We start from the raw sequence: 72,089 nt of genomic DNA, 5'->3' as shown, positions 1-72,089 counted from the left end.
TGGTGCCAGACGCATATTCGCGTTTGGTGTGAACGCAGCATAAGGGAATCCTATACTGGGCCCGTATTCACAAAATATTTTATCTTAGCACTAAGAGTTCTCCTAAATAGCAGTAAAAGTTTTTAGCTAAGAGTTTTCTCTATTAACAAAGCTGCTGAGACAAACTTTTACTAAGCAGTAGAGAGAAATCTTAAGCTAAGAGTAAGGGCGGGGTTGACCTCGTTACAATGGATGATGTCAGCCTGCTCACTAACCATGCATACAGTGATTGGCTGATAGGGGAGGGGTCTGTGTCAGACATTTATTCATAGAAATATTGTTGTAAATGTTGCCATATTCAAATAAAGAATTTAAAATACAGGGCAAGTGTCACTTACTAAACAAGTGTTCAAATGATTGACAGCCTTTTATAACAAACAATTAGCTGATATGCATGTAAATGTAACCCCTCACACCCAAGTCCTACCACACCCGCTCCAAGCAGGTCTCGAACCCGGGTCTCCAGCACGTGAGGCGGATGCACTAACAAGGAGGCTAAAGGCTACAACCTCTAGGCTCTGTCGCTAGTGCGTCTCTTGAGATCGGGAGTGAGGTTTATAATGGCTGTTGCTGGCTGTCTGCCTCAGAACATTTTAGAAGCATTGGATGATAATGAGCTTTTCAGAAGATGTGGTCTTAATCGCGAAGGTATTATGACTATTGCAGAATTGCAACAAATAGAAACAACCCAATAACGCCACAGATCAAGGTTTTAACAATCCTCGAATGGCAGCTCCTTATGAATGCAATAAATATTTTAATGAGGCAAAGGATTTCAATCTGCAATAGCATGACATGGTTACATGAAAACATTATCGGCAACTTGAAAGTAATGTCCGTTTACCTGTAGCTGTTGTTTGTCACTTAAATCTCTGCCTTAATTTGCCTGACTTTGCAAAGAATACCTGGGGCCGTATGTATAAAACTTCTAAGAAATGGTCTTAAGAGTAGTCTTAAACTTTGACTTAACTGTCAAAAAATTCTTTGTAAGAAGTAGGACTTTTTTAAGAGTAGGAGACTTTTATAAAGCATCTAAAAGCAACTTTCAGTAAAATTTGAGACTGATTCTTAAGTTCTGACTTAAGTGTTGTAAATTAAGGACTACAATGATTGAAACACAATATAGCCTCTGAATCAGCCAATAGTGAGCCTGCTCATGTGAGTCACAGCAGCACAACACCAATTATTTGATGGAACTACAATACAAACATTTAATTAAGACACTATTTCATATTTCAGTGTATTTAAACAAATTCTTTGCATTGTGGAAAATTATCACAAATTATTATTAATTCTTTGAAATCCATGTCTCCTCATTTACAGTTGGAGCAATGATGTGAACAGCTCCAAGAACTCAAAGAAAGCCCACAAACTTAAACGTTTCTTGTTTAGCAGCATGGTTTGACGGTCAGTTGGAAAGTCAATAAACTGCCTTTAAGTTGTGGCCAAGAGAGAGAAAAAAGTGTTACTGATTTTGTAAGCATATTGCATATTTGCTTGGAGTCAATTGTTTTACTTTTATTTTTTTGATAATAATGCAGTAAAATGTGTCAGTTTTTTGGCATTGCTGTCCTACTAAGAAATTATAAACACATGCAAAAAACAAGAGAGGACCAACACAAAATTAATAACGGATTATGTTGTATTCAATGTCAGTGTTGACAGTTTAGTGATTTTGTCACTAGATTTGTTGACCTCCTTCCCCCTTTTGAGACTTTGAGACTAAACCTTATTCAGATTACAACACTCTCCCACTGATATATTTATATTATATAGATCAGTGAACTCACCATTATGTCCTCATCCTCATCAGCTACATTGTGTGACTGTTTTAACTACTTTCAATTGAAAGCAGCAACATTGATCAGTGTTTCTTTCATATTTTGATGGTTTAAGTGAAATGTGAGGTCATTAAAACCCTCCACACATCACTTTTGGTCACTGATGTGTTTGGTGAGGTTAGTGTCACAATATTTAAGACCCTGCTTACTGTGTCATCACCAGTGCTTTGCCGCATTTTTACGATCTTTCAAATTTTCCAGTGAAAATAAATAAACAAACAAACATATTATTGCAGCTAGAGCATTGATTTGTAGAGTGGATTAAGTTATTATGCTTATTACTTGGTCAATTACAAAAATAAATACATTAAAGAATGCTTGATGGTCACGATTGTATCATTTTATCAACTCCATATCATCATATAACTCCAATATGTCATATGTGTATTGTAAAGTGTGTGTTTCCTCCTTTTTGCTGCCATTGGTTAGGAGACCTCTCCAACTCTCTTAAATGATTTAGCAGCTGAGACCTAGTCCTAACACTTAAGAACTTTTATTAATCACTCTTTATCTTAAGTCCAGAAATAAGAGTAAAATTACATCAGTCTTAGACTTTTGAAACACTTAAGACTAAAATTTGACTCTGAGAAGCTTTATACACACAGTCCCTCTTCTTGAATAATAAACTCATAGGCACTGTAACTTGAAACAAGGGCTAAGAGGTAGTTTTGTCCATAATGTTGCACTGGCTGTTGTAGTGCTTTTTTCAGTGCCAACCAGGGCCCGTATCCCTAAAGAATTTTTGTGCAAAAAGTGGCTCCTAGCGGCCAAATTCTAAGAAAATTCTCAGAGCCATTACGTTTTCTTAGAATTTCCCCTAAAAGTGACACAAAAATCCCAGTTAACATAAAAGCTATTCCTCAAGATTCCTAGCGCTTAAAAGAGCTCCTAAGGCGAGATCTGCTAAGAGCAGGGAAGAGGACTTTTAGTGGCTTAGGAGTTCCCCTAAGCAGCTGCGCACAATGGCCATTTTCTGTGTTTGTAGGATATTTGTTAACAAGCCTTCATAAATAGACCAGCCAGCAATCACAGACATCGATAAAAGCTGATCCGTGTTACCCTCGTTAAGACCACACTGAGTTGTAACGTTGCAATTTCTACTTCATTAAAGACAGCCCATCTTGTTTTCAATGGGGTCCATATGGGAGTGAAAATACAAAATATGCCAGCTAGGATATTAATATGAGCAAATAAGACATGAATCATTAATTGAACAGGGTGTGATGAGCTTAGGTTTTCACATATTTTAGATTCTAATGTTAGGCTATAACCCCTACAGCTTACTATTCATTTTCCAGATATTTTCTTGAATGTGAAATATTATTTACAATTACAGTCTGCATAAGATTAGAGTGTATAATTATGTTTATTGATTTGAGGGAACATCCTTTGCTCATTATCACCAAAAGTTCATTTTCATCAAACTTGTAGGATCAACCAATCACAGCTTTTGAAATGATGACTCATACCTAGCAACGGGGTCAACCACACCTCCTCACTAAGATAGGATTTTCCATCCATTCCTTGCTCAGAGTTCACTGAAAATGTTCTGGAATCACTTCTAAGCTATAACTCCTGGCAAGGAATTTTTAGGTTAATTTAGGAGCTCTCTGAGAGGATTCTCAGAATCTTTAGGGATACGGGCCCAGGTGATATCTTCAATAAACTTTACTTCAGCTTTACTTTTGCTTTCAGATGTTAATCTTCATTTGAAAAACTGCAATGTTGTTTACTGCTTTTTCTTTCTTTCTGAAGTTTCAAGAAAGTATAGTTTACTAATGAAGACTATATAAGACTATATTTTGGTAAATCATTTCATTTAAAGACAGTGTTTTTTATTTAACTTTTTACTGGTAATATTATTTTTATAAGACGAAGGAGTAAGTGAATGAGGTTTAATGATAAAAAACCATGCAAAACACAACGGAAAACAAAATACACTGAACCGAGCAAAACAAAGGAAAACTTAGGAAATATAGGGACAACATCAAAACACAACAACACCAGACAAGGAAACAATGCAAACAAACCAACTTAAAAGGTGTCGACTAATCACGTGGACAGGTGTGGCAAATTATCTAATTAGAGGGAGGAAGTACCAAATATGGTCAGGGAGGAACCAAATCAGCCAAAACAACAGGGGAAACAAAGGGAGAAACCAAAACATATTAACAAGGGGGGAAAGACACTAAGAAGACACAAAAACCTCCATAAATCCTGACACATTGTAAAACATTGTAAAAATGTTATTTAATAAACACAATGAAACTGAAACTTTTTTCTTATCTCTTTTTAAACATAACATCAATTTTAGAGTAATTGAACTTAATTAACTAAATAGATTAACATAAAATCATGAATGTTACGTTGATTGACTGAAACAAAATTGTGACTAAATTACCTTTATATAATTACCTTAAATTCACTGAAATAAAAATTCTTTCTTAAAGGCAACTTTACTCAGTTACATGAAACCTGTTGACATAAAAAAGTTAAGTAATGCCAACATATCATTTTTTTGAGTGTGTAACCGGGTGGAAAGGGGAAAAAAACACGCACGGCAACAGATTAATTTGTAAAGGGGTTTTATCTGACTGCTGTTTTGTATTTGAAAATGGTTACAGCGGTCGGTGGGAACACCCCTGGGCACAAAGAATGATAATAATAAATGAGACAATAGCCGGAGAAAAAAACAAAGTTACCAATGTCAAATAAAGTTATTCTATAAGAAGTAAAATTTACAGAATAATCACAAATAACAATGCCTCGCTACTCCTATTCAGATGTGACAAAATGTAATTTCAGACAGTGATTTCTATTGAATAAACAGTAAGAAAAACAGTATGAGACCCACACTTCCTAATAAACTTCTCTGGAGTGAGCACTCTAAAGAAAAGTTATCTGCACTCTTAATCGGGTCGTATAGAAAAAGTATCAAAACAAAACGCTCGGTTGTGGTTTCACCAGAATACTACATTCCTATACAAAAACGGTCCAAAACAAGATGATTACACAGTAAAGAATACGGTAGTGCTATGGTATTGAGAAGAGATTAATGAAACACATTAATAAAGTCATCTCAATTCTGCTGTCACACAATTTCACATAAACACAAGTTTAACAGAAATGATAGCATTTGTACACTTCCGGAAGTAATACATAAAAAGAAATATCAAACTTACACTGGGAATTTCCACTATCACCCGACACGAGGTTTATGCAGATTAGCCCCAATCCAACCTCATCTAAAAATTACAAGTCAACATTACACACAAATGTGTCACGAATTCTCATGGACATCAAAGAAAAGTTTAGCAGTAATATTTACCCAGATAGATAGCCTTATTTCAGAATTAATCTCCCCGATGCTGACACGATTACCTGGCACTCGGCATGCGTCATAGAATTATCACCAAAAGTGGCTGTTCTAGTCACCTGCACGCCTATAGGAATTTTCCGCAAGCAGCATAGATTATTGAAACCTATTAGACCAGTAGCATCGCGTTCAAAAATGACCAACGAGTTTCTATATTTGTCCTATTTAAAACTTGACTCTTCTGTAGTTATATCGTGTACTAAGAACGGCAGAAAATGTAAAGATGCGATTTTCTAGGCTGATAAGATTAGGAACTACACTCCCATTCTGGTCTAATAGTCAAGGAAGTTTGCTGCCGTAATATGGACGCAGCAGGCGCAGTAATATCACGGAGCACCTGAAATTAGTCCCCAGTTAGGTAAGCATTTGCACATGTGCTGCGTGGTATTACTGCTCCTGCTTCAGCCTTATTACAGCAGCAAACTTCCTTGACTATTACGCCGGAATGGAAGTGTAGTTCCTAATCTTATCGGCCTAGAAAATTGCAGCTTTACAAAATGTAAAGCTGCAATTTTCTAGGCCGATAAGATTAGTACACGATAAGATTAGTACACGCTGGTATTACTACACGATATAACTACAGAAGAGTCAAGTTTTAAATAGGACAAATACTGAAACTCGTTGGTCATTTTTTAACGCGATGCTATTGGTCTAATAGGATTCAATGATTTATGCTAATCTATGCTAAAAGTGATATCGCCAGAACAGGAGAACGGTTGAATGGATTTCAAAACGGTAAAACTCAAATTATTTACTCAGGGGGAGTTGCAGAATGAGCCCATTTCCAAAAAAAAAAAAAAGTGGAGTGTTCCTTCAAGATGCATCAAAAGTAACAGTAAAAGGCATTTATAATGTTAAATTAATAATGTGGACTCCACAAAAATATACAACACAACTGTTTTCAACATAACTATAACAACTATCACAAGAATAAATAACATTTTCATTTAATTTCATTCAAATTACATTTCATAATATTAGCGATTTTACTGCATTTTCAATCAAATAAATGCATCCTTGGGAAACAAACAACTTCTTTTAAAAATCTTACAAACTCCAATTTGGCCACATAGGGATTTTCATGAAATGTTTTGAATAGGGCCGGGACTTTAACGCGTTAATTTAGATTAATTAATTACACAAAAATAACGCGTTAATTTTTTTAACGCATTTTAATCGCACTTAGTTTTGCAGAGCGGAACGTTTCTCACTGGTTGAGATTGAGCGGACCGATTATACTGGAGCACCAATTAGCGTTCAGACAAGCTGCCTCCGTCCTAAATAGTATTGTATGTCCCAAATCGTAGCATGTTTAAAAAGTATTCCAAAGATTCCCGGATGGTCTACTACTTAGCGATCAATGCACACTCTTAACGGCTAATATTGCCCGCAATACTGCGCCGTGAACAAGGATTCGATTAGAACTACAAACACGCATAAAAAGTGTTAAAAAACTACAAACATGGAGGATATGCGCGACCAACGGACAGGTAGAGAAAGGGGGTTTAAGTGATAAATAATCAGTGTGTAACCTGATAAAAAATATTTTTTAAATGTTATCCGCGTTATATTCCATGTGCAGCAACATTTATAATGATAGGTTTGGTCATTAACGTTTAAATGCATAATTAAGCAAACACAAGAGCAGAGTTCTCGGCACGAAAGACTCGTTAGAAAAACGTGCCTCTTAATTTCTCTCTAATACGGTAGGAAATTAAATTAAACTAAATGTAGATAATGTTAACTGTGATGATTGACAGGGCAGTTTAAACAGTGACAGGATTCAGGTAACTAAGCAACAGAGCGTCCGTTAAAGAAGCAGTTATGACGAAGTAGTATGTCCCAAAGTTCGCCTACTATTCTGCTACATTCTCAAAAGTATGTACTTTTCTTCACAAAAAGAGTACATACTTATAGGGCATAGTATAAGTAGGCGAATTGGGACGCAGCAAAACAAACCACAATGACCATGGACAAAAAAGCTGATGAGACCGCTTTGGTTGGCCCTGTGGATGCGAAATTTTGTTATTAAAAATGAATGGATGGAAGCGTCGATAAGAGCATGGTTGTGTGCAAGCTATGCAACAAGGAATTCGCATATCACTGTAGCACATCGAGCCTATTGCTACACTTAATGGCAATATTGCACTGGTCTGTTGGACTTGGTTGAACAAAAATAAACAATATTTTGTTGCTTAAGCTTATGTATTCAGTCATTATTCAATGGTATACTAAAAATCCATGTAAAAATCTTACTTCTCACTGTTCTCAGGTCAAATATTTATATGCGATTAAAATGCGATTAATTTCGATTAATTAATTACAAAGCCTCTAATTAATTAGATTAAATTTTTTAATCGAGTCCCGGCCCTAGTTTTGAATAATAATACAAAAGAACCACTGAATAAATTGATTAATTTAATTAGGCCACTTGATGTTCAAATTAAAATGGCATAAACATCTCTGTGGCACTGAGTTCTACAGCAGGAAAATCATCTTGAAGTGATAGTTTGACCGAAATAAAAATTCTGTCATTAATTACTCACCCTCCTGTTGTTCCAAAGCCATAAGACCTTCATTCATCTTCAGAACACAAATGAAAATACTTTTTGTGCACAAAGAAAAAAAAACACTTTACTCAACAATTTCACCATTATCTCGATAACAGGGGAAAAGAATTGTTGAATAACGTCATTATTTTTGTTTTCCTTGCGCACAAAAAGAATTCTCAAAGCTTTGTGAAATTACATTTGAACCACTGAAGTCACATGGACTATTTCAAAAATATCCTTACTACCTTTCTAGGCCTTGACCGAGTCAGTTGCTGTGCAGTTGTTGCCTATGCAGAGTCAGAAAGCTTTCGGATTTCATCACAAATATTTAAATTTAAACAAAGGTTTATGGCTTTAAAACAACATAAAGTGAATAATTACTGGCAGAATTGTCATTTTTGGGTGAACTATCCCTAAATATGTTGTGAATATCTAACATTGTCCTACTTCTTTGCTCACCTGTCCAGGTTGCAGTGGCGATTCTAGACTTTTTTAACAGGGGTGGCCTTAGTGGAGCACTGATTAATTCAAGGGTGGCATCATAAAATCATGCATCATTACATTGTTATTAGAAATTTAAATGAAACGAACAAGAAATGGCACAATGAACAACAAAGAACGTATTATTTACAATTAATTACACAAAATTAAAGCTTAATCAAAGGCCACATCTGTCCTGTCAGCTAAACTATTAGTATTTATAAAGTTTAAACTATATAGACTACTCTTTCATGTCATTACTGCATTGGTGATGTGCAAGTCGAATTCAGTGCCTGTCACTTTAAGGCCCTGACGGCCGTGAGGTTTGCTTGATTCTCACGGTTTAAGCTTAACTGTTGTGCATTGTGCATAAGGATATGTGGATGAAATGAATTATGTTTGTTTCCATGTCATTTGTTAAACTAAATACTCTAAAGCCTAACAACTCGAAGAAAATCTGTCTTAGATTACAGGAGCTACTGTAAGTGTCTTGTAATGATAATTTCTATGATTTTGGTGACCACAAAGAACTATCTCCAGATGTAAATTGGTTTCCTATAGCTCAAATTCAATTAAACCCACCAGTAGGCTAGACCTTAATTTCACAGCCTATGTATGTTAGCAACACAGGGCTTGAAAACATTGACATTGTATATATAACGTTAGAACAAACAAAAACGAAACCGTGCGTGGAATTTATCTGGGAATATAGCCTAACCCTAACTTACTGAAGGTAGGGGCCGGCGAGCTAACGTTACCTTGCTGGCGTGTTTTATTTGGTTCCTTGGTTAAAATATAATGTAGGCTACGTTTTTTTGCATAAAATTGCGTCAGCTAATCTGCTAATGATAAATCGTTAAATCCTTTTTACAAAAGTAGCCTACAGTTAACAGTTAATGACCTAGCAAATGTCGACTGAGTAGGCAGAAAAGCAGAAAAAAGGCAGGTACAGTAGATAAATTAGCCTAGCATACATGACGTGATTCAACAGACTTAATACTGGGCTGTGTGTGCGATTAGATATCAAGGCAGATGTGACAGGTAAATAGATATCTTTGCGTGCTAGCACAAGTAGTAGTGCTGTAAACTCACATGCTAAAAAACAGTAAGCCATGTATTGTTGGTTAGCTTACATCAAACATTTGCTACTTACATTTCTGAGTTCTGGTGTCTGACTGTCCAAGCCCCCGCGCCAGTGTTGCCAGATTGGAAATGTCCAAGTATCGTACTTGAAGCTCAAAATTATCGTATTTGGGAGAAAATTATCGTATTTGAGTCAAACATTCAAAATAAAGATATTTATCTAGGTTTTACAGCTATTTCTCCTTTTCAGCACTCATTTTCTATACCTTGTTGCAATGCTAAACTAATTATCTTACCCGAGTCAAACGTTCAAAATACAGCTATTAATCTAGATGTTACAGTTATTTATCCTTTTCAGCACTCATTTTCTATACTTTATGTTAAACTAACAACCTCAGTTTTGAGACAACTGACCTAGTTGCGACAGGAACGTTAACTTGTGCTCGTGAGAGAGAGCCATTCTCTATGATGATTGGTTGAGAAGACGTAAGATTGGATGAAAGACATGCGTAACGCCACGTTCACGTCTCCTCACAATCATGAAGGTAGAAGTAGGATCCACACAGCTAGATGAGAATAGAAGCTCTATAATTATAACGACCATGGTGTCACACAATTCTGAAATTATCGTACATTGTGGTATTATTGATCGTACATCGTACAGAGGTCAAAATTATGGTACAAATACGATAATTATCGTACGTCTGGCAACACTGCCCCGCGCTGATTTAAAGGCAGCAAGTGCGTCAACAACGGTTCCGTCTTTGAGCACGTTAATGGCCAATCGTAGAGTAGGATTTTGGGGTGGCACCTGGGGTGGCCAATCAATTCTCAGGGGTGGCATGGGCCACCCCAAGCCACCCCTCTGGCTCCGCCCCTGGAAAAAGTCCTTCTGTGTTTTTTTGGGTTGGTTGAGGTGCTATATTGCACTAAAATGGTTCTCCTATGATTGCAAGCCAGTGAACCACTTGCACATTTAAATGTTTAGGCAGTTGCTGAAGTGTTTTATCCAATAACATTTGCTACTCAATTTATCAACAGTACTAATAGACAAATACATTTGATAGCTTATTGATCAGTCCCTCCAGGATTTCACGATTTTTTTTTTGTGAATTTTGCGATGAAAATTATAAATTTTGTGGTGGCATGTCCTAGAAATTTGCGAAAAATTTTGCGATTTATTTAATTATTTAATTTATTTATTAATAATTAGGACATCACATTTACCATATTAGGTATTATGTTAGAGGCTCAATTATCATACATAACACAAATCAAACATAACATTTGTTTATTCTGATACATTTGAACTTTTAAAATAACCTATGGGCAATATTCTTATGTGACCTTAGTAAACATTAACAGCAGGTGTAGAAATTTATACTGTACATAGCCTACTTCATTTCAGTCGCATCTCAGGTACTCTTTACATTTTGGTAGCCCAAAAATTAATTGAACTAGCCCAAATAAAAAAGCTTTTTAATTTTTTTTTTTTTTAAATATAGAAATTCAAACAGGAGTCTAAATGTCAATCAAATATGTTTTCAATACACAAATATAAACAAATATCAAGGAAGAAATTTTATTTCACTCTTTAGTGTATCTGCAGAATTTTTAAATATCAATTTAAAGCAATGTATGATCCTTTTTAAGAGCTGCACAAGTAAAATGAACAGAATTAGTGGGGTTGGACAATGTAAGGTAGAATTTTAGGTCATAAAATGACATGATTTATAATTCAGATACAGATTCACACAAAAACAATATCTTATACAATGGCATTTCAGCCTTTATACCATTAAAAGGGATAAATAAAGTATATAATTTATCATATTTATTTAAAACATAAATATTACTGTCTTAATTGTTTAGATTTTTTAGAAGGCACATTAAAAACCCTATGTGTTTGCTGCATAAAAACAAACAGCTGAAAAATGTATTGGAAAAAATTCTAAAAAATTAAAATTAAAATTCTGTCACAAGGGGGCGCTTTAGGAGCGCTGAAATATTATCGTTTCCCTAGTAACGGCTGTATACAAATCAGCTTTAACGCTGTTTTATCAGCATGAAATGAAAATGCCAACGACACGTTTCTGAGGACAGTCGGTTCTACTCAGATACATTCATTTAAAGACATCAGTGCTGCGTTTTGACTTTAAAATGTGCAGGGCTCATATTTATTCAATGACATCATTGCCTTTAGATTCGTCTTTCCGTCCCTAGCTGACTTTTAAAATTATAATTAAGACTTTTCTTATACTATTTAACAAATTCAAAACTTTTATGGCGTTCCATTTGCAACAACAGAAGCCCTCTACTTTACGATAGCGGGTCGGCAGGCCAGTGAAACATTTTGGTAGCTCGACTGAAAAACACAATAGCCCACGGGACATTGATCTTGCGAGCCCTGCAGACAGACAGCTCACAGACATCACGTGAGCAGCGTCTTTATCAACATGATATATATATATATATATATTAAAATCTTTTTATTATTGAAATATTTGAATAACCATTTTTTGCGATTATTTTGCGGTTAAATGACAAATTATGCAGGATCGCAAAAAAATGCGACATTTTGTTGATTTTGCATTAAATTCAGCGATCGCAGAATCGCGAAAAACTGGAGGGACTGATTGATAACTTTGAATTTATTTGCATTACAGAAATATTTATATTGGCAGTGCTGACAACAGTGAATTCTACTACATAGGTAACGTTAATAACACACACATATCACAGAGGTCTGTTTTATGTTGTGATGTCCTCTTAAGCAAATTTGTCAAAGTTGTTTCTGTCAGATATTAGATAAACCTTTAGTAAATGTTTTTAACTGTGTATATGATTTAGAACATATAAAGTGCTAAAGTCACAAGCCATTTGAATTAACGTACATACATTTTCTAGTTACAACTGCACATTAATAAGCTTGCAATCATGATTTTAGAAATGGGAATAATTAAATTTACGATGGCAGCAATCCACTTTGTAGACGCATAAATGATGTGCTTACTGGAGCTCCCCAGCGACTATCACGTTTTAACAACATGATGCACGTTTTTACAAAAATGCAATTTTAACACAGGAAACCCTGTTTTACTCACATTTGAAAACATCCTCCTGACTCTTCTCTGCCATGTTCGATTATGACGTATTCTTTTCTTCTTTTTCTTTTTATTATGGCCATTCGCAGCAAACTAGACGCAATCCTCTCTTCTTCTTGGTTCACGTATCCTCTCCCATGGCATTATGGGATAGAAAAGTATCCCTCGATCGGCACTTCGGAGTCTGGGCGAGACGCAGTAGGTCATCCGGGAACTCTCGCCTACTCTTTTATGAATACTGTGGGTTTCAGACATACTACTCTTCTCACGTACCTATTTTGCCTACTATATAGTAGGTAATTAGGCATATTCGAACGATACTTAAATATACGTATGCCTAAATCTATCGAGAAATAGTGCTCCATTCAGGTAAATCTCGTCTACTCTTTTGTGGCTTTTGAGATTTCATGCATACTTTTCCTTCGCCTACTGCTTTTTGCCTACTAAATAGTATAGAAGTATGCGATTTTGAATGCAGCCTTAGTCATGTGCCCTGCAGTGTTAAGCTCCAACCTCAATTAGACACACCTAAACTAGTTAATTCACTTTATATATACAGTATGCTACTCCTAAATATAAATTAGAAACCTTCATTTTCAGTTTGCAACAATTTGTTTAATGAAAAACACTATAAATATGACCTAGAACATTATCAGATTTTCCTTAAAGTAGACAAAGAGAACCCAATCAAACATGAATTTGTCATTTATTTATTGAGAAAGTCATTGTTCTCCAAAAAGAAAATTGCTTGCTAAAGATCATGTGGACAAGCCAGAGGACAATTGGAGAAAGGTTTAAACGATGGGTGAAACCAAAATAGAACTTATTGGAGATGGTATTATGTACGGAGAAAAGAACACACTGCATTCCAGCTTAAGAATCTTATCCCATCTGTGAAACATGGTGGTGGTGGTAGTATCGGTCTGTGGCCTAAGTCATGCATGTATATAAACATGTATTTATAAACAGATGTACTATCTTAATTCAATTAATGTCTAACATTACTTATGGAATTATGTGATGTAATGCTAGCAAAACATCTGATAGCTTTAAACAGCTTAAGCATAACATTACATTACAAACTCTGTATCAGTTTTTACCATTTCCATCCATTGTCTGCGTTTCTGCATTCGCTGTATCCGGCTTCCACGTCGCTGTATTGTTCTTTTTTGCATTGCAGCTAACATAAGCTTTCGGTGTAAATGCTGCTGAGCCTCCGTCTTCGCATCTTGGTTTTGCTGCTTCATCTTCCACCAAGAAAACACCAAAAGGAGCAAACAAACAGCCGCTTTGGTTCTCTCCATTTTGTTCGTTCGATGATCGCACAATGGTGGCCTACCCGACTTACTTTCAATCTTCCTGCTGAAAGGGGAGGGGTTTTGTGACATTTGATCCAAGGAGGTGTGTAAAGAGAAGGCTTTAGGTTTGCACAGCGTTCGATAGTGGAAACGCAGCTTACTTTTGGTCTTGGTGCTTGTGACTCGAGGCCATTGGCCCCGCTGGCATGCTCTTAGCACTGGCTCGCACTGGCCCGACAGTGGAAAAGCGGCTATTGAGGACGTAACCAGTCAGACCATCGCACAGCATGAAGACCTTGATCCCGAACCTCTTCCTCTTTGATAGAATGTACTGCCGAAATCTAAGCCGGCCTTTCCACAGCAGTAGTGACTTGTCAATGCACAAGTCCCTGTGAGGAACGAACATCTTCCCAAAAGTAGTCATCAGAGAGGTGAAAACACTTCTAATTTTATTCACTGCGGTTTGCTGTGGCATTGTTAGCAAAGTGGCGGGTCCTTAGTAGCAGTTGGAAGCGATCCAGAGAGAAGAGAGTGGAGAAAAATGGCGTCTGTATTACTGGATCAGTGGTCCACTAATCTTTCAAGGACATTTTTCTTACCAGGCCCATAAGCATGACTGCTGCCAGAAATGTGTAAATTTCAGTTGTTTCTGACCACTTAGCCGTCTCTTTTAACATACCTGTTAGTCTCCAATACCAATTGCTCCACAAGTTGCTCATTCATAAACAGTCTGAAACATTCTGCCTCAGAAGGATTTGTCACACTACCTTGAACACCTGTGGCAGTGTTGTCAAAGTCCAGGTCTGGTGGAGAGAATGGATCTAATGTCCAGGTTGGAAAAAAGTCCCCCACAACAGCGCCCTCACTGGCAGGGCCGGCATTATCAGGGATTGCCATTGCCTCAGAACGATCACAGTCTGTAAGGTTTTCCAGGAGGTGAGCTTCTTCATCACTGTCTAAGAGCTGTCTGTCACTGTCGCTGCCGGATTCAGCGTCCGAGTGGAAAAGAATTTCCAAAATCTAATCACGAGTTAGTTTTCTTTCCATTTTTACTCTGAAGTAATGTGGTCAGCACTGAGGGTAGACCTGTCACAAGCCCGCCAATCATTCCTGCGAAAAAACATCCCCGCGAACTCTGTCATAATGCATAGTGATGCCATCAGCTGTCAAGGAAGCCATTTTTGTTATAGTATAGTAATATGTAAACAATAGCCTAAACTATAGCAATGTGACACATCGTGTGACAGTGTTTCATTGATATATTGTGCTTATATGCCCAAAAATGTTTTGTTGTGGGACTTCTGTGACAATCTGAGTGTTTGTGACATAATATAAGCACATCGTGAACAGCCGCTCATTAGCCTATGAAAACAAACATGCTGCGTGCATAGGATGCCCGTGTTTCTTTCATAAATTGGCATTATTGTGCTTATATGCCATATAAACTTTTTTTATGGTGCTTCTTAGACAGCCTGAGTGTTATAATGAGTGTTATAGATATAAATTAAGCACAACATGACACTGAGTGAACGTAAATGACAGCCGCTCATCAAAACAAACACGGCTACCCGCATAGGATGCCTGTGTTTCATACTTTGGCATTATTGTGCTTATATACCCAAATAATTATTGTTGTGGTGCTTCTTAGATGTGTTTGTGACATAAAATAAGCACATCATGAGCCTGCAAACACAGTTTCAGTGAACGTAAAGGACAGGCGCTCATCAGCCTATGAACGGCTGCACGTGTTTCATTCATATATTTACATTATTGTGGTTATTTGCTCTGAAATCTTATGTCTGGTTCTTCTGTGACAATGTGTTTATGACATAAAATAAGCATATCAAGTGCCTATAAACACTGTTTGAGTAGCTAGTTGTGCGAATACGAATGACAGCCTTTATCACTCTCGCCTCTCTCTGTGTTTGCGCAGAGGCCGATTTGAAATTTAGAATTTGGCAGTTGCGTGACGTCACAGAACGTTCTAAATCCCATATGTGGGACTGTACTGCTCAAAGTGTTAATACCGGACAACAGGAAACAGGAAAAATTGACTATTTAAACATACTCAAAGGGGAGTAGTCACTAAACAAGACAGGTGTTCACAATCCAGGATAACAAGTGGAAAGTCCAAATGCGGGCAAGGCTAAACCAAATAAACAATGAACCAAAGGGGAAGACAAAGGAACAAACCAAATCAATGGTAAAACAGGGGGAAATACATTAGGAAAACACTCCAAAACAGACCACAATCCTGACATATTTGTATCTTAAAGGAAAACTCCTATAAATGCATATTCAATAAGGTCAGAGGCAAAACGAACTGCCCACGGGTTGAAATGGGTTGGACTGTCTTCCCTGTATTAGAGGGTTTTAAGTAGATGGCCCACCTATATAGCAGTCTTGTCAGAGGTATGCAGTGTTGGGAGTAACGCATTACAAAAGTAATATGTTACAGTAGTTTATTACCTTTTGCTGTAACGCGGTAATATAACGCATTACTAATACAATTTGGGTAATAATATTACTCGTTACAATCTCAGTAACGCAAGTTACATCAACATATTTTAACTCAACATTAATTTGTGAATTAAAAAAAGTCCACAAGTAAAATATTTTGTCTTCCTGTTGCTGGAATTCGATGGCTGAGATGACTGCAGAGACGGATTCTACATTTATGAGATGGACGCACTCCCGTTATGGAGAAACAGCACGAGTAACTCCTAGAAACATCTAGACTGGTGCCAGTAACACTAAACTAATGATGAGAGCTGCGGAGTCGGAGAAGAGAAAAAATGACGGACGAGCGCATAAGCAACAAAAATTAAGCTAAAAATGACTAAATCTGTTTTTATTAAATCATAGTCTGCATATAAAATTATATACGCGAAATATATCTGATTTTCAAAACGAAAAGACTGAGTGACATATGCTGCTGAGTTTGGTTCACTTTTGTGTGGAGTGGCGCTCTACGAAAGTTCACGGAAAGGAAACCAAGATATAATAGTAAACACACTGCAGTTATAAATGATCTGTATGACCAAAAATGATGGAGTTATTCCGCTATTCGATTGCCCCGGCGCCTCACGCACACACAGCGTTGCAAAAGTTGCAGTCTGTTAATTATAAGAATAAAATATAGTCACTGGTAAAATGAAATAGTGCGTACTGTATAGTATCCGTTCCGTCAGCCTGAGCTCGGGCCAAACACATATTTGCTCATGTGAGGAGGATGTTTTATAAGCGCGTTAAGTACAAATCCTGGTTTACATAATAGTTTAGCATTCAAATACATCACGAATGGACACATTTAATTGGATTGATGCAGAATGAGAGAGGTAGGCTGCACGAGAACAACACCGTTTGTTTTTAGTTTCGCTTTTACCCTCATTCGTTTTGGCTTGTTTAGCAACTTGTATTCTTCATTCTTGTTTTGTTCTGAAAACCATTTAAAATAGCCTATAGGCTATTAATTGTGTTTAATGATTGTACATTATAACACTTCACTTTATTTACCGGTGTTATTTCTGAAAGTATTAATGGGTTTTGTGCTTATCTGTGTTTAACCTAAACTACAACGTAACATTAATAGACATACCGGTAGGCCTACCTAAATATGTTTTTTTAATTTTATGCTAGCTATCCTAAACTTAATGTATAATGAGCAGCTATAAACTTTTTTTTGGCATTTTATAATCTGTGGATATTTTGATGAAAGTAACTCAACAGTAACTTAAAAGTAGTGTAACGCATTACAATTTAGAGACAGTAATATTGTAATATAACTAATTACTATTAAAAGACAGTAACTAGTAATATATAATGTATTACGTTTTGGAAGTAACTTGCACAACACTGGAGGTATGTAGCTATCTGAGGATAGTTCACATGAATGGGTTGTTCTTGATTGGGCTGTTTCCTTCATCTAGGAGGTTTTCAGACAGTCCAGCCCTGCACATTTTGTATGTCCACCTTTCCAGACACACCCAATTTAGTTCTTGCAGTCTCTACTAAAAATCTGATGAATCAGGTGTGCTAGATGAGGTTGACATACAAAATGTAAAAAACAATAAGCACACAGTATGAAAAAACAGTGCGAAAAAACAACCCAATAAGCATTTTTTACATTCTTTATTCTGACAGATTATACAGTATTAAGCAACCAAACATGACTTATAATAAGGTAACTTAACCACAGAAAGAAAATCAGGAAATAGTATCTATTAGTGTTTTGAATAGTCGTTTAAACACATGTGACTTTAAAAATTCGTAAAGTTTGTAATCTGATCAAGTGATGTCTTTGCTTATTTAGTCCTTTTTTTGTAATGACATGTAAATAGTGAGAGTCAGGAAATCATTGGGAAGTCCAAGTCCATGTGTCCCATGAAAGCAACACAAAACAGCAGGATCAAACCATAATCAACTGTATTGTGGAGGATTGTCTGCAGGATGCTGATGCATGGAAGGGTTGCTGATCACAGGTATCTATAAGAAAAAAAGCTATATGATCAGCTTGTTTACTTATTGATTGCTTATTTACTTAATAATATCCGAAAAGTACATATTGCTTTACACATATCCATTTTTTGTATACCATTTTACTTTATAAACTTCTTTTACCTCTGAATGGTCAAGATCATGGTAATGGCAGCGCCTAAAGTCACAGGGCAGTGGAGGTGAAACTTGTGGAACATACGGCACCTTTGGGGAAATGCACATATAGCATTTTATTTCTAATTATTGTAAAATCCCATAAAAGTGCAACAACATTGGCATACAGTTCCAGTAGGCTATTACAGCTTTTGCTATTAGTAGAGACACTGCTGCTGCTAAATGCTTTTGAGAAATGCACTGACTCAGGTAATTCACATCACTTCAATCTCTGCACATTAATTACTCAAGCCTCCATCATTAGGTCAAACATGACATTTTGGAAAACTTTAATATATAATCTGTTTAATCTAAAAAAAATTGTTCAGAATAACTTGACTAAATTGAGCAGTAGAGAGAAAAGCTAAAGACTAATATATTCTTAGCTCTTGAAGATGCCTGTTTTCCAAGGAAATTATGTCCAGCAAGTCTTGTGATTTTAGGGTATTATGACTTCAAAGGTTTTAAAGGACGAGTAGCACCAATGTAACAGGGTGGAGTGGAGTTTGAGTGACAAACTAATTAATTGTTTTATGCATGAGTAAATTTATCATTATAAATTGAATTTTATATAATTTAAAGTAAGCCTTTTTTTTTCTTCAGGCGTAAAGAAATTACGAGGATTAAAATTTTGAGGAAAACATTTAAGGAATTATGGACTTCAGTGGTGCCTGTGAGTTTGTACATCCAAAATGCAGTTTAAATGCAGCTTCAAAGAGATCTAAACAATCCCAGCCGAGGAGTAAGGGTCTTATCTAGCGAAACGATCCATCCTTTAAAAAAATAAAATAAATGTATATACTTTTTAACGTTGAATGCTCATACTGCATATGCGTACTCTGTGTAATGTGGGTCAATACAGGTAGGGAATGTCGAAAAACTGCCATTTCATTTTCCCCTCTAACTTCAAAATCGTCCTACATTGCAGTAGAAGTACCGACCCTGTGTTTGCAAATTGAACATGCAAAGGTCAAGCACCCTTTACAAAAAAGGTAAAACAGTGATGTAGGAGAAATTTGAAGTTGAAGAAGAAAATGAGATGGGAGTTTTTCTCCCAAAAAACAGTGTTGACCCACAGTACACAAGAGTACAAATCCAGGCATCGCAGAGCTAGACAAGAAAATGACGATGATCATTTAGCTAGATAAGACCCTTATTTCTCTGCTGGGATCGTTTAGAGCCTTTTGAAACTGCATTGAAACTGCAGTTTGGACGTTCAAACTTGCGGGCACCATTGGAGTTCACTATAGAGATAATTCCTGAAATGTTTTTCTCAAAAAACATAATTTCTTTACGACTGAAGAAAGAAAGGCATGAACATCTTGGATGGCAATGGGGTAAGTACATTATTAATATTTTTAATTCTGGAAGTGAACTACTCCTTTAAGAGAAAAAGGAGATGCATATACTAATACTAAATTTAGTAATTTAAGCTAATTTAGAAATATATGTGACCTTTATTTCAAAGTGAGGATCCGATGTGGAAAAAGGATTGAGGAACATGAGAATTTATCAAGTGCTTCAGAAAGCTTTTTAGTTTTTAGGTTCTAACAATTATGAATCCTGAATCATATGCATGTGAAAGCTATTGGCATGAAAATTGATTATATGCAGTAAATACAGTAAAATATGTAGTATTGTTTATGGGTTTGTGATGAGATCTCATTTCACAAGAAGTGAAACTATTTCTAGTCAAGATGAAAAGCTGTCTTGTGATATGTGCGTGCTTGCAATTGTAACATTTTATACAATAGTTCAGTAAGCTATAAATTAATATTGTTTTACATTTTAAATTCAATATTAGCTGTTTTGATCAATTCTGCAAACAAAATAGTTCCAAATAAAGCCACGGTGGAACTGTTGCAAGTGATGTTTCTTTACTGAATGAATCTTCCATTTTGAACTAATTGAGTGAATCAATGATTCAGTGAGTTATTAGACTTGTTCAAGATGCACCATCACTGTGCAGACCAATCGGCATATAGCATTAAAGTACCGCAAGAGTAATTTAATGCTTTTCTCATTTAACACAATAATGATTTTATATGATATTTTGGGTGTAATTTCTCAGCCGTATTTGATGTGTTAGTAATTAGAAGTTTTTAAATGGTTTGACAGCCCCATTTTTTATGTTAAATTTGTGGAAAGGAGAAAGCCACACACAGCTTTAAAGCCTTTAAAGGCAAATGCAAAAGAATGGGTCACTCTAAAAAGGCCTGATTTACGACAAGGTAAAATGGGTGTTTTTTACACTGTAAAATTTTACCCAAAATATAGCACAGACTTCTCATTAAGACCCTAAAGAATCATATCAACTTGATGAACCCTTTAATATCTGGAAACAAAATGTGTTTAAAGTTCACTTCATCAACATTTACATAATTTTCAACGTTTTTGTGTACAGATGTTTATAGCACAAGATTTTTATGTTAAAAACGTTTGACCATTTGAAAGTGAAGAATTTAATAAATAAATATTTGTAACGTAACTTAGTGTTTGTTGCTTATTATATAGACCCAACTATTGAAAACCCAAGTGTGAACCCAAAACATCCTTAAGTAACTATTTCCATTACATATCAGAGGGTTTCAGTTGACTAAAAAGTTTGTGAACCTCCATCTTGATGCATTACTAACCTGGGTGCAACAGCTGCAGCTGACTTTACAGGCATATGCTGACAGACAAATGGAGATGATAAACTCAAGCAAGGCGAATATCAGCAACACAGTTCCGATTCCCCAGAAGAGAATCTGAGATGAAAATCAACATTAGCACAAATAATATTAAAATAATTGACAATTAGTTCTCACACTGGTACACTGGCTGCTTAATGTACAAAATCAATGCCTTCTTACATTATAAGTGATCAGTAATAGTAAGAGATGTGATGTTGAGGAGAAAAAGACTGGACAGATGAGAGCAGATTAAGAATTTACTTTCGACAAGTGACTGACCAAACAGTGATCTTATTGTGATTACTACACAAATGCAAATGTAAACATTGATGACATACCGTATACTTTTCCTTAAACTCGAAACAGTCAGCATCGTAGCAGTAATTGTAAAATGGTCCAAGAGCCAAATCAAATGGAATTAAAATAATGGTAATGCCTGCAGTTATAGCACTGAAAATGTTCATTCCAAGCGAACCTTTCACCTATCGGCAGAAAAAAAATAACATCGACATAAAACTGATTAGTAAATTAGGAATAACTTTAAAAAAATTTTTTAACACATTTTAATGTAGATGGCAAAAATACACAACATGAATGCAAAATCAAGTCAATCTTCACTGATTACTGTTTTACGCTAAATATTCAGGTCTCAAAAGGGACAATGGTTTATTATCACTTTTACTGTTAGTACATATATTTTAGTACAATCTTTTGTTTCTTAAGAAGTGATATATTTTAGTACAATCTTTTGTTTCTTAAGAAGTGATTATAAGATACTGTGTGTGTTGTATCTATATGTGCAATTTTGATGCAATTTAGTATAAAATATCAAAACGTCCAAAGTTACATTAAGTTTGGGTGTTGCGTTCAGGAGATAAAATTAGTTTCTATAATTAGTTAATATCTCAGTGCTTCAGATACTCTAAATTAATTTAATAAATTTTTGCCAGAAACATCCCTATCCATAAGAATTGTTTATATCAATTGCACAAAAATGTGAATCATACTATTATAATGCCACCTGCCCGCGTTGGGCAGCTTGGACCCCTTAAAACATACAAATGTTGAGTACATACCAAACACAAACCGGAGAGTGAATTAACTTTGTTTTCAGCAGCAATGCAGAGTGAGCCTGCGGTAATGTACTGAGAGGAGAGAGAAAGGCTAAAATTGAAAATTCAGTTGGAATATGTAGCCTATATAAAAAAAGCCAGAAAAAAAAATTGTTTCTTACAATGATTGATCCCCAGTAAGGAATACCACTAATGACAGTGATGGAATCTGCATTCAGTGTCAACACAATCCCACACAGTAAAGTCAACAGACCGATCATTATCTGGACAGTCTGTGAGGGACAAAAAATATATACAGGATAGGACAAGAGAGTCTCTTATAAAGTAAAACGGTGCCAAATTTTGGGAACCAAAATTAAATTACAATTAATGTATGGCAACTACAGTTATGGGCTTATGATTGTACTAGAAAAATATCCCAAAACATTCAAGCACAGAACACTTATTTTTGCAGATGTGCAACTTTGTCCATTAGTTAACATTTTTTTGATTGTTCACAACTCCTAAAAGATTCTTCTCTGTGACTCTTTGTGACTGGTACACTGTAAAATGTACTCTGTAAATGATAAACCTTATTTTATATTGGTCTTCCTCAATTTTGTATTTCATTGTCACTAAGACAATAAGTCACATTATGCCATAAAAACGGTGTATACTGTGTTAACTTGTCTACCACTCCTTTTTCATTCATGTAATTTTCTTACTTCACACTACCGTCACACATAAAAGTCAAATATTCTTACCCCAAGGGCTTTTGGTTGGCCTTTCAGAAACGCCTGAAGTCCATGAAGAGGAGAAACTCCTGCGACCTGTTGGACATAAACGGGCACAGGAGCATTTGGCACTGCCCCAACTGCTGTTGCTTGTGTTGGTGGTTGAAACTTAATGACAAGTGTTGAAGAGTTCACAGGTAAAACTGTTTGGGACATTCTTGTTGCCGAATCTGAAATTGACCTATACAAAAATCATAGTATATCAACAAATGTTATTTATTTATTTATTTATTTTTAATTATGTTTATTGTTATAAATGTAGCTATCACATTGTAGAATTATTGTCCTCAAATAGAGTAGTTCGATTAGCCCTTGGGAATGAAGAATAGACTATATTCTATATATAACTGCTCATGTTAAAATTGATCTACATCCATTTGCATTAAAGGCATTATAGAGTAAATAAAGGAAATTCATTAAATGTATTAAAACGTTTAGTTAAAACAACAGCAAGATGCAGATACATAATGAAAAGACAGTAATTTGTATAAAGGTAGTCAGATGCAATGTAGGTATATATTTTGTTTTACCAGAGAAAAATCCTCTCTTCAGTTTGCTCTGTAGGGTTGCTTTGCTTTGCAGTCGTACTTTGCCCTTACAAGAGCTCAGGTGATTGAAAGGGGTGGCAAAACTCTTGACACTGCTACAAGGTAATATAAAAATATCTCCCCTTTCATAGGGTAAAAAAGACAGTAAAAAAAGTATTCATAAATGTGTTTATGTTGTACATTTATAACAAGTAACCTACATGCTGGTTTGGAAATGAAAACGTGGAAATGTACGTATTGTAAAACGAAATCTGATACACTGCAAAAAAATGTGTCTTGTTTCCAGCTAAAATATCTAAATATTCTTAAATCAAGAAAGATTTTCTAGCTGACCAGCTAAAACCAGCCAATGCTGGTTTTAACATATGCTGATTAGGTAGGTTGGGATGCTGTTTTTAGCTGGTTTATACTTTATGTATTAAAACCATAGTAACCACAGAATTAACCATGGTTTTACTATAGGATTTGGAGTAAAACCATTGTCCCCTGAGATCCTAGATGTCCTCTAGGGGCTGCTAGGGTAACACCGTCAGCGTGACTCTGAACACAGTATAAAAGGTGTGACGAGTCTCCCCCCTAATTATCATCAACACCCAGTCCCTTATTCGCCGCCCTTCTCCAGGCTCCCGACGGGAGTGGGTGTGTTTGGGAGAGGAGGGGCACGAAAACACCCTGGTCTGGTGGCGTGTGATGAGGATCACCTGAAGTGAATGAAGCCTCATCACCGCCGCTGCTTAAATGCCGAGCACGCCTCTCCTTGGGAGACCGGTCTCTTTTCCGGTCTTTCCGCTGGTGTCCTCGTGGGTCCAGGAAGGGTGCGAAGAGGGAACCAGCGCCGCCAAGACGACGAGCTGCTGGACACGTGGTCCGGACGATGGCCGCACTCGTTACAGCAGAGGAGGACGTTAGGCAGAGAAGGGGGTGCTTCCGAGTTGTTTAGCCAAAACCAACCCTAAGTGGACTTATGCTTCTGTCTCAACAGAAACACGGAGCTCTGTCCTGACAAATTCTCACAGAATCTGCAAAATCAGAAAGCCTAAGAGAGGTTACTCATCAGAGTCAACGGTCAAGAGGGTTTTGCAAAAACCCTCAAAGTAAAACCCACTCCAAAAAGGGGTGAATACTAGCCCACTTAGAGAGTGACCGGGAGCTAGGAAGGAAGCCCCTTAGGGTGGGATTCTCAGTAAGGAGACCTGTAAGGTCTGAGAGTCCAGCGAAACAGCCTAGGGGCATTCCTGTGAATAAAAGACTTCCTGGAAGCTTACCTGGAAGAAGGACGTAGGTCCTAAGTTTACCAAGCTGTAATGGGGGACCTGGAGGCCAGGAGGTCCCATAGGCCTAAGCAGGCAGAGGCAGACCCAAGGAAGACAAACACCACCACAACCATATTCACTAGACCAGAGGGGGAGCTGGGTACTGGCTGAGGACCTACCCTGAAGGCAAGGCAATGCAAGTTTATTTATATAGCACATTTCATACACAATGGTAATTCAAAGTGCTGTACATAAAAAGGAGTTAAAATCACAACAGCAAACAAATCATAAAAATTTAAAATAATAATCACACTAACAACAATAAAAACAGAATTTAAGAACATTTAAGATGATTTAAAAAATTGATTTTAAAATTAATTAGCACAGTAAAATGATTATACATAAAATAATGCAGTCTGTTCGGACGTAGCACAGTGCTCATTCAATAAATGCACAACTAAACAGGTGAGTTTTAAGTCTGCGTTTAAATGTGGCTAATGTATTAGCACATCTGATCTCTTCTGGAAGCTGGTTCCAACTGCGGGCGGCATAATAGCTAAAAGCGGATTCCCCTTGTTTTGTGTGAACTCCTGATATTACTAACTGACTCGATCCTAGTGATCGGAGCTGTCTGTTAGGTTTGTATACTGTGAGCATATTTGCAATGTATGTAGGTCCTAGGCCATTGAGTGCTTTATAAACTAGTAAAAGTACTTTAAAATCTATCCTAAACATAACTGGTAGCCAGTGTAAGGACCTGAGGACTGGTGTAATATGCTCTGATTTTTTGGTTCTAGTCAGAATCCTGGCAGCAGCGTTCTGTATGAGCTGCAGCTGTCTAATGGTCTTCTTGGGATGGCCAGTGAGGAGACCATTACAATAGTCCACCCTGCTGGTGATAAAGGCATGAACAAGTTTCTCCAAGTCTTGACGGGAAACAAAACATCTAATTCTTGCAATGTTTTTGAGATGGTAGTATGCAGATTTAGTAACTGCTTTGACATGGCTACTGAAACTGAGGTCTGACTCCAGAATCACACCAAGATTCTTGACTTGATTTTTTGTTTTTTGACCCCTAGCATCAAGGTACGCATTTACCTTATGAACTTCATATTTGTTTCCAAATGCAATGACTTCAGTTTTCTCCTTGTTTAACTGAAGAAAGTTTTGGCACATCCAACTGTTAATTTCATCAATGCATTGGCAGAGAGAGTCAATGGGGCTGTAGTCATTTGGCGATAAGGCTAGGTAAATCTGGGTATCATCTGCATAGCTGTGATATGCTATTTGGTTCTTTCTCATTATTTGACTTAGTGGGAGCATATACAGGCTGAACAACAGCGGCGCTAGAATTGAGCCTTGTGGGACTCCGCATGTCATGGACGTCCACTTAGACTTATGTTCTCCTATACTTACGTAATAACCTCTCCCTTCTAAGTATGACCTGAACCAATTTAGAACCATCCCAGAAAGCCCGACCCAGTTTTCCAGTCTATCAAGAAGAATGTTATGATCGACAGTGTCAAACGCAGCACTGAGATCTAGTAGTACCAGCACTGATATTTTGCCAGAATCTGAACTTAGGCGAATATCATTTATTATCTTTATGAGCGCTGTCTCTGTGCTATGATGTGGTCTGAAACCAGATTGGAAGTGGTCCAGGTATCCATTTGAGTTTATGTAGTGGTTCAGCTGATTAAAAACAACCTTTTCAATAATCTTACCTATGAAAGGAAGATTTGATATTGGTCTATAGTTGCTCAATTTGGTGTTATCAAGATTTCTCTTTTTCAAAAGGGGCTTAACAACTGCAGTTTTCAGTGAGTTTGGAAAAGTCCCAGAAAGAAGTGAGGTGTTCACCACTTCTAAGAGATCTGCTTCCAAACAGTTAAGCACACTTTTGAAAAAAGATGTGGGAAGTGTGTCAAGGTAGCAGGTTGACGATTTGAGGTGCTGTACTGTTTCTTCCAAAATGTTGCTATCGATTGCTTCAAAAGTAGACATAGTGACTTCTTTTTGAGATTGCGGTCGAATCTGTCTGATCTCTGCATAACTTGAGGGTGTGCTGATTGTCTTTCTGATATTATTGATCTTCTCAGAAAAGCCACATCCGCTCAGCTTTTCTGCATTGTCTTTTCGTACTCTGTACTGCTGTTGATTTTCTCCACGATGATTTCTGTCTGCCTGACATCTTTCTGATTTTCACAGGTGCGATGTCATCAATGACATTCTTAACTTTTGAGTCAAAGGACTCCAGGAGAAGATCAACAGAGTCTGCAGAAATGCTTGGCATTGAAGATATAGCCTTCATAAATAGCACACTCGTGTTATCGTTAATGCATCTCTTTCTGACAGAGACAGATCTAAATTCATTAGGAGCAGAGATCAATATATCAAAGAAAATACAGAAGTGATCAGATATTGCTACATCCTTGATAACAGTGGATGAAATGTTTAGACCCTTACTGATGAGTAAATTAAGAGTGTGTCCACGATTGTGTGTGGGCCCATGCACATGCTGAATCAGGTCAAACGTGTTCAAAACCGTTATAAGTTCTTTTGTGGTTTTGATTTCTGCATTTTCTATATGAACATTAAAATCCCCTGCAATAACAAAACAGTCAAACTCTGAACAAATCATTGATAGCAGTTCTGTGAACTCTTCAACAAAGGATGGAGAGTATTTTGGGGGCCTGTAAATAATGATGAATAGAATGCGTGGAGCACCTTTCAGCACAATCCCTAGATATTCAAATGACAGGTACTGACCAAATGACACTTGCTTGCATTGATAGACATCTTTAAATAGAGCAGCTACGCCACCACCTCTCCTAACAGCTCTGCAGACACTCATGAAAGTAAAGTTAGGAGGGGCTACTTCATTGAGGACTGTTGCGCTGCAGCTGTCTTCTAGCCATGTTTCATTTAGAAACATAAAATCCAGGTTGTTTGTGGTTATAAAATCATTGATCAGATGTGATTTAATTTTTAGTGAGCGAATGTTTAAAAATGCTAGCTTGATGGCATTACTTTTTGTCTCTAGAGCGATCTTAGTTTGATACCTAATAGGCCTCAGATTAGATTGGTCAACCGTATGACTTGAGATGGCCTTTGACTTTCTATCACATATTAAAACAGAAATAGGGAAAGCTACAGGCACACTGGGTTCCCGCTTGTTATGTAAACATTCCAGAGTGTTGCTGCAATTATAGCGGGGACCCAACACATATCACTGAGAGCTGTTATCAGTTGTTTTTGGTTCACTCACAGCAGACACAGGAGGGTTTGGGCCCTGGCGTTGTGGCAGCGGCCGGAGAGCTCTCACAGGAGGAGGAGGAGGGCGAGCTGGACCCACAGGTTTTGGTGGTTGTGGTGCCCGCCGTTTTTTAGTTGATAACTGGGGGCTTGCAGCAAAAGAGTGGGAGAGTCTGGTTCCAGCATATACCAGTTCCTCCATTTTCTGTGAGAAGCTTAAAAGTGGAGATGCTGGAGAGATGGATAATGTGTCTGGTGAATGGAGCTCTGGCTCTGGTGTTTCCGGTGGCTGAAATATGTTGTCCTGGCTTCCCTGACTGTTTACCAGAAAGTAGTCCTTCGGTGCTGAGTCTTGGAGCTGTTGTAGTACGTCACAGTCTGTCTGTGATAAGCTCTGTGGGCAGGGCTCAGCCAGGAAAGTGTCCATAAGCAGTGCTTGTTGTGGCTGTGTGGCGATGTCAGTGTACTTGTGGGTTGTGTTGACAACATGATGAATCTGAGGCTGATAAGATGTCCTGTCATCACGCATACATTGTCCAAGTGTGTGTGTGCCATTTATGTTGGGTGGACTGACACATTCTACTGATGGATTCCCGGAGTGAAAAATAGATATTGTCCTTCAGCACTCTCGCACCAAGTTTGTTTGGGTGGAGGCCGTCCAGTTTGAACAATTGTCCATGGCCCCAGAAAAGGTTGAAGTTGTCAATGAAGTTGACTCCTTTTAGACTGCAGGTTTTTGTAGCCAGGTATTCAGTCCAAGCAACCGTGAAAACATGTTAGTTCCCCTTGCTGGGAGTGGTCCACTGATGAACGACTGAACTTCAAGTCTTCGAAGTGTTTCAATGAGTTCACCAAAATCCTTCTTTAGGAGTTCTGACTGCTCTTTCCGAATATCGTTCTTTCCCACATGGATGGTGATTCGATTTGCAGTCTTGTGTTTCATTAGAATGTTCCGAAGTTCCTTGTTCACATCAGAGACGGTTGCTTGAGGACAGCAGCATGTAGTTGTAGATCTGCTACTGATATTTCTGATAATAGAGTCTCCCACTATCAGAGTCTTGGGCTCGGCTGCGCTCTGAGCTGAGTGCCGCTGTCTGCTCGACCTTGCGCGCCTGTTTATAGCGATGTTAGCAGCTGGCTGATACGATTCATGTTCAGTCACATTTGGGGATTCCTCACCCACATTCATTAATGCTTCAAATCTGTTTTCAAGCGGTATAGGGGGTGGTAAAACACTAACCCTATCTGGAGTAGAGGATGATATCGCAGCAATACGAGATACTCTTGACAGTCTAATGTCTCGAGTGCCTTTGGGTCTCGCTCCCTGTTTTTGCCATCGATTTGTGTGTCGATCAGTTTTGGCTTGTTCCTCTACACTTATAAACTGTCGATATTGACTAGATTCACAGGACTCACCGGCTGTATGCTGAGGGGGTCAGTGATGATGATCTTCTGTGTGTTCCGCCTGTTTTGGAAGTCCAGCAAGTAACTTTGTTTCTAAAACCACAATCCTTTGTAGAAGTCTGTGGCAGTTTGTGCAGCAAATAGATTCCAGAAGAGGCATTTTCTTTCTTGTCTGTTGAAAGTAGGCAGCTGTGTTTTCCCGTCTCCGAAATGTAAGCTGCTGGCAGTGGGAGGCAAAAAGAGGCAAAAAGTCTCCTTTTTCGTAATGTTTGTATCAAAAATGTGTTGTCTGAGCACTGTGCTGATATGCTGAAGTTAAAATCTTAGAAAAATATGAGAAAAAGTTCATAGACAGGGAGCAAAGCGCAGAGCAGTAAGCAAGAGTGTCCGAACAGTAGCAAAGCCGGAAGTCAACATAGGTAAAGGGCCAAGATCATCAATTTCAGTAATTATTCTCGGCACAGTTGTGCTCAGACAAGGCTTCTCATCAAACAGCCTGACAGACACATTCTGAAATTCATACCACTTCCCAACCTCTATTTGTATTTCGCTCCAAACAGACAAATGCATTGTTTTTCATATTGGCAGCTATTAACATTGTTTGTTTTAGTCTGCATTAAACGTAGGTAAGTCTTGAGCAAGTCTCAAGTCCCTACCATCAAGTCTTAAACAATTCCAAGAGCAAAAATAAATCAAGCAATTCGAGTCAAGTACCAAACAAGAACAAGCATATTTTACATTTGCCACCTTTTTTATTTTTCCTCAGAAATTAAATTTCTCAATTATACATTTGAAATAATAGTAGTTTAAATATAATTTTTTGAATATAGATATATAAAATATAGATGCTACTTTTAATTACCAAATAAAAAATGCCAGTAGGTGGTGGCAAATTACAGTTTTAATGAGTGACTAATGCATTTATTTAAATGGATCATTCAAATCAGTTGATTCATTTATGAACAAGACATACGGATCTCTGCCTCGGTTGCCAGACCCTTGGCCATGCTTATCCTCTCCGTCTCCATCGCCACCTGCTCAGCCTCTGTCTAGCGACCCCCTGGAGTCGTCAGCCCTTCCTCCACCATGGCTCCTCTATCTGTCGGCTCTGCCGGGGGCTACAATCATGGTTGTGACCTGGCTCCTCTCTCCGTCTGATCCACCTTGGACCCTTCTGTCTCCTCCTTAGGTCCTCGCTCTGTCGGATCCGGCCTGGACTCTGTTGACCATCCTCCCCCGAAGCCTCCTCCTGCATAGACTTTGTTTCCCAGCCCTCTCCATTCTTTTGTTCTTCCTACCTGTCCACTTTTTTCTTCATTCCTTGTCTACGGCAAGTTGCGCCTTCCGGGAGGGGGGTATAATGTTACACCCCCATCATTCTCTCTGTCTTGACTTCTCCCATATACCCATATTTGGTTTTCCTGTCATATAGTTATTCCCATCATCTTTCTTTGTCTGGTTAACCTGTCTTTATTATTTGATTTGTGTTCGGTGTTCTGGTGTCCGGCTGCAAGGTTACCTCTTGTGTGTTCCTACCATTCCTGTCTGTGAATTTCCCTGCCTGTGGATTTTTAGTAAAGACGTTCCTTTTGACTCAAGGGGTAAGGTCTTCAACCTTTAGCCAAAAAAGTTAAATGGCTAATGCTGCTGCTTTGGCAGTATGCAGGGAAGGAGACCAGAGGCTGTTTAGTTTGATTAAATGTCAACAGAAGTGATGGGTTCATTATGCTAAAACAACAGCTTTTGTGGGGAAACAGCTCATCATTTAATAAATAGAATCAAAAACCAGAGCTCTTGACAAAACCGACTGAAGCCAAACGAAACAATATTACTACTGCACGATCATCCCCAATGGATTCAAATATTGCGCTTTCCAAAACAGCACAGGTGAGTAACAAGAAGCAATGGGCCAACCCACATTGTACAGTGGCCCACAGGGAAATCACATCGGTTGTTGTATATACTTTCATAATGATACTGTACAGTCTGTAGTCTCTAGTCTCGTATATTGTCTGTGGTACATGTTTTCTAACACCAGTCAGCAGTAATGCTCCTAATTTCACTGTATGCAAAAAAATACAAAGTCAATAAAGGCTTTTAATTCAATTCCATTGATATTATTTAGAAAATTCGAACAAAACCTAAAACATCATGGCTTTCAACTATCAAAGCTAAAATATTTTTTTTCTTATGCAAATACAATCAGTTGACCGCAATGTTGTTAATAAAATATGAAATGTAAAGATAATGTATTAATAAAAAAGTAACATTTAATAATGACTCAAGCAAAATGATCATTACTGAAAGTAAAAGAGAAACTAATGAGACTGATCTCACTCCTACTAATTTACAAGTAGGGATGGGTATACATATACATGCCAGACCAGTATGGGTAAACCTGCCAGAGATACACACAAGATTGAAAAAAAAAAAAAAAAAGATTGTTTCTGCATGACTGTGTATAGCAGATGACGAATAAAACGCTTCCCACATGCAGTTAAATGATACGGTTATTGTCCAGTGTGGATCCAAATGTACTGAACACTTACAAGGTTTCTCTCCAGGGTAAAACATCTTATGCGTTTTCAAATGTACTGACTGACTAAATCTCTTGATGCAGTGTGAACACTAAAGGTTTCTATCGAGTGTGGTTTATCTCATGTATTTTTAGATATGATGACTGGTTAAATTTCTTGTTGCAGTGTGAGCATTTATAAGGTTTCTCTCCAGTGTGAATCCTCTCATGTATTTTCAGATATGATGACTGGTTAAAACTTTTGCTGCAGTGTGAACACTGATAAGGTTTCTCTCCAGTGTGGATCCTCTCATGCCTTTTCAAATGTACCGACTGACTAAATCTCTTGTTGCAGTTTGAACACTTAAAAGGTTTCTCTCCAGTGTGGATCCTCTCATGTGTTTTCAGACATGCTGACCGACTAAATCTCTTGTTGCAGCGTGAGCATTCATAAGATTTCTCTCTAGTGTGGATCCTCTTATGCAGTTTTAAATAAGTTACCGAAATAGAAATCTTTTCACACTTAGAACACATGGATTCTCTCACACCAGTATTTATATTCTCATATACTTTCAAACTTTGTAGATGGCAAAATCTCTTACCACACAAATGGCATGAATGTGGCTTCACCTTTGTATGAACTTTCAAGTGATACCTCAGACCTGAAGCCCCTAAATACACTTTACCACACTGATCACATGTGTGCTGCTTCTCTCTATTGTGAATGTTCATGTGCTCCTTAAGGTTTGATGAGCGTGAAAAACTCTTCCCACATTGATCACAAGTGAATGGTTTCTCTCCAGTATGAGTTTTCATGTGACGCTCAAGATCTCTTTTTCTTGTGAAACTCTTTCCACACTGAGTGCAGGTGCAACATTTCTTTAAATCTTTCTGTTTGACTTGAGAGCAACTCAAAGGTTTTTCTGTTTTGAAATGATTTTTCTCCTCAACTTGACTTGATTCTTCATTCTCCTCTTTTTCTTTAATCGACTCTGAAATGAAAGTAAAATGCTTCATAATTAGGAGCTTGTTATAAGCTGAAAAACATGAACAAACTAACATTTGAGAGCAGTGCCAATAAGTCCTACAGATGGTGGCGCCAGAAGCAGATTTGGTAGAGCTGGTGTGTGGGTTTATCAAAAATAATGATCATTTAAATTAGCAATCGACCGATTTGGATTTTTCTATAACCGATGCCGATGCCAGCGTCAGCCGTTTGCCGATATGTGCTAACGATTTTTAGGCCGACTTTTAGGGTCGATATCTTGAAGTTCTCCCCTTTATTTGCATGCTAAAATGTGACACTTATAATAAGTGGATGCACAACATCTCTAAACTTAACATCATGAACACTGACATGAACCATCTCTCAGATCTTAATTTTGTGCACTGCACAGTTTTAACATAAAATATTTAACCAAAGTTAACCAAACAAATCAAACTGACCAAGTATTAAATATGTAAAACAGATAATATAAAAAAAGTAACTAAACTAAAAGTTTTAGAGCTGAGATTAATGTAGGGCTGGGCGATAAATCGAAAGCGATTATGAGGCGCGTTTAGTGAATGAAGCCGGTACTTTGATTAGTAGTAAATCTCCATCACGTGCGTTCAGCTGCGTTCAGCTGGAGTGTTCAGAGACGTAAATCACTGACAAGCTACGCCTAATCGCGCTCAAAATCGAATCGAATCGAATGCGATTTTTAGCGCGATTTGGCGTAGCTTGTCAGTGATTTACGCCTCTGAACACTCCAGCTGAACGCACGTGATGGAGATTTACTACTAATCAAAGTACCGGCTTCATTCACTAAACGCGCCTCATAATCGCTTTCGATTTATCGCCCAGCCCTAGATTAATGTTTTAAATATAAAATTAAGGCTATAAAGTGGGCCAATCACAATGATGCATGGACAGTCTGTGCTTCTGACTGACGGCCTGTAAGTACATTAAAGAATTCAGTACTTACTATTGAATGCGAGTTTTGAGCAGTGTAGGGTAGTGCTTGTTGTTACACATTCTACGTTTGCAAATGCAGACATGGTGTTATGTTTACACGCCGTGACAAAATGCATAAAAAGACAGTATGAGTCATAATCAATCATCAAAATCAAGAATCAATATAAACAATAATGTATGCATCAAATGCCTAATTTATAATGGGTTTTATCATTTCTGTCTCAATGCACCAAGAAATGGCATCACGACATGTTTAGGGGTGTTACATTTCCAACACACACTTGAGGTATTTGGCCAATCACAAACCACAGATAGCTGGCCAATCAGAGAACACCTCGTTTAAACTGGATTATTTTAGAGCTTTAAAGAGCTGTAAATAGTTGTATAAAATACTTAAAAGTCATTGAAAAGTTCTTGAATTTCTCTCCCAAAATGTTGTACAAACCCTGAAACTAATGATGTAATAGCATTGGACTATTTCTTCCTCACCACCATGACTTTAGTTAACACTACTGTTTCTGTATCAGAATTGTTTGATCTGTTCAAAAAATAATTCACTTTCTGTGAAGCCTGCATTTATAATACTTTATAAGAGTATTCTTGAGGAATTATAATGAATGCATGATGCATTATAAAAATCTTATAGTATGTTGTATCATCTCGTATCATCATGTTTCAGATGAATGTGTAACATGACACATTTGTATTATCAGTTAGATTATTTTGATGGTACCCTTTAGACAGCTTTTGATAAGTAACTCTGCAACTGCATGACAGCTAGCAGTAATTATTATTAGTATTATGCTAAATATATTCTAACACCATATTTTGATGGATCCCCAAAAGACAAACTAATGTGTAACTTTGCAAGTATGTGAATTTTCTACCTAGCCTAAGTCTACTAATTCTAGAGTTGCTTATAGTTACAGTTTTTTTCAATTGTTTACACACAATTTTGAAAACCGGGTTCTTTTTTTCAAAATATATTCACAATTATCCAAACACCACACTCAATTTGCAGAATTCCTAGATTGTTTGCAAAATGACACACTTCAGTCAAAACATACACATTTCAGTCAAAACATATACACATATTTGTGAAAATGCTATTAGTTTTCATTTAAAAAAACACAGTCCTCAATGATCAGACACTACTGCAGACCGTTTCACACTGCTGTGATAAATAAAAAACACATTTGTAAAAAAAAAACTAATTTTAGGAAATAGCATGAGCTAGATTTTCGGGCAGACACATGTAAGGGATCATTTCGATGACAAAACAAAATAGTGACAAACCCACAACATTCTTCATGATTAGTTTGAGATATAGGGAGAATGTACACAAATAGGCCAATTATAAACTTACCAAGCACTGCACAACACTGATGCTGCAGACTGAATATTTCAAGTATTTATTTGAATTCAAGAAATACAGTATTTCTTACCACAATCAGTTACAGTAATCAACCAACAATGAAATCAATGAAACAAATAAAATCTGTAGACAAATAAAAATTACTGCATGAAGTACATACAGTTTGACTCTGAAAAAAAGCAACACAAATACTGTAACTATTCCTCATCTCTCCTTCTGGCTGGATCAGGCCATAAGATTTCATCCATATAATTTTTGATGAATACAGGTGAACTCACCTGCTGCCTTTTATAGCACACCTGAGTGCTGCGTTTTCAAATTAGCACATGTGTGCTTCCACACCTTGTGGATGTGTTTATCCAATTCATTCATTAGTGTGGTCACTGGCAATCCGGGGCTTTGTAATGACAAGGAAGTAACCTCACAATCCTTATCTGTGTCTAAGGTGTCGAAATGTGTGTAGAGTTTTACAAATCACTGTGTGTAATGTTTTGCAAAACGAGTGAAGCAGACATTGTGTGTAATGTTGTGCAGATATGTGGCGGTGTTTTGCTCCTTGGAGTAGAATTTTGCAAATTGTGTGGAAATTTTTATTTTAGAGTGTAAACGATCTTAAAAAACTGTAATAGACTAGGGCAGTCATTCCCAAAGGCGGGGTCCCGACCCACAAGTGGGTCGCGGGAGATTTTGAATGGGTCGCCAAGTCCAGTGCTCTTTTTCAGTGCGCTATATACAAAATGTATATGTGTAGTTCACCTATTAGCCGCACGAGGGAGCTCGTCGTTTTCTTCTTCTTCTGCTTTCTTTTTTTTGTTGTTGTTTCACACATCCGTCTGCAGTGCGTTGCGTATTTTTTTCCGCACCCATATTAACGGATTGGAGCGTTCACACTGCACGCGGTTGCTGTCCAGCAGTGCGTCCCAAATGCAGTGCGTTTACAGCAGAGCAGCGATCATTTCGGCAGAGTCTATTTTTTGCTGTGCTGCAAGCGCTGAATTAAAGTGACAGCGCATTGTTCGCTGTAAAAATGAACATGGATTGACACGAAAATGTCCCATAATTGCATATAAATGAAATCCACTGTTTCACAGTCAACACGTGGCTTTTGGCTAGGTTTAAAATAAGGAAAAGTGCGGTTTTAAAGAAAAAGGCAACGTAATACGTGCACTTGTCCAGGTAGAAAAGTTCTTTAAAAGGATTGTTTTTAATAAAGATTTAATGCGAAAGAAAAGCATGAGAGCCGACTGTTTCTGTCTGTGGTAAGTTTTAAATAAAATATTTTTTGATAGCCCAATTTTTAATTAAAAAATGGAAGCTATAGCCTCCCTATGTTGTGTTTAAATGTGTTGCAACTTGCTTGAGCAATATACAAATCTAGAAGTCAAGTGCATTGAATAATAGCCTACGTTGTTTTTTATTGAGTTTAAACATGAAAATGTCTGTTACTGTATTAGTGCACTGTGATAAAAGAGGATCACAATGCTGAAAAAGCACTTTTTGATTTGATATCAAAATAACGGATAAATATTGTGTTTGTGTTAAACAACATTTTCTGCAAATCTGCAGTTTACTTAAATAAAAAAAAAAAGTCAAATATCTGTATCTCTTTTAAATAGTTAAGTGGAAGCATGACCTTAAAAATGGTCATACATATTTTGTTAATGCATAAATTCTCTTCGTGATATATGAACTATATGGGCCTAATGTTGATTGGGTCACAAGGATTTATCGACTTTAAAATGTGGGTCCCCAGAAAAAAAGTTTGGGAAACACTGGACTAGGGGACCATCAAAATATAACTGTAAAATATAATGTAAAAAATACATGTGATATGATATAATACATTATAAATTACGTAGATTTAATATGCCGTTCATTGTGTCTTATAAATAATCACAATCTTAGGTTAGAACCACAAATACTCAAGTATTATAATGTATAAAAATTGTTATGATTATTCATGAGATGATATAACTTAGGTTTTTTTTTTATATAATGCATTATGTGTTAATTATAATGCCTTAAAAATACCATTGTAATGTATTATGAATGGGGCTTCATCGAAAGTGTTACTGCCCCCATATATACTTTTCAACAAACTGATCCGCTTTAAAGATTGTATCTATTACAGTTAACTAAATCTAAACTTATTAAAGCTCATTATGAAGTATTATGAAAGCCTGATGTACCACAAACAGTCACTAAAGATGAATGAAGATAAAACACCAACCTCCATGTTCCACAAGTTTTATTCTCAAAGCTTCTGGTTCCTCCTGTTTTATTCTCAAAGCTTCTGGTTCCTCCTGTTTTATTCTCAAAGGATCTGGTTCCTCATGATTTATTTTCAAAGATTCTGGTTCCTCCTGTTTTGTTCTCAAAAGTTCTGGTTCCACATGTTTTATTTTCAAAAGTTCTGGTTCCTCATGTTTTATTTTCAAAGGCTCTGGTTCCTCCTGATTTATTCTCAAAGGTTCTGGGTCCTCCTGTTTTACTCTCCAGGTTTCTAGTTCACTCGTGTTCTCCTCACTCTCTACTTTAATAAACATCTTCACAGCAGCAGATCTCAGTTCAGCTCATACTTCTCCAGATATTCCTGCTTGCTTCAAAACCTAGTCACAGCTATGAGGATGAGAATAGTAAAGGTATTTAGTGATCTGATTCAAAACTGTACTTTTCTGTTTACAGAAACTACATTCCTCACAGATTGTACGCTTCTTCTTCTTCTTCTTCTTTGGTGTTTATTGGCGGTTGGCAAACCAGCTTATAGGTGCATTACCGCCACCGACTGGACTGGAGTGTGGACAGGGTACACGCTTATAGGATTAACATAATACGGTAGATATGAGGGAAATCAAAAGGAAGAAAACCAAACAAAAAAAAAAAAAAAAACAACTGTCTAAATTATTTTACTTAACTTTGTTTCTTTAATAAACTTAATAATAATATCATATATAGTTTTTCCCTTTAATATGCCTATTATAGAAAAATCTTTATGCTCAGCTTTGATTAGTGACTGAATAAAATTACGTCTCTCATTGTTGTATTTTCGGCAGTGAAGTATTACATGTTCTACTGTCTCTTGCTGACTACAGTAATTACATTCCCCTGTTGGGTGCTTGCCAATTTTGAGTAATGTGCTATTCAATCCTGTGTGACCTATTCTCAGACGGGTTATTATATTCTCTTCATTTCTGTTCCTGCTCTCTCTTCTCCCAGCACCAACCTGTGGTTGAATATTATATAAGTGTCTTCCTGTTTCAATACCATCCCAGTGTTCCTGCCATATCGACTTTGCATATTTCCTAATAAACACTTTGGCTTCTGTTTTACTTAATGGAACTTGTAAATTTATTTGCTTTAGTTTTAAAGATTGTTTAGCCAAAACATCTACCTTCTCATTACCTAATACACCAACATGAGCAGGAACCCAAATAAATTGAATTGATAAACCCATACGCTTTATATTATACAACTTATAGAATATTTCATTAATTATATCCATCCTAAAAGATGATCTGCCAGACTTTATGCTTTCTAGTGCTGAGTAGCTATCGGATGCAATAACTATGTTATTTATTCGCTCTTCTTCTGTCCATTGCAGGGCCATTAAAATTGCCAATAATTCCGTAGCATAAACTGATAAATGATTAGAAACTCTTTTCTTAATGTGAGAATCATTCATTGGAATATACACCGCTGCACCGGCATATCCTGTCTCCGGGTCTTTTGATCCATCCGTAAATAAAAACACGGAATCTTGGAAATGCCTCTCAATATAATTACGTACTATATACCACACTGGAGTTTGTTTGGATTGATCCTTTATTTCCTGTTGTATACTGAGGTCAACAGTTGGCAATGGGAACAACCACGGAGGGATGGAGGATATTGAAACCGTGTTGCTAAACTGTACTTGATTTAGTCCTATATTCCTCGCCTTTGCATCACCTATCCACCCAAAACTCATAAAATTTGTTTCATTATGTTCCCAGCAGTCTGTCAGTACACTTTTTACAGGATGTGAAACACTTTGTCCCTGGATATTAACCCAATATGCCAACATTAACTTCATTCGTCTTATACCTAACGGCATTTCTCCCATCTCCACCTGCATAGCTGATACCGGCGATGATTTAAAAGATCCACTGCAGATTCTTAGGGCTTGTGCTTGTAGCACATCTAATTGTTTGAGGTTTGTTTCTGCTGCTGACATATAGGCAATGCATCCATAATCAAATACAGATCTCATGAGAGCCCAGTATATACTCTGTAGGGATGCCCTACTAGCTCCCCACTCCCGTCCTGATAAACACCGAAGAATATTAATAATATTTTTGCACTTATTCTTGATTTTATCCAGATGAATTTTCCATGTAAGTTTTTCATCGAACCAAACTCCAAGAAACCTTATAAATTTAACTTGCTCCAGAGGATTCCCATATAAATTCAGAGAGAGAGGTATATTTTTGGGCCGCCTTGAAAAACAAATGACCTGCGTTTTTGATACAGATAGTTTAAACCCCCATTTATTAGACCACTTTTCAACTTCCTTTATTGCGTTTTGCATTTTTTTATGAACATATGATATATTGCGACCTCTAATCCACAAAGCCCCATCATCTGCATATAAAGATTTTCCAATGTTATGTTCTACTTGTGAAAAGATGCCATTAATCATTATGTTGAATAATAATGGACTGCATACACTACCTTGTGGTGTTCCATTCTCTACTGTATGCATTCTCGAGTATTCTTCGCCTACTTTAACTTGTATTTTCCGGTCAAATAAAAAGCTTTTAACCCAGTTATATGCTCTACCACCAATTCCTAAAGACTTTAACTTAATTAATAATCCCTCTTTCCAGAGCATATCATACGCCTTTTCCACATCAAAGAAAATAGCTACCACTACTTCTTTATTTGTCTGTGCTTTCCTAATATCAGATTCTAAACATAATACAGAGTCCATTGTATTCCGACCCTTACGGAATCCACTCTGGTAAGGGGACAGCAGATTTTTACTCTCTAAAAAATATGTTATTCTTTCTGTGATTATTCTTTCCATTGTTTTACATAATTGAGAAGTTAGTGCAATAGGTCTATAACTAGAAGGATCTGATGGGTTTTTTTCCAGGTTTAAGAATAGGTACTATTATTGATTGTTTCCATACTAAAGGGAGTTGCCCAGTTTCCCATACTAGGTTAAATAATTTTAATACTTTTTCTAGTGTATTATCTGTCATGTTTGCCAGCATTTTGTAACACACACCGTCTCTTCCTGGAGTAGTCTGCCGAGCAGTTTTGATTGCTCTTTTTAGCTCAAACATGCTTATAGGCAAGTCTAACAAACTATCTGACATTTCATCTTTTTCCACCAAATTAAGATAATTCATTAATGTGCTACTCCTACACTGCTTTGCTTCTTTTGAAAGATTATCTGAACTATGAATTTTCTTAAATGTTTCTACCAGAATTTCAGCCTTATCTATATTGGTGACAGCCATTTTGTCTGTACCTATAATCACTGGTAACTCATAGCTCCTTCTAATCCCCCCCATTTTCCTGATCATATCCCATATCTCTGACAGATGTACTGTTCTTCCAATACTATCACAGTACTGCTTCCAAAAAATACGCTTTTGTGTTTTAATTGTCTTTCTTACTACTGCCTGGGCTCTTTTATATTGAATCATAGCATCCATAGAATGCTGCTTTTTAAGTTTCCTAAATGCTTTATTCCTTACTTTAATAGCTGCTTTACAATCATCATTCCACCACGGTACATTCTTTTCATGTCTTATTCCTGTTGTTTTAGGTATAGCCTGTTCAGCCGACTGAATAATTTCATTAACTAGCTTACTGTTGAATAAATTTACATCCATTTGGTTTTCATCTTGTAGATTCATACATCTATTTTCACAAATTACTCGAAAGACTTCCCAATCTGCCTTCTCCAACTTCCATCTAGGACTTCTCTTTTCTTTTTCATAGCATAGTTCTGTACCAACCTTAGTCATTACCGGATAATGATCACTTCCTATTGTAGTATCCTTGTTTACATTCCATGTGGTGATCCCTGCCATTACAGAAGACACAAATGTTAGATCAAGTGCAGTGTCTGTATTTTGTATACTATTATATCGTGTTCCCTCTCCATTATTAATGCACACCAAGTTATTATCATCAATGAATTCTTCAATTAGTAGTCCATTCACATCAGTATTATTACTTCCCCATAATGTGTTGTAGGAGTTAAAATCACCACACCATACTACTTTTTCATGCAATAAACCTACAACAGCTTCTAAAATATTTTGACTTAATTTTCCACATGGGTTATAATAATTAATAATATCTATACTCCCTTTTTCAGTCCATACCTTAGTTATAATTGATTCATATTCTTTATTTATTTGTTCTATCTTATATTTCATCCCATTTTGAATAAATGTTGCTATTCCTCCTCCTCTGCCACAATCTCTATCTCTTCTAATTATATTATATCCATTTATTATAAAATCCAACTGTGGTTTTAACCATGTTTCCTGAATACATATTACATTAGGTTTCTCTGTTAACATATCAATGTATTTCTTAAACTCTTGACCGTTTGCAATTAGACTCCTCGCATTCCACTGTAGTATGGTCAATAACATTACAAGGATCCAACACATGCCTGAGAAGACTGTGTCTCTTCAGTAAGGGAGTCTCTTATGGTCTCCCATTGCAGCCCTTTAACATCTAGATATTTTTCTGCAGATTTGACAATTATTTTAATCCTTTCATTTCTGCTTTTTGTCTGTGCAGAACAATTTATTATTTCTGCCATGAACATTACAAAATCATTCTTTTTCCAGATTGTACTCAAACAGAATCAGACAAAACAACAGAGAGCGCAGTGAATCTAATCTTCTTCTTAGGTTTAATGGTGTTTGTCAAACAGAAGTTAGTGTCTTAGTGCCACCCGCTGGACTGGAGTGAGAAGCGCCGAAAGGAGGAAAATAATGCGGGGGAAATGACTTACGCCGGTTTCACACTGCACGCGTAAGCAGGGCGTAAGCAGCGCGTATTTTTTTCGGCGCCCATGTTAACAGATTAGTACGGAGCCCCTTACGTCACCTGTAGAAGAAAAATAATTAATCCGTGGGGACGGTTTTTCAATTCGTTCCCTCAGTTTATAAACCGTACTCACGAATTCTTAAACTGTTCCCTCGGTTTAACAATTCGTGCCCACGGACTAACAAACCGTGCCCACGAATTTCCAATCCGTGCGCTCAGATTTTGTAAACCGTACCCTCGGATTTTGAATCCGTACCCACAAAATCATAATCCGTGCGCACACTTTCGCAATCCGTTCCCACAGTTTGTAAACTGCTCTCACGGATTTGTGATTATGATAAGCTTTTCACCCAGAGTTAGATGCATGCTGCACTATTAATGTTATTATTAAATAAGGCCTATTATTACATTGCATTTAGTTTGAGAGCAAAGCAATGACAAAATAACCTGTACATTATTTGTTTTGTATTGCATTTTACCTTCTCCTCTCCAATACTTTTTTTTATTATTATTCAGGCAATTTTATATTTTGAAAAATATTATTAAATAAAACAAAGCCGTTTGAACAGCGCTCTTCACTTATTATTTTATTTTGGTACCATGACCGCACTTACAAAACAGGCTTCTTTTTAGCGTTTATTTTACATTAATAACCAATAGGATAAAACACAGGTGTGGTGTTTTAGCAGCTAATTTATTGGTGATTAATATAAAATAAAGCTAAAAACTCTGTTTTGTCAGTGTTGCATAGTCTCATATAGCCTACTGAGAAATAAAGTTTAATAAATGCAAAACAATGCATCCAGCATATAAACAGGTGTCCTGGTTGAATTTGGGGGCGGGGCCACAAATCCGTGAGAGCAGTTTACAAACTGTGGGAACGGATTGCGAAAGCGTGCGCACGGATTATGAATTTGTGGGTACGGATTCAAAATCCGAGGGTACGGTTTACAAAATCTGAGCGCACGGATTGGAAATTCGTGGGCACGGTTTGTTAATCCGTGGGCACGAATTGTTAAACTGAGGGAACCGTTTAAGAATTCGTGAGAACAGTTTATAAACTGTGGGAACGAATTGCAAAACCGTCCCCACGGATTAATTATTTTTTTTCTACAGGTGACGTAAGGGGCTCCGTAGATTAGAGCATTCACACCGCACGCAGGGACGGCGCGGCAGCGCGTAGCAGGAGCAGAGCAGAAGCGTCAGTGCCGCGATCGTTTTGGCGCCGAGTCTATTTTTGCTGCACCGCTTACGCTGGGTTAAAGCCACAGTGCATCGATCTTGATCAAAACTGGCCTGATTAACAAGAAAAATAACAATTTCACCATAAAATCATGTATCACATGTAACACAATCACGGTTTAAATGGCTCACCAGTAAAAATAATGTTTTTTTTTTTTTTTTTTGTAAATAATGTCTAGTTAGCCTACTTGTTCAAAACAATCACTTTAGCAAAGTTTGTACTATTTTCTGCTTGTTTTGATATATACAAGAATAAATAAACATACTACTGCCATTAAAATGTTATTATAAAACATTTTAAAATACAGAAATAAAATAATTTTTAAAAGAGAAGATTCTGAAAGTACTGAAGGAGATCCTATAATTATTTAATATAGATTTACAGTAGTACCAACAAATTATATTTTTATATGATATGTTTTAGGCTAACATGTTTTTAAATATAATGGTTTCATTATAAACGTGGTGATTATCTCAAAGTTGGACAACCACCATAAAAAAATATGAAAATATCATATGAATCTAACCATGTCATGGCAACAAATGTAAAACAAATACCAAAATACCATAATTTTACATATTCTTTTCGTTATTGAAAAACTGTTGCTATAATTATCATAAACCTAACTGGTAATCATTAAGACGATCTTTGTCTAAAAATATATTCAATATTTTAGCGTTTCTAATTTGCTACTTAAATCTACAACATACAACATACCATAAATCAAAGCACATGACAGACAGTTCTTGGAGAACACCTGAAATGCGTGACTGAATGAACAATACTTGTCTATATTGGAAGTACACAAGCTGCGGTTCAGCTGCGCGCGACAAACGCTTCCAGTGTGAAAGGAAAATGGATGCGCGCCGCTTCTGCTCTGCTTACGTGCTGCGCACGCCCTGCTTACGCGTGCAGTGTGAAACCGGCGTTAGTTATAAGGTGCGCTGTTGTTTTTCTTTAAAAAGCCGAACTGCACAAATAAATGAAAATGACTTAAAGTTATAGACTCGCATCATGGTATTGAGCATCAACAGTCTTTGATGAATATAAGAGGAGAAAAACACACTGACCTGATTAAGATATTTCACATAAAATAGTCCACAAGAGAAAATGATAGTTGAATTTATAAAAAAATAAAAAAAACCCGTTGAAAAGTTCCACTTGATTCCTAACACTGTTCTTCACTGAATGTTCCCATACGATAAAAAAATAAATTTTAAAATGTACTTTGAAATATATTTCAAAATATACAAAAATATATTTACAGAAATATATTTTCTACAGATAAATTTTTTGGCCATTTTTTGTATATTTTTGAAAATATCCCTGCTGAAAAAAACAGCTAAAACCAGCCTAGGCTGGTTGGCTGGTCTTAGCTGGTTTAAGCTGGAAATGGCTGGTTTTAGCTGGTTTCCCAGCCTGACCAGCTAAGACCAGCCTGACCAGCCTGTCCAGGCTGGAAAAATGGCCAAAACCCCTCTAAAACCAGCCTGCCTCCCAGCTATGACCAGCTAAAACCAGCCAACCAGCCTAGGCTGGTTTTAGCTGTTTTTTTCACCAGGGATGTTTTTAAAAATATATTTTAAAATCATAAAAAAAAAAAATATTTGCCCTCCATATATTTCAGTCCAAAAAAATACATTCACATCTAACATTTTTTTAAGAAACTCTTTATTTGATGTCTAAATCTAAAACATGTACATGTACAGCTTTCAAGCAGTCTCAGTTCCCCCAGCTTAGAATTCACTCCAATCCACAAAGCCTTCTTGAACACATTGGAAAACCAGTTCACTGCCTCTGTAACAGACAAAAATCACAGCTACATTTTAAAGGGGTGGTCCATCACATATCCACATAGAAACAAATCAACGCACACATCAGTAATGGCAAATAGAAGCTCAAGCAAGCTTGCTTGATGTATGAGGACCAATGGGGTTCATTCCTTGCTATTACACGTCATGTTTGAGCTTCCATAAAAAACTAAGTTTGTTTTGCACATCAAGCAAGTATGGTTAAGCTTCTGTTTGTTTGCTGAACAAAGTTTATGTTATAGGTAAAGCCCTAAATTAAATCTGCTCACAATACAAAGTGATTGAGTCTCTTCTGAAAATTAGGTCTAAACTGCTTGATGAATATGAATTCGCTTTATTATATCTTTATAAACTTTCTGCAACATCAGTGTGGTAGCTGTGTAGACTTTCAGTGGAGAGACAGAAATCTCTCTGATTTCATTAAAATATCTTCTTTTGTGATTTAAAACAAATGAAGTTCTTGCTGGTATTTTTGTAGTAAATTTTACTTTCAACAACTCTGCGTCCGAAACCAAATACTTATCTCATATGTAGGGATGCACGAAGACTACTTTTTGCAGAACGTGTCCCGTTTTTATTTCACTTACTATATAAAGCTGTCATTGTTTTCTTGTCAAGCGCAGTCCTTCACTTGGCACCACGGTCAGTTTTGCTCTGTCCTCCTGCAAAAGACAACACAATACATGAACATTTGAATACAGTACAGTGGATATGCAACAGTCTTCTGACTAGTTTTAGATTTCCAAAAGGTTTTGTTCATCTTAACATTAGGATTAAAAAATATATGCTATTGAGAGAGATTTTTATTGGTATCTTTTGGACAGTAAAACCAAAGAAAGAGAAGTAGAATTAGCCATTTTAAAATACTTTATTTGACATATCAAACAATTTGACCTGATCTTCAAAACTGTTTACCTTTCATTCAATTGCTGTGGATCAGCACCTCCAGTGAAAAAAGGGCCATTAAAAGAACACTTGCTGTTGAAGTGGCTGTTTGGGCCTGCAGGGCTGAAGTCCACTGATGATTTTTATTCCCGTGCTATGTGCTAACTCCACCTGCAGTTGTGCTCACAAAAAAAGAGATTCATCTGCTACTGTTAGCAAAAAACGACATAAAACAGTAAGGAGATATGCAGTCAAAGTCCACGATTCAGTCCTTTGGTACACACACAGCCAGAGCACATGAAGCATCATACCGTGCCAGCCTCCGGATCGCCAGAGCCGGTAAGCCTCACACAATTGGGGAACAGCTGTGTTTACCATTAGCCAAAGAGATGACAAAGATCATGTGTGGAGAGGAAGCTGCCAGAAAGTTAAACTTCGTGCCGCTTTCAAACGACACCGTGTCAAGAAGAATAACGGACATGGCCAACGATGTCAAGAACACACTGATTGAACGCATAAAAAAAGCCGCTATTTTGCCGTACAGCTTGATGAGACAACAGACGTTGCAGATTTAGCACAACTATTGGTTTATGTGAGATATGAAAATGACGGTGCAGCTGCGGAGGATTTCTTGTTTTGTAAACCACTTGAGACCCGAACTACAGCTGACCACATATTCCAGGTACTGAATGCTTTTATGCAAGAGAACGGACTGGGCTGGAAAAAGTGTGTGGGTGTGTGTACGGATGGAGCAAGAGCAATGACTGGCCGTAACAGCGGGGTCGCGGCTCGCATCCGAGAGGTGGCACCCGACATGCGCTGGACTCACTGCAGCATCCATCGTGAGGCGCTGGCAGTGAAGAGGATGCCTGACGACCTTAAGTCTGTCCTGGATTCAGCTGTAAAAACGGTCAACTTCATCAAGGCCAGACCAATGAATGCTCGGTTATTTCACGTGCTCTGTGAGGAGATGGGAAGTGAGCATGTCCAGCTTTTGCTTCATACTGAAGTAAGATGGCTCTCAAGGGGAAAGGTGCTTCCAAGGCTGTTTGAATTACACAGAGAGGTGCAGCTGTTCTTGCAAGGGACAACCTCCCCCTTTGCAGACCTTTTTGAGGAACCCGTGTGGCTCAGCCAGTTGGCTTACCTGTCAGACATTTTCTCACGTTTAAATGAACTTAACTTGGGACTACAGGGACTCTCCGTAAATGTTTTTGATGTGCAGGACAAAATCAATGCACTGATAAAAAAATTGGAGTTATTTGAAATCAAAGTCAGAGCAGGTGATGTCTCAGCTTTCCCTGCTTTGGAGAGCTTTTTGTCAGAAAATGACCTGATGCTTGAAGATGGAGTGAGGGAGAACATTGCTGCACACCTCACCTCACTCAGACAACAGTTCTGCAAGTATTTCCCAGGTATGCACAAAGATGGAGCTGGCAGCTGGATGAGAAATCCCTTCACCATCGACATTGCCCACATGGCCTCAGGGGACTTAACTGCTGTTGAGCAGGAGAGTTTGATAGAACTGTCTTGTGATGAAACACTGAAGGCCTCTTTCAAAGAGAACATTTTGTTGGACTTTTGGATAAAGCAGTACAGTGAATACCCTGTGCTCTCTGACAAAGCAGTGCACACTCTCCTTCCTTTTGCAACCACCTACCTGTGCGAGAAAGGCTTCTCTTCACTTGTTGTCATAAAAACAAAGTACAGAAGCAGAGTGGATGCTGAGCCCAACCTGAGACTGAAGCTGACCTCCATTGACCCAGACATTCCTCGATTGTGTTCACAGAGGCAGGCACACCCATCACATTAAGCTCATGTAAGTGGTCATCATGTCTGTGGATGTTTAATTGCAACTCATCTGAATGCTTTTCCACACCTTTTATTCTTAGATCTTATTGTTCTGTCTCTGTGTTTGTCTGTGTCTCTGTTTCAGAAAGGAGTCACTAAAGCTGAGAAACAAGAACTGCAGTTAGGCATAGCCTGTTTTGATTTTTGTGTTTTGTTTTTTGAAGTCAAGTACAGTAACATTTCAGCACAGCACGGTTTTATTTAAATTTTAAGTACAGTTTCAAATAACATTGAAGATTTGTTTTATATTTATTTTATTACAATGATTAATTTTCATATGCAGTGCATTTTAATTGATTTTTTTATTTAAGTAAAGTTTATGATTTTCCAATTTTAAACACAGTGTTCCATCTGTGTATGATTGTTACCGTGGCCAACAATATTAAATAAACTTGTTAAATAAAACTTTTAAAATATTTTTCATGAAAACTTTGGCCTACTCCGCTACTGTACTTTAATGTTGGTCATTAGGTGGTACTTGGAGAGCCAAGTATTTTCTCAGGTGGTACCAAGTGTAAAAAGTTTGAGAACCACTGCTCTATGGGGTTCAGGTCAGGAGAGTTGGCAGGCCAATTGAGCACAGTAATACCATGGTCAGTAAACCATTTACCAGTGGTTTTGGCACTGTGAGCAGGTGCCAGGTCGTGCTGAAAAATGAAATCTTCATCTCCATAAAGCTTTTCAGCAGATGGAAGCATGAAGTGCTCCAACACGGTGTACACGGTGGCTCTGGATGTTTCTTCTCCAGACTCAGTCCACTGCTTCCGCAGGTCCCCCAAGGTCTGGAATCGGTCCTTCTCCACAATCTTCCTCAGGGTCCGGTCACCTCTTCTCTTTGTGCAGCGTTTTCTGCCACACTTTTTCCTTCCCACAGACTTTCCACTGAGGTGCCTTGATACAGCACTCTGGGAACAGCCTATTCGTTCAGAAATTTCTTTCTGTGTCTTACCCTCTTGCTTGAGGGTGTCAATGATGGCCTTCTGGACAGCAGTCAGGTCGGCAGTCTTACCCATGATTGCGGTTTTGAGTAATGAACCAGGCTGGGAGTTTTTAAAAGCCTCAGGAATCTTTTGCAGGTGTTTAGAGTTAATTAGTTGATTCAGATGATTAGGTTAATGGCTCGTTTAGAGAACCTTTTCATGATATGCTAATTTTTTGAGATAGGAATTTGGGGTTTTCATGAGCTGTATGCCAAAATCATCAATATTAAAACAATAAAAGGCTTGAATATTTCAGCTGTGTGTAATGAATCTAAAATATATGAAAGTCTAATGTTTATCAGTACATTACAGAAAATAATGATAATGACATGACAGAATAATAATTTTCTGAGAAGGATCTGTATATTAGAAATAGTTTAATAACACAACCGAAAATATGCTAACATGTTTGAAAAAGAGCACTTCTGATGACCTGTTGTGATATTAACACATTATATGAGGAAATAAAATTATTCTGTATATATTAAAGGTGCAATGTGTAATATTTAAGAGGATCTCTAGACAGAAATGCAATATAGTATACATAACTATGTTATAAAGACCTTACTTAATGAACCATTATGTTTTTATTACCTTAGAATTATCAGTTTATATCTACATACACCGCGGGTCCCCTCACATGGAAGTCGCCGTATTGTTTCTACAGTAGCCCTAAACGGACAAACTGCTCTACAGATCGCGTTTCATCACTGTTGTTCTAGCGGAAAAACACTGACACAATGATAAACAAGTAACTGTAATATTCACAATAACATCGTTTTATTTAATTATTAAGTAAATATAATTACTTAATTTACGTTTTAAAAGAAACCTCATTACTCTTTGCTGTCTAAAACGACGACATCTCAATCCCGTGTGGGCCACCCCAGATAGCAGACCAACACTGAATCAACATTGAATCAATGTTAATGCATCAATCATATTATCATTGAATCAATGTTGAATTTTAACATTGTTTTTTTGTCAGTTTTGCACCCTGAAATAATGTTATTTCAATGATGAAAAATCAATCAAGATGGTCATTAAATCAACATTTCTTCAACTTAAATTAAATCACTTATTTAACATTGAATTAACATAGAAACATTATCAAATCAATCATGCTTTTTACTTTTTTCCATCAGAGAACATGCATGACTGTAATTAATATGGTTTTGAAACAATAAGTCACTCAAAGTAAACAACATCTTTCAGTTTACATGCAAATGTGTTTATTTTTGCCGCACACTATTTGAACAAGAAAATAGCATTGAATTTAAACAATTATTTAAAAAAAATCCAACAACAACAAAAAACTTTGTGGTAACTTCAAAAAATATAGGCCCTGATTCGCAAACAGGGCTTAGCTTAAATCAGGACTAGACCTTAGACTATTTAAACAGCTTTTATAAAATGCATCTGAGACAAAGCAATGGCAATGACATTTTAAGATGGTCAGAGTAAGTTATTTTCAGTTAAGAGAGCTTAAACATGAGTTTAGTTTGGGACTAGCTTGTGAAATGGGGGACAAATCTTAAAATACAATGTACATACAGGATATGATTAAATGAATGACAAAGTGGCCTTTAAACATGGAACGGTTCATTCTGAATTTATAAAGCAAATGCCAGGAGAAGAGCCTTTAAAACTGACAACATATAACAAATGCAACCTGCATCTGCAAAATGGAACAACATTGAAATTAAAACTCACCATCAAAGCTAGAAACACTAACATACCACAGACTGAGACATTACCAGTTTGCTGTTCAGGTCTTGAAGTTTTTCATGGATTGAAGCTACTTTTCTTATTTAAAAAAGATGTCATGTCTCCTCATTAAACAGATAGTCTGATAAACTCAGGGCTTTCCACAATAAGGCAATGTCCCCAAGCCATACAGGGCCACATTGGAGCCAATGTTGCACTGTCACAGCAAAGATGATCTCTGAGGCCTCCTTTTTCTCAGCTTTCACTTGTTGTAAGGCATCTAAAGTATAAAAACAAACAGGATGTTAAAACTGCACAATGGTGTAAAACATTTGATTAGTAGTAGTGTGTAACTGAAAGAAGGTGGGTCCTAAATATTTGGAAATGTGACTTAATGTACTACAAAATTATGTACAAATTGTAATTAGAATTTAATATGGCAGATGAATACGCTTAAAATAAATATTTTTAAAGTTAAGATCTATTGAAAATATAATTAAGGCTTTTCTCATTAAAGTTAAGATATTTAAGATTTTTAATGGATTTAAATTGTATCAAACTGAATTTAGGACAAAAGGACCCATGTGGACCCTGACTTACCATGCACATCTTGGAGCCTGGTGTCTGTAAATGTAGTTTTTTTTGTTCAGGCTAATCTTTCAGTCTCCTACTGCCCAGTTCATCTGAGAAGCCAGCTCACAGCATCCTGACACGTGCCTCAACTGATGCTCCTCCAACAGCAAAACAGACAACCTAAAAGGGTGTCAGGAACATATTTGCACAAAAAAACATGGATAGGTTACAAATAATTGATATGGGAATGTATTTTTTTCAGGCACAACTTGCATCCTCTCTCATCCTGGTGAACACACACAACATATCACCCAAGAGATGGCGACCATCTTCAGGGAAGACGGTGACATCAGGGAGCCCTTTGGATCCTCAGAAGAGACCATCCTCATCAGATGTGAGTCCCCCAGCCAAGAGGTCATCGGACCACCCCCCACTGGATGTACGCAAAGACATGATTGCACATTTCCCAGTAAAGACAAAGAAAGGACGCTGCAGACACTGCAATAATGGATACACAAACACACTGTGTAGCAAGTGCAATGTTCGCCTGTGCTTCTCAGATGAAAAGAACTGTCTTAGGGACTATCACTGCAAGTAAACACAGACTTCATTCATACCACACTGAATGTGACCAAATAATTTTTTCCAAATATTTTTATTAATAAATGCTTATTCATAAAAAATATGATTGTTGTGTGATTATTACTTATGATATATACTGCTTGGAGCTAAAAAAAAAAAAGTGAACAACCCTGCAAATTAATGCTTAAATGTTCTGTATACCTGTTTAGGCAAAGTGAGTACAAATACAGAAATTCTGCTCACAACTAGGCCCAACGTTGCAATATTACAACATTTCCCTAAAAACTTACTAAAAAGTAAAAAATGTGAAAAATCTTTAATTCCTACATCAGAGGCCTCCTAAAACAATATCTGAGAGGTCAAAAAAAATTTTGCTCATTTTTTTCTATATTTGGGTCTTACAGGGTTAAATAAAACATTACAGCATTCACTTGGAAAATGCGTATTGAATAAAAACCTTGCTTTTGTCAATAAAAAAATCAATAAAATAAAAATAAATTAATCTTAAAATGTAAATTACCATCATCACACATCTGGCATCTTCACATTAAAGAGTCCACTCTGGTAGCTGCCATCTCTTGAAACCCCAGACACTGGTTCAGCCAGTCTTTCAGCCCTGATGTGAGCAAAGCTGTGAAATGTCCTTCTGATGGGCCTACAAAAATGGAAAAATGGAGGGTGGAAAACACTCTTATTAGGTTAAGCAAATTAGTAAAAAAAGTATTAACGTTATATCAAACTAATATGTAAAAATATATTAAATAAAATAATCAAATATATTAAACTAATTACATAACAATTAGAAAATCAAACAATGCAAGGTTTCCCCTATTTATCAGTCAAAGAAGGAGCAGAGAGAAAATTAGGTCGATAGCACGAATAAGAAATTTGTAAAAAAATATTTATTACATTAAAGTGCCCCTATTATGCCTTTTCAAATATGATATTTCATGTAGTGTGTCATGTAGCTGTATGTGAACATAAACTATCTGCAAAGTTGTGACGCCGACAGTGCACTATAAATGAAGTTTTTGTCTAACAAAAAAAAGAGTCGGCTCACATTCGCCTAAACGAGTCGTCAGCAATTCGAATCTTTTTTCTGTAACGGCCACACGTCACGAGCTACACATTTGCGTAATGTCCGCCCACGTTCAATTTCGCGAACAACTTGCCCGCCCACAAACAGTAGGCCTACCATTTTCACGTGGATTAACGTTACATCATGTCAAGAAGACGCCCTGCGCTGTGAGAGTGAATTTGTTTTATATGCCCTTCCGAAAGATGAAACTACCAAGAATGAGTGGTTAACATTAATTTTTTCAACACCTCAGCAGTCCAATGCCAATCTTGTGTTGTGTTCGCGTCATTTTACTGATGACTGTTTTTCCAATCTTGGGGAGTAACGTTACAACGCGAGATTCACCAAACGCTTGGTTTTAAAAAATGGATCAGTGCCCAGTTTATTTGGACCGGCTTGCTCCTCTGAACTTCTACCTGTAAGTATGATTAATAATTGATGATTGTATTTTCTAGCGATCGTTCAAAATACGTCTTTGTGTACGTTATGGTGTGTAACAACCCCGCACATGTCTTGGTAAGCGGCTAACTTGCGTTTCTGTAGTTCTGTTGTTCAGCTGTGAGTGCAATGTAGTATAAAAATTGTGATTGATGCAGCTTGACTGTCTGTCTGCCTTATTAGTTTAGTAATGATAATGATAAACGATGGCTTAACACAGTGTTATGGATTGTACAGTGTTGAAGTTCACAATGTAGAGGTGTGCCCGGTTCGCTTACAAAAGCAAATTGCAAGCACTTTCCACAGTTATAATATGACACCCACTGAGAAACGTCCTGCTCCAGTCGTGCTTGCAAAACAGTTTCTTGTCGATGTGCCACTTCAACCGTTTTATCGCCAGACTCCGGCTCGAATTGATAGGGTAAAATCGAGGCTATCTTTTCTATGCATTAACAGGTCTCCGCAGCTGTCATTCAGTTATGCCAATGGGCGTTTCGTTTTGCGCTGTAGCGGTAGACCAATCCAAAAGGACTGCACCATCTGACCAATCACAGCAGTGAGGGCTCACTGAAAGGAGGGGTTTAGAGAGACTGATTCTTCGAACTGCTTCAAACGAGTCGTTTACGAATCATTTAGAAACGGGGTAAAATTAAATCTAATTTTTGAGAAAACTAAAGTGTTTTTTGAACTTGCATACATGTAAACCTGTTTTAAGAGACTATTACAACAATATTAACTACCTTAAACATGGCATAATAGGGGCACTTTAAAATTTTCCATTCATATATTTTTTCAGGATAGAATGTCAAAATCGCGATCAGCCTGCTTGTGCTGTCACATATATTGTTGAAACACAAACATTTAACCAACACTCTCACTGTTGTATCTGCTAGAGTTTGGTGGAAAAACAAACCGAAATGTAATATATGAAAATCCTTACCTGGCCGTTCGTTGGTCTGGACGGCGCGCGTTCATGTGACTCATCGCAGACTCGCAGTTCACTCGGACTTGTCCAGATAAAAACATACAAGTTGTAAGGAAGATGAATAGTGAAATACACGTGAAATGAAATGAAGTCCATGTAACGCTAACTTACTGCTTTTCTCGAAGGTGAATCAATAAACATCTGTCAACTGTCGTCAAATAAAGGGAACTCTCTATAACGGAAGTAAATGAAGTTACACGGATTATTTTATATTTTTTTCTAAGCGTTATATTTTATGTAAATTTTTAGTGACCTTTTATAACTTACCTCTAATAAAACAGTTTGACGTTGCCTCGTCTGCGTCCGTTCAAAGACGGTCCGTTTCGCATTTGAAATCTGTAATGCCGCGCTTTGATTTGATTGGCGGTTGGCAGCCAGCTTTAAGTTGCATTACTGCCACCTAATGGATTGGATTGAGGCGCATAAAAAAAACTCTGAATTCTCTCTATTAGCCTGTATTCTTAGGTGATTCATTAAATGTATGCAAATTCTATACGATTTTAATCTCACAATTATAATGAATATATAAATCATAAATAATATAAATAGTTATACTTTAAATGTTTAATTATAATTTTGCTTTAAAAAATAAAAATGTTTAATTTTATATATATATATATATATATATATATATATATATTAGTGGTGGGCCGTTATCGGCGTTAACGTGCTGCGTTAACGTGAGACTCATATCGCGCGATAAAAAAATATCGCCGTTAATCTATTCTCAAAGTTGGGTTGGGAGCTGGGTCTAAACTACGCAAGCTATGATGACTTTCACCTTGATATTTTAGCGCGGATGACGTATATCTAGTTGAATTGCACTGTAGGGGGCGAGAACGAGTCTTCAACTTCTGTGAAATTACCACATCAAATGAGACGCGCAGACATGGATGCAGTTATGAAGCCGCTTCAGGGCAGGTGCGTGCGTTGCTAGACCCTTTTTACTGGGGCACGTGCCCCAGTGAAAATCTGCTGTGCCCCAGTAAAATCTCAGGTTTGAGTTATAATTTACTTTGATAATCCCGAAATAAAGACATTATACTATATGCAACAACTGAATTGACGCTTCTAAAAGCAACGCAGTTTATTGGAAGATGCACGCAGATAGGCTATCCATACCCGCGCGCCTGTATATTTCACTGGAACGCGCACGTCGTACAGCCTTTTGCGCAGAAGTACTTGGTTACACAAGTTTGTATAGTTAATTGTGTTTTAAATGCAATTGTCAAGCAGGTGGTAATGCATTTTGGAAACAGGAAATGAGCGCCTGGTCTAATGCGCCACCTGGCTTGAGAAACCCGTTCTCAAAGACTTACTTTTAGTCATTATTTGGGTAGCACACATATTCTGAATGCCTTCAGAAGAATTCAAATTAGCCATTTTAATCTAGATTAATCTAGATTAATTTCAAGATTTAATCTAGATTAATCTAGATTAAAAAAAATTAATCTATGCCCACCACTAATATATATATATATATATATATATATATATATATATATATATATATATATATATATATATATATCTGGATGACCACAATAATTATAAAGACATTCATTGGAGCATTTATTCATTATCAGTCTCTGGCTGAATGTGCTCCTCTAGCTATAGCCAAAAACAGCTAGCTAATGAACACATTATTAGCAGCAGTAATAGTAGCTATGTTTTTAGTAATTAATGATTTAATGCAACTAGGCCTACTACTACTGTTACTGCTGCTAATAATATCCTGCTGGTTTATCTGAGTTCTATCTAATGGTAACAGTTCTATGTTAATCTGTTTTATTTGTTTATTTATTGGTGCTGCTAGTGGTGATGAGTGATGACAAAATTAACAGAATTTATTGTTTGATGAGCATGTGCTTAATACATTTCAGGAAAATGTGCCATATTTAAGTGTTGAATGAGGGATTGACTGTCTAAGTTCCACTAGTGAAATGCTGACCAAAAATCAACATTGATTCAATATTTTTTATTTCAACACAGAAAATCATTGAATTATCAACATTGAGCCAATATTATTTAGCAATGATTTTTCAACCTCAACCAAAATGATGATTCTGATGGAATTTCAACATTGAATCAATGTCACCTTGCTATCTGGGACCGTAGCTTCTGTAAAGGGAGGGGTGAGCGGTGGACGAGAGCCGTTGGTTGCAATTCACAATCTCACCTCTAGATGCCGCAAAAATCTACACACTGCACCTTTAAGTATATATGACAGTTTTTTAAACAAATGGAGGAAATTACAGTGATTTGATATTAAGTAATGTTCTATTTCGTTTTAAGCCTAGGCAATGTCCAGAAAGTACCACACAGGACGCGATATTTAAGTTTTTAGAACGTTGCATAACGTTAAAGCAACATAAAAAAAAAACGTTTCTGCAACGTTGTGAAATTACGTATTAATAACGTCTAAAAAAAACAACATTTGTTGTATTAAATACGGCGGACAAAAACGTTATCACAACGTTTTCACAACGTTAAAAAAACGTATTTATAATGTTTTCGCTGACTAGTCTGGAGAAAAATATTTATTTTATTTTATTTTTATTTTATTATTTTTATTTTTGAACATAAAAAATACCGAAGTCTGGACCTCGGTGACCTCGCTGGCTATGGGCATGGTTTGATAAACTTTCACTATAAAATTTACGTCAGATGAAATATTAATTTATTACTGCACTAAGAAAGTGTTTTTTTTATTATTATTTATTTTTTTTATTTTTTTTTTTGTTTCAGTTGTTCTTATATTTATTTTCAATTTAGAAGACATTTTCAGAACAAGATTTTTGGAGAATCAGATTTGTTCGTTAAAACGTTCGTTTGCAGCGTGCTGAATTTTCAACACTATCTCATGTAGAAACTGCTGTGAGATCAGGCTGGGATTTGACACACAAATTAGTGCTATTGAATGAGACCAAACACTTTTAGGGCCTAATCTAGCAAGACTACAGCTCTCGATGATAACAATGACAAACTTTTTTTATTCTTTTTTTAACAGACCCAAATAGGACAGGTACACTTTCACGTTGATTCACAAATGAATTGTTTCACTGAGACACAAACAACTGATTTTATTGCAATGATTTGAATTTCAGTCACCCTGCCTCTTCGACGACAGCAACTAAGGACCCGTTTCAACATTTTGTTATTTTATTTTATTTTTGTATTCTACATAGTTCTTTATTTTATCTTTGTATTGTACATAGTCCTTTTAACTTGAAATATTCTCTCTTAAAATAATCTATTTATCTTAAAAGTGGTTAATCAACATTGTTTTTTTTTTGTTCATTATATTTATAGGATTTTATCATTACAGTTGTTTGTGTTGTATTAATAAATTGATCAATTGTTATAATTAATATACTAAGTACAATCAATAAATTCCCAAATGTTTATCTTCATGTTTTGTTGTGTGATGTTTCAGTGTGGAGGCTGTTTTGGCAGAGCTTGATCGACAGAGTGATACTGAAACTTGCAGTGATGGAAGTTTTGACTCTGTTAGACAATGAGGCCGAAGATCCTGAATTTCAGTAAGTACCCATTTTGAACTTATAAACGTTGTATTTGTGTATTTCATGAACAAATGCATGCAACAATACAAAATATGCATGCAACAGACATCGAGAAATATTGTAACCCGTGCATGCGCTAATTCAGAATAGCATGGGTGTTTTTGCTGTTTTTTGTGTGTGTCGCATACATATGTTTGTGCATGAGTATTCGAGAATTTTTTCACCTAAAAACATATGCATGCAATGATAAAATAAGCTTGGGAAAATAAGCTTTGTGCTGTTTTGCACCCACATGTGCTAAAATAATTTTACATGCATATTTTAAGTTTTGCACGCGTTTGTTCATCACTTGCATTGATGCATGTGTGTACATGTGTCAAAAGCAAATGCTCCCAAGCTTATTTGAACTATGGCATGCATATGTGCAGCTTTTCTTTTTTTACAGCTTTTTTTGTAATCTATCCATAAAATGCATTCTACATGTTTCTGTTGCATTCATATTTGAATGCACACATTTATTTGTGTATCTTATGTGGATATGCAAATTATATTCTTGTATCTGTTATGTGCATATGTGAATAATTTTTTGTGCATGTAATATCAGCATGCATTTCTGAATTGCAATGTGGATTTATAAATTTGTTTTGTTTTGCAGTCTGGACAGTGAGGAAGAGTGGCAGCCAGATTTGACATGCACTAGCAGCAAGGAGGTTGTTTCCCCACCTCATACCTCCAGGACCCCCACATCTTCTGTTGGTGATTCTGTGAGGCCACAAAGAACTTGAACTGCCAGCAAGCAAACCAGTATAGTAACTTGTTGACTTTTTATAGTTACTATGTGCTGTATATAGTTATTTTATATCTAGATTATTTTATATATAGATTTGTATATTGTGTTTTTGCACAGTTTTTTGCACATTTTTCTCTAAAACATTTAATTTATTTTCTTGGAGTTTATTATCTTTGTATAAAATAAAATACAAAAACTGCTACTTTCTGGTACTTTTCATCATTTTGTTAATATATTACATGACATGGGTTAAGTTAGGTGATAAAGTGTTTATTCTCTTGTCAAATGTAACATGGTAAAAATAGTATTTTACAGGTAATAAGCCTGTTTTTGCACTTTGAATAATTTGGGTTTATGGAGTAAACGTGGAGACTTCAGAGAAGACATTGCCTTTCTTCAATTAAATCTAAATACATTTTGTTAAGAAGGTGATAGAAAGATAATTCTTTTCTTCTCTATTCGCTGCCACCTAGATGATTCAAAAGAAACCTTCCGCAGGGACATACACCAAAATTACAGACTCTCATATAAAAACTTTTTTTTTTTTTTTTTTTAATTAATCAATTTCTGACTTTTATCCTTGTTTATCATAGAATTGTGAATAAATACATTAAAATATATGAAATATTCCCCCACTGGGTTATAATTTTGAGTGATTTCTGTAAAATTAGACCATTTGTATCCATTTACTCCAATGTATGTGGGAAGGACGCAATATTAAATTTAGGTATGCCCAATTCTTTTAGCAATCAAAAATGTAGACTGTAAAAGTAGACTTGAAAACACCGATGACTCCTTTCAGATAAATCTCAATAACTTTTTTTAGAAGGAGATATCTACGGTGCCCGCCAGGGGACACCTTCGGTTCACTTATGTTTGTCGTGGCCACAAGATGCGATGATGAGGGAACGAGATCCATTTCTGGTGGCCATGACTTCTTATGTTGAGGAAACAATATGCATTTCTCGAGGCCACGAGTTTAATACATAAACAAACCTGCGTGACCATAGTAACCCAGGATTATCAGAGATAGGTTTATTCATATTTTATTTTTAATTAAGAAATTATTATATTAATTGTTACAGAAATTAATACTGTATTTTAATACTGTATTTTATTTAGTCTAATTAATAGACAAATATAGTGTTTCAGTGAGAGTGAATTATTCACGTAGTTTCATTTGGAAATCATTTATCGTCACACCGTAAAATAGGCCTACATGACATTCCTTCTATTAACTGATCGTCTTTTTTCCTTATTTGTATTATTATTATCGTCATCATTATTATTATAATTATTATTATTATTGTAGCCTATATATTTTTATTTTCATTTATATTCGTTTCACTACGTGAATGATTCATTCGTCAGTGAACAGTATTATGTAGTCTAGTCTATTAGATGAAACAAAATAAAAATATGTTCAATCCTTTAAACTACATTCCAGTCAAAATCAGTCATAGCATGTCAAGCATTTACAGTTTCATTTCCATATACGTTAAGTAAAGAGATGAAAATGAAGGGGGAAAACGAATATAAACGAAAATAAAAAATATATAGGCCTACAATAATAGGCTAATTAAAATAATTAATAATAATTATAATAATGATGACGATAATAATAATACAAATACGGAAAAAAGACAATCAGTTAATAGAAGGAATGTCATGTAGGCCTATTTTATGGTGTGACGATATATGATTTCCAAATGAAACTACGTGAATAATTCACTCTTCACTGAAACACTATATTTGTCTATTAATTAGACTAAATAAAATACAGTATTAAAATACAGTATTAATTTCTGTAACAATTAATATAATAATTTCTTAATTAAAAATAAAATATGAATAAACCTATCTCTGATAATCCTGGGTTACTATGGTCACGCAGGTTTGTTTATGTATTAAACTCGTGGCCTCGAGAAATGCATGTTGTTTCCTCAACATAAGAAGTAAGGATGTCGTTACCTCGACAAGATGATCTCGTGGCCAAGACATAATATGACGTTCCCACGAGTTAATATGTCGTGGCCACGAATTAATATCTCGTGGCCACGACAAACATAAGTGAACCGAAGATGTCCCCTGGCGGGCACCGTAGATATCAAAAAAAAAGAAGAAAAAAAAAAAAGAAAATGTGTCCCTGTTTACTACCACCTAGTGGAATCAAAAGAAACTTTCTAAAGGGACATAGAAAAAAAAGGTCAATTTTTTTTAAAATAAAATATTAATTAAAAACAGTATCAAAAAATGACTTTTTATATGTGTTTATCATAAAATTGTGAATTTATACAATATAATATATGCAATATTCCACTACTGTGTTAAAATTCAGAGTTTTCTGTAAAATGAGACCATTTTTATCAATTTACTCCAATGTATGTGGGAAGGGCACTCTTTTAAACTCAGATATGCCAAATCCTCTAACAAATTCAAAATATGCTGCAGAGTTTAAGTGGTTAAGGCTCACTGCTACACATAATTTAGCACATTGTAAAAGGAGAGCCACCCCCAGCACTCTTAACTGGTCTGGGTATGTATGGCCAAACAACTCCTTATGGTCCATAATCAAACTAAATATATTGTAGAAACTTACATTTTCTGTAGTTTTTTTTAAACGATTTGTATTGAAAAACAATACTATACAAATAAACTTTAATGGAATTGAATTGTAAGTAAATCTTGTTTATATTATAATCACATTTTAGAACAGGCTTTTATACTGTCCGCCAATTTTAATAAAGATACTCTGTGAAAATGTAAATCACATTAACATTTGAAATAAATTATTTAAACCATTTTAATTAAAGTTTTTTTTATTCAGTCAAAATCAACAGTACAAAACCCCAGTCAATGTAATCATTTACAGTAATTGACCTTTAATTTAAAAAATAATAATAGCTGAAGTCTGATTTACTGTCTTTATGTTCTGGGGAGAAATTAAGATGTAATAAGATTAATTAATTGTTATAAGGATTCCATTTCAGTTCATAATAGTTAAATCTCTCTTCTTGGTTGAGAATATCACAAATGTATTAGATAAAATTAGATACTTAGTATCAGTAGCTTTGGACTTTTGATAGATCTACAGTTGATTCCTTCAGTTTATCCTAGGTATAGATACAGCTGTACCATTTTATACTTTTGTAATCTTAAATTATATTGATTTTTTGCGAACAAGACTTTTATTTTGTTCTGGGTACGTGACGTCACAAGGCTGCGGCGCGCTCCTGCATCTGGGATTCAAACTGAAGAAAGGTGTGTGCTTAAAGTGTTTAAATCAGTACAACTTGTTTAGAGAATTGCAAATACAACTGTGAAATGAATTGTTAGCCACTGTAATGCTTTATTTAGTGACACGTAATCCCTATATAGTGAATCATTTTTCCTAAAGAATTCGGACACTGTCAGTAGTGTTGATAGAAACGGATCTTTTCGAAATTCCGAGTCAACTGAATCAATCGATTCACAAAATGATTCACTGATTTGAATCGCTGCACACTGACGACATCTGCTGCTCAAAACACTGCAACGAAAACAAACACGTGTAATGACAACGTCTACACACAATTGCACGTTTTCATAAATAAGCAAATAAATAGCAAATGTTTTTTTTTTAAATAAAAGTTTAATCCTATAAATATAATCTACAAATCAGCAAATGCTAAATAGCAATCTTAATACAAATGTAAACATTGAGTATAATTTGTGTTCTTTTATTAGGTCCATTAACACTCACTCTCTGACTGACTCCCTTACAAGTGTGCTGACTGCTAAACTAGGGAGCTGATACAGTTGTGCTGTATTGTGTATAGCTTAGGTGCAACATGGAGCTTGAAGACGTACAGAAAAAAATTAAAACGGGGGAATTAACTTTGAGCAAGTTTGGAGGAAAGTCGGAGGTATGGAAATATTTTCAACAAGTGGTGGGCAGTGACAACATTAATGTCGATCCATTCTGAATAAACAAACAATGCAGTTTACATGCTTCATCCTTGTTGCAAAAAGTAGTCGGATTTAAATCGGGCTCAGGCTCATAATCACAGTTAATGTGTCGGACCGGGTCGGGCTCGGACACAAGGTGCACAGGCTCAGGTAGGATTGGGTTTAATTTTTTGGGCCCGATCTAAGCTCTACACTGAGGCTCAGTGGTAAACATTACATTCATAAATTACACTTGAAATTAATCTTTTCAATATAACATTTTTAATATAAAAATATTACATTATTTAAATAACTGAAATAATACTTTACAAATGACAAGTCACGCTTTTATTACTAAATCATTTATTCAATTAATGTTTTTCAAACAAATGATTTATTCAGAAACGCACCCAGAGTTTTAGTTTGCATTGATTTTTCTTTCTACCAAACACAGTAAAACTCCTGCTGAATCAACAGAGATCCACAACTCACTATTATAAAGATGGCATTTATTAAAGAGGAGAGTGAAGACATCAAGATTGAAGAAACATTCAGAGTCAAACATGAAGATACTGAGGAACAAACAGGTTGGTTTTCATCCTCAAAGTCACTCATTTGATCCCTATTAAAATGTCCAGCTCTACAGAAAAAAAGTTATTTAGTGTAACATTAAACAATACCTACTTCTGATTAGAAAATGATCTCTTCCCCGGAGTCCATGTTTTTGGCACGGAACTTCATGAATGCGATTGCCTCGGAAATCGTCAGGTTTTAAATTATTTCCGTGTACCACTGCGTCCGTCACTCATGACTTGTGCGTGGCCATATGGTCTTCCGACCGTCTGAATTCACACTGTGTACGGCCTTAATGTAAGTACTGTAGTGGCCTAATGGTTAGTGGTCAGATGGTCAAGAACTAAACAGTGTTAACTCTAGTCCACAAATGCCAACATCATTTTCAAGCTCTTTAAGGAAAAGTTTTGGTTTCTGAAAGATCCAATAGCACTAGAATACAAATGCAACTTTAATAAGCTCAATATCTGTGCTGTGATGGAAATTAAAGAGGACCTGTTATGCCACTTTTTCTTAACAAGTCTCAGTCTTTTGAATTGAATAAAGTCAGCATCACATTTGCAATCGTGCTAATATTTAGGAAAACAGCACTCTTCTTCTTTAAGAGTTGCTTAAACATACCATATGTTGTAAATTAACAAGAACAGTGATGACAGCACTGTTTTCAAAGAAAGAAAATGGCTTACTTGAAGATGCTTTTTCAAGATTAGATTGTGTCTTAAAGCCGATCGGAGAGACAAGTTGCAAGTAAACAAAAAATTCCATTGGACTATGATGTTACATAATTTTTTATTTGTATTTCCAATGCTTGGCTTTCTGATTTCCTCCTGGGAGTCCTGACTAGCAGTGCAGGTTGCTAATTGAATAGTTACTCATATTTTGTATTTTAAATACATAATGATGTTACATGTACTTAGTTACTTTCGTGGGTTTGATTAGAAAATATTTCTTACTTCAGTGCTGCTTTTAAATTCTGTAGCGTGAAGATAAACATGGCAGATTATGTATTTTTTATATATTTTTTAAAGGAGCTGGTGTTTTTTTAATAATTATATGGTAATTGTGACAAAAGCACAACAATATATGTTACAAATAACGTTTTAATTATGGCTATAATTACTGGCTAAAATTGGAAGGAAATGCGTTTAATAGAGACAGATCAGTAGTATTTGTATCAATGAGACTGGTCTCCTTTAACAATAGGCTACTTGGTGAAAAGATGCCAATAAGCCACATATTTTAAATGTACAATCTTTATGTTGTTTCACTTTAATTTGGAGATTTAATATGAAATTGTTTATAGTCAAATAGTTAGTTTTTAATTGATTGACAGCACTAGTCTAAATGTTTTGATGTTGCTTTGTGCCATTAAACTGCTGTTAACTTCCATTTTTCTTGTTTCACCTCAGAACTGATGGCACTGAAAGAGGAGAGTCAAGAACTCAACGAAACAGAAGAGAAAGATCAAAATGAGAAACATGATTTCAAAACTGAAGAAAAATCAATTAGTTGCTCACAGAATAAAAAAACTTCCTCACCAGAAATAAATAAAAAAACACAAAGAACAAATCTTAATTCTAACATGAGAATTCAGATTGGAGAGAGACGTTACAGCTGCCAACAGTGTGGGAAGAGTTTCTCACGAAATGGAGATCTTAAGACTCACATGAAAATTCACTTTGAAAAGAAGCTGTTAATATGCCCTCAGTGTGGAAAGAGTTTCACAAAGAAAAAAAACCTTAAGGCCCACATGAAAACTCACACCGGAGAGAAGCCTTTTGCCTGCCCTCAGTGTGAAAAGAGTTTTACGCAGAAAAAAAATCTTATTGTCCACATGAGAGTTCACACTGGAGAGAAGCCTTACATTTGTAAACTCTGTGGAAAAAGTTTCACACGAAATGGAGTTCTTGAGACTCACATGAACATTCACACCGAAACGAAGCCGTTCATATGTCCTCAGTGTGGAAAGAGTTTTACACAGAAAAGTATGCTTACTCTCCACATGAGAATTCACACTGGAGAAAAGCCTTTCATCTGCCCTCAGTGTGGAAAGAGTTTCACGTATAAAGGAAACCTCAAGACTCACATGAGAATTCACACTGGAGAGAGTCCATTTAAATGTGATCAATGTGGGAAGAGTTTCAGACACAGCGCAAACCTTAATAAGCACATAAAGGTTCACTCAAGAAAGAAGAGTTTTAAATCAGTGCAAAAAGAGTTTCACAGAGAGGGAACATCTTAAGACTCATGTAGTAACTCACATGGGAGAAAAGCCTTTCATGTGTCATCACTGTGGAAAGAGTTGTTCAAGAGCAGGAAACCTCAGGGTTCACTTGAGCATTCACACTGGAGAGAAACCTTACACCTGTGAACAGTGTGGAAAGAGTTTCACGCATAAAGTAAACCTTAAGATTCACATGAGAGTTCACACTGGAGAGAAACCGTACAAGTGTGTTCAGTGTGAGAAGAGTTTCACATGTCTAAGCAGCATTAAACGTCATTCGCAAATTCATTCTGGAAACAAACTGCCGTTTTCTTCAGTGCAAGAAGAGGTTTAGAAAAAGGAGCAATTTCTACAATTATCTACACATTCATTTTGAAAGACATTCAATTGTAGTCAAAGTAATAACATTATTATCCCATTACATTATTCCATCACATTTACAGATACATGTGAACAATCATGCAAATGTAAGACTTTGTCTGTGTTTCTTGTTCAAGACTGTAACGAGACAAAAGCTGTGTGAAATCAAGTCTATGTTCACACTGGAACTGAATGTGGGCCACATCTGATCACCTTCATGCAACCTTCATCTCTTTTTGTTTCACCATAAGTTTTTTTTTTGTACTGTGGCCATACCTGACCATCTGCTTTACTGTAGTTTCAAATATTGAGTGATTACAGTAGATTCCCTCAAATTTTGACTATGTAGAGTATGTGTTGATTTTTCTGAATCAAGATATTAGTCAAACTTTTACCTTGCTAGGAAAAGCAACAATGTAACTGAAAGATTATAAATGAATTAAACTGAACAAAATGACTTACACTTTCAAGTGTATTTTATCTTCTTGCTTACTTAATCGCAATTTAATGTTGTAATATCTGTTTACGTTTATGGACTTTATCAGGAGAGGCTTGAAAATATTATTCTAGTTTTGAACAGGTCTGTTTTTTAATCAGCACAGTTCATTCTTTGTTGTGCTTCCAGTAGCCTATATGTACAATAGATATACGTACTGTTTCAAACAATCCTTAGCAGTTGGCCTTCTATCATTTTCTTGTTAATTATACATTAAATAAAGAATATCATTTTTTTTTTTTTTTTTTAAACAATTGTATTCAGTAGTAACACATTTTCCTCCTCTATCCAAGCACAAATAGCTTCTCATCAGCCCATTTTATCTATTTTCTGTTGGCTACCCAGCCAAGCTACATTTTACAACTCATCACTTTTAGCACATACTTCAAACACTTCATGGAATTCTCATTTGTACAGCACTTCTTCTGTTGCCAAATTACACACTTCTGTCATTTTTAAACACAGACTGCTCACAAAAAAATCTTATTCACTCTTTGCACTTACAGCCACTACAATCTCAGTCAAAGTCCGTACTTTAAGAACCTATCAGCTTTCGCCTTGATTTCATCACTTGGTCCACTTCTTTTTGTTCAACTTATAGCCTTGTATAATTTTTACCTTCATAGTGTCACGACTGTGTGTATGCAATGCACAGAGATGAGAATTAAATGAAAGCTCTTTAATAAAATCCACAAAGGGTAATCCAGAAAGGTAAGGTATGTTCCATACATCCAACACAACATAAAGACATTTAAAACCGGACAAAAAGGAAGGGACAAGCAGGAACTAAAATACACAGGATAATTAAACTCAGATGCAGCAGGGAATAATTAATTAACTAAACATGACTCTCACGGTGTGCTGGGGTTGAGGAAACAAACAGAAAACTAGGAATTCAGCAACCACAAAGTAACTTTAATAAGATGGTAACTAATGCTGCGTTCACACCAAACGCGAATATGCGTCTAAATTCGCGCCTGCCGCGTCTAGTTATTCGCGTGACCACTTTGTGTTCATTCGCGCGTCAAGAGCGAAATCGACGCGCGTAAAAACAAAAGTTTGAAGCGAAATTTACGCGCGTCACGCGCGTCAGAGGCGAAAGTTTCAAACCCCGTTGGCGGCCATCTTTTTTACAAGATTCTGTTGTTGTTCGGTCATTTATCGAGAGAGTCACCGCTCTGTATTTGCTCTGGAGAGCAGAACAGCCGCGTACGGATCATCGTCGCCGTATTTGGGTCCACCAGACCCTTCGGAGGCGAACCCAGTTCGGCGAGTTTCATCACTTGCTCCAGGAGCTGCGCCTGGATGACGGCCGCTTTCAGCGGTACTTCCGCCTGTCCCGCGCCCAGTTCGATGACCTGCTTTCCCGCATCGGTGCGAGGGGATTTCAGGAGCGGCGGAACTTCCCTCTGTGCGTTGGAGCAGTATATGATGACAGAATTTTCATTTTAAAAGTGAACTACTCGTTTATGTCATTCCTCTTTTGATGTATAATAATTCTATAGGTCTGTGCCATTTTTTTGTTCAGGTTATTACTGTAAAATCTGTTATTTATTTTTGTTTTGATGATAAATGGAGCCAGCCTCCAAAAGTATTTAACCTGTCCTGTGATTTCTTTATTTTCCTCACACAACACTGTCCAGACACACTAAAGTATACACACTATTATAGTTATTATTGTTCTATATGTTTCATATAATTAAGATTTAGATATGGATTAAATAGCATTCAATACAAAATGAATATGTGTCATATATGTGATAAAACACTTGCTTTGTTGTGCATTAGAACCGCACTAGGCATTTAGTAGGGCTGGGAATCGATTCCAAAAAGAATCGATTCCTCGATTCCGAGGCATTGGGAATCGAGAGTCGATTCCAACGTTTGGAATCGATCCTCTCATGGGGAATCGACTCTTCATTCAGAGCCGTTTTCAGCTCATTAAAACTTACCTCTTAAACGGAAGGCTGCATTCCATGAAGGCTGCATATTTCGGCTGTAAGTCATCAAACGTCGATTGACGAAAATAAACGTAATAAAAACGACTCATTACTAAACTCGTCTGAGTTTAAGGATGCAGCCTTCAGTTTGAGAAGCACCCATTAATTTGCCTCTTGCTCGCTAATAGTTATTATAGTCTGATACATTTCCACAAAAAGATTCGTTCGGATAGATCATTTAAATGAACCAGTTCAAAAAACGATTCAGATGTTATTTTACGGGAGAACTGGCTCATGATGTCCACAATTTTGAGCGCTGCACGACAGAATAGATCATGACGTGTCTTGATCTTATTTACATCTTAAATAAATGCTATTTTTAATCTTTCTATCAGCCAATGATAACTCTGAAAGAAAACGCAGAGAGCACGTCAGTGGCCGAGAGCGCATCTGATTGACAGCTACGCCACGAGCTCTTATATCATCCTGCATTTATTGCGAAATTATAGCTCTTATATCAGTATTGTTGTTAAAGTTCTGTTTATTTTGTTTCAGTGTATAGTTTGCTAATTTTGTCATTTTATACACGTCACGTCTTGTTTTATTCATGCAATAAATGCATGTCCACTGCTGAGCTGTGGGTTATGACTAATTTCCTGGGCAATGAATTACAATTTGAAATCAGTCAGAGCTACAGAAAAATAGTATATATATATATATATATATATATATCTTTTTTTTTTTTTTTTTTTTTTTTTTTTTTTTTTACAAATGAAGCTTCATATTATGAGAAGGTAACTTTATACGACCTTTACATCCTGTATTTATTGCGAAATTAGCTTCCTCCAATCTAAAAAACAAGAATCGAAAAAGAATCGAAACAACAGTGAGGAATCGATTCTGGAATCGAATCCAATCGATTCCAGAACCAGGAATCGGAATCGGAATCGATTCCAAAATTTTCGGAATCGAACAGCCCTAGCATTTAGTATTCATGTTTCATATTTGAATGAGTGACTCCGGGCGGGCCTGCCGCCACAGCATCAAGCAGGCTCCTGATTGGTTAACGCGGCGCGAATTGACGCAGAAGTTCAGATTTTTCAACTCGGGCGGCAGACGCGAATTCGCGTCAAACGCATGATGCACAAAAAGCACAATTCGCGCGTAACGCGCCAGACGCTCAATTCGCGCGAACTAGACGCGCGAATGAGGCGAATTCGCGTCTACCGCGCCGCGCTAAACGCCAATTCGCGCCGCAAGAACTCCAGACGCGCGTAAACGCGTCTTACCATTGACTTAACATTGAAATCACTCGCACCAGACGCATATTCGCGTTTGGTGTGAACGCAGCATAAGATTTTAAAAGAAAGATGGAAACTTTTTGAACCAAAGAATAAAGTACATATAATTTTAATTTAATGCTGCCATAACTTGCAGTAATGTAATGTATAATTATTTCAATAAATAATAATAGTAACTAGATATGTACATTTCCTGAAGAAAATGTGAGTGGTGCTTGCGGTGGCAAAACTCGGCCCTGGGTTGCTAGGGTGATGATATGCAGTTGCTATGGCACCCAGGATGATTGCTAGGGCCGTTGCTAGGGTACCTGGGCTGGTTGCTAGGGTGTTGCTATGCTGTTGCTAGGGTACCCGGGGTGGTTGCTAAGGTGTTGCTATGTGGTTGCTAGGGTACCCAGGGTGGTTGCTAGGGTGTTGCTATGCGGTTGCTAGGGTACATGGGATGGTTGCTAGGGTGTTGCTATGCAGTTGCTAGGGTAACCAGGGTGGTTGCTAAGGTGTTGCTATGCGGTTGCTATGGTACTTAGGTGGTTACTAGGGCCGTTGCTATGCAGTTGCTAGGGTACTTGGGTGGTTGCTATGGCCGTTGCTAAGGTACCCGGGGTAGTTGCTAGGGCATTGGTAGGCAGTTGCTATTTGTTAAAGATCATTACTATGGAGTGTTATAGAGGTCTTTGCCTGATTAGCCCTTAGCTAATTGCTATTAGCATGTAGCCATTGAGTGCTAGCATGTGTTGCATGTTGAGAGTTTGCTAGCATGAGTCAAAAGTAGCAACTCCCATGTCCATGCGACATTCTGATACAAAGATATAGGTCTTGCTAATTGGTTGCTAGGGTAATCTGTTTGGTTGCTAGGGAGTGGCCAATAACGACACTGTAAAGTGTAGTTGCCAGTATGAGTGATATAAACCAACCCCCATGTCTCTGTGACATTCAGGTCTGAAGATATGCCTGTGTGGCTTTGGGTTGCTAGGGTACTCTGTTTGGTTGCTAGGGAGTGGCCAATGACGACATTGTAAAGTGTAGTTGCCAGTATGAGTGATATAAACCAACCCCCATGTCTCTATGACATTCAGATCTAAAGATATGCATGTGTGGGTTTTGGTTGCTAGGGTGCTTGATAATGTTGCTAAGGCGTGGCTAGATAGTGTCATTGGTGATTCATGATTGGCCGAATCCAACGAGCCCACCCTCATGTCTCTATGACACTGTGATCCAAAGATATACATATGGGTCATTATAATGGCAGTCTATGGGATCAGTTGCTAGGGTGCTCTAAATGGTTGCTAGGGCGTGGCTTGACAGCTTTACAGTGATCCGGAGAGTCTGATTGGTTGTCTGAGTAAAATGAGCCCGCCCCCATGTCTCTATGACACTGTGATGCAGAGTTATGTTCAATGCAAAATCCCTATGTAAATTACCATAGTAGGAAAAACACATGTGTTTCATGGGCCGTCCCTCACCATAATAAGTCAATGGGGCAAATTTAGGGCGCTCTCGTGCCCCAGGGTTACAACTTATACCCCATTGAGTGGTGTGTTCTCGCACAGCTTGATAGCCTCTCCAAATGTGGCGAATCACATGTTTCTACGAAATTGTCCCTCGGCGCTACGTCCCGTCAAAGTTGGCCGCAATGCGTTGTCTATGGGATTTTTTTGCCGAATTTTTGCCCCGTGTGATGTCATCGTACCCCCGATCGCTTATAAAAGTCATAGCACACTATTCCCGAATAGGCCGCACGATTTGACGCCCGTTTCGTGGGTCTAAGACAAAAACTGCGGGACAAGTTACGCGCCGAAATTTGCACGGAAGAAGAAGAATAATAAGTATGTGAGATAGTAATAGTGATGCTTTGCCTATGGCAAGCACCACTAATAATACATTTTATTTGATGGCGCCTTTCAAAACACCCAAGGTCACCTCACAAGCAAATAAAAATACAAATAAATAAAGAGACAAATCACTACATAAAACAAAAACACACAGTAAACAGTCCGCATATAGAAATGAGGTGCATTAAGGACTCAATAAAATATAGTGCTAGTCTTTGTGGGACAACTTGCTATTGCACAGGTTGATATTTAAATTAATCTGAAAATGCAGCATATCTCCATGAAATTCTATGGTCAAAAGTGCAGTGTTTGCACAACTACTGTACAAAGCAGGTGGCTAGTAGTTGGTCTAACTAAACAGTGGGAGCACTACTGTGAGTCAGCGCAAGGCCAGTCTTTGGATAGTTGAGCTTACAACAAAATGTCTATGCTATATATAAAGAAAAAAGTACAAAAAGGTAAAAAAGTATATAAATACTGTTCAGTTTCTCACAAAAAAACAAAAACAAATAATGTATCATCACTAGAATCAACATTCTTCAGCTTGGGCTAAACACATAATTTTTGCTTGGTTAGAACAGCAGCTACGCTAATTATTTCTCTATTTGTTTCTCTGTTTCTGCCACGGGATTCCCATCCCTCAGAGGAACGCCGACGATGCCAACCTTCCCAGCAGGCA

General features: G+C 36.8%; 4 protein-coding genes across 4 annotated transcripts in view; 2 read left to right on the top strand and 2 right to left on the bottom strand.

The window, feature by feature from the left end:
* Nucleotides 1-17,889: 17,889 nt before the first annotated feature.
* Nucleotides 17,890-23,558, bottom strand: LOC141325698 (membrane-spanning 4-domains subfamily A member 4A-like). Its single transcript, XM_073834455.1, has 8 exons — nt 23,475-23,558; nt 22,915-23,125; nt 22,333-22,443; nt 22,175-22,243; nt 21,437-21,580; nt 21,060-21,173; nt 18,394-18,474; nt 17,890-18,258 (listed from the first exon to the last, which is right to left on the bottom strand). The coding sequence occupies exons 2-8, from the start codon at nt 23,098-23,100 to the stop codon at nt 18,193-18,195; spliced, it is 771 nt and encodes a 256-aa protein (XP_073690556.1). The 5' UTR covers nt 23,101-23,125; nt 23,475-23,558; the 3' UTR covers nt 17,890-18,192.
* An 8,335-nt stretch (nt 23,559-31,893) lies between these two features.
* LOC141325690 (uncharacterized) lies at nt 31,894-37,955 on the bottom strand. The gene is made up of 2 exons (XM_073834447.1): nt 37,482-37,955; nt 31,894-32,911 (listed from the first exon to the last, which is right to left on the bottom strand). The coding sequence occupies exons 1-2, from the start codon at nt 37,795-37,797 to the stop codon at nt 32,043-32,045; spliced, it is 1,185 nt and encodes a 394-aa protein (XP_073690548.1). The 5' UTR covers nt 37,798-37,955; the 3' UTR covers nt 31,894-32,042.
* An 8,539-nt stretch (nt 37,956-46,494) lies between these two features.
* LOC141326055 (zinc finger BED domain-containing protein 5-like) lies at nt 46,495-48,062 on the top strand. The gene is given in 2 exon segments (XM_073834756.1): nt 46,495-46,777; nt 46,780-48,062. Coding segments are annotated over 2 exon segments (1,566 nt in total).
* Nucleotides 48,063-64,705: 16,643 nt separating this feature from the next.
* The window catches only part of LOC141326054 (uncharacterized), a 264,874-nt gene continuing 257,490 nt past the window's right edge, over nt 64,706-72,089 (top strand). The window contains exons 1-2 of the mRNA XM_073834755.1: nt 64,706-65,452; nt 65,610-65,710. Coding sequence (XP_073690856.1) covers nt 64,840-65,452; nt 65,610-65,710 — 714 coding nt within the window. The 5' untranslated portion in view covers nt 64,706-64,839. The remainder of the gene's footprint in view (nt 65,453-65,609; nt 65,711-72,089) is intronic.

This window comes from Garra rufa, chromosome 2, assembly GCF_049309525.1.
Source record: "Garra rufa chromosome 2, GarRuf1.0, whole genome shotgun sequence".
Taxonomy (NCBI): Eukaryota; Metazoa; Chordata; class Actinopteri; order Cypriniformes; family Cyprinidae; genus Garra; species Garra rufa.
Note: the sequence above shows the minus strand (reverse complement) of the source record. Positions and strands in the feature narration are given on the sequence as shown.

Coding starts and splice junctions, on each gene's coding strand:
- LOC141325698 (XM_073834455.1), bottom strand. CDS start 23,100: ATGTCCCAAACAGTTTTACCTGTGAACTCTTCAACACTTGTCATTAAG. Junction 21,581..22,174: donor CACTCTCCGGTTTGTGTTTG/GTATGTACTCAA, acceptor TTCTGCCGATAG/GTGAAAGGTTCGCTTGGAAT. Junction 18,259..18,393: donor ATGATCTTGACCATTCAGAG/GTAAAAGAAGTT, acceptor TTTTTCTTATAG/ATACCTGTGATCAGCAACCC.
- LOC141325690 (XM_073834447.1), bottom strand. CDS start 37,797: ATGTTTATTAAAGTAGAGAGTGAGGAGAACACGAGTGAACTAGAAACC. Junction 32,912..37,481: donor AAAACTTGTGGAACATGGAG/GTTGGTGTTTTA, acceptor CTTTCATTTCAG/AGTCGATTAAAGAAAAAGAG.